The sequence below is a fragment of the Rhea americana genome, unplaced genomic scaffold (assembly GCF_003343005.1).
Source record: "Rhea americana isolate MKP2758 unplaced genomic scaffold, rheAme1 scaffold_47, whole genome shotgun sequence".
Taxonomy (NCBI): Eukaryota; Metazoa; Chordata; class Aves; order Rheiformes; family Rheidae; genus Rhea; species Rhea americana.
Window position 1 is genome coordinate 4,617,318 of NW_028186612.1, and position 72,089 is coordinate 4,689,406.

Below are 72,089 nucleotides of genomic sequence, written 5' to 3' on the forward strand. Positions count from 1 at the left end.
CAGTGTAAGGCAACAGGGAGTTCCTTTAATTTTTTATTTGAAGAAGRAAAAACCTAAGCCCACCAACAACTGGTTCCACATTTAACTTGGGATGTGGTAACTGTAATTTTTATTTCAGTATGTTGAGACCCAAGACAGACCAGCAGATACGATTTTTCTTTAAATGGCGTTGAAAGCTATATTCCAGTCTTTCTAAGAATCACAGCCCTGTATGCAGCATTTAATGCACTGATCATTATACCTCATGATTTTTGAGTTTTGGACCATGCACATCTAGGTTACTCTTGGTATCTAGACAGGAAACAAAAAGTTATGAGCCATCCAGTGTCCCAGTGGCTCCTTCCAATCTTAGCACAGTTCTTGGAGAACAGGAGGATAAGGTTGCTATTTATAGTTCATCCCTTGCACAACTGATTGTTGGCTTTTGCTGCGGCTCATSGATCTCAGCTATGAAGTCTTTTCTCAGGTCCCTCTCTCACCTTTGGTACTGAAAGTGGTCATATCTTGACTGCAGTGTAGGCAGGCCTGCTGAGAGGTCTGATCCCTTCTTGCTTGGTCCTGCCCCTCTGGTTTGTATCACTTGGAAAAATTTCCAGACTATGGGAGCACTGAACGTGTGATAGTTCAAGAACCTGTAAGCCACCCACTTAGAATATCTGAAGTATGTTCTGAAAATTTATTCAACACTTGTATTTAAAAACTTAATTTCAATTGTTTTTCTAAGGAGAATAAAAAGCTTAATCAGCTTGTAGAGGATAACACCTTATCTAGCCACCTCCAGAACATCTTTTGTTTTGAAGTTAAGTAAACACAGGTGCATACTAGAAGCTGGTTGCGGTAATGTATCATCTTCTACCAGAAACACTTATGCAAGAGCATTTCAACCATTAAGAGGGATCCTAAGTATACCATYCCCATGCATGTCTAATTTTGTGTACAACACATGCTGCGAACATTCAGTGTTTGCTAAAGTGAACAAGWAAGTGACACCTCAAAAAAAATCAAAAYATTTATAAGATCATCTCAAGTACTCTTAGGAAAAATCAGATGGGATGCAAAATCAAGCCCTCAAGCAACAAGCGATATTTATTGCATTCTTTCTGGAGAATTATTACAGATGTTCAGCTAGATGGAAGAAGTCTCTGCAGTGATTAGTGGAAAGAAATCATGTATTCCATTACTGAAGCTTGTTTGCTTTTATTTGAACCCCAGAGAGCACTTATAAATGCTTTAAATTGTTTATCTTAATTAATTTTGACTTACGTCAAGTTTTCCTTGGCTGCAACTGGRCATGCCCAGAAACTATGGGAGGAACATGAGATAAAAACTTATATGGCAGGTAAGCTGACCAGCATTTTGTATAACTCATAAATCCTGAGGCACACTTCTCCAGATTGTAATAATGACTTGAAAATATTAACTGAAAAAGGAATATTTTGTTCTGCCTTACACTTTTAAGCTTTTCCTTGCAAACAGTTTTCCAAAAAACTGTTGTAAACTCATATTGTCAGATGGGCTCCAGAGCAGAAGAGGTAGCAAGTTCAACAGCCTCATGGATATACGGATTTTTAAAACCAGAAGAGACTGTTCTAATCATGCAGCTTGAACRCTCGCCTAACACAGACTAGTATATTTAAGCCAGTAATTCCTGTGACGAGTTTAATAACATTTGATTGAGATAACCCCAGGGTATCTTAACTGGGGGTCAGAAGAAGCCTCTTCATCTCGGCCTTCCTGTCTTATCAGTATATATTTTTGCTTTATCAATAGAATGAAGGAAGGAATTTTTAGGGATATCTCAATAAGAGCAGCCCCTGGATGCACCTAACACTTAGAGAAATCAATCCCAGACCTGAGCAACATGAAGAGCCCTAACGCACGTTTATCAACGGGTGTCTCCACAGTCTAATGGAAGAGGAGGCAGAGAATGAGAAAGAGCTCTCTAGCCTTTCACGCTTGCTCAGGATGCTCATTTCTCATCCCTCGGACTGTTCCCTGGAAACCTAACACGTGGGGAGACCGTCGGCCTGGCTCGCGAGGCTGGAACAGTTCGTTCYGAGCTGCTCTGCATACTGCTCCCTCTGCTTCATGTTATCAGCACATTGGCTTCGGTTTCRATGTGCTTGAAATTAATCTCTTGTCAGGCAAACAGGCTGGCTGTAGAGGTCTGCAGCGTTTTCTTCAGAGACTGGGTTTAGTTTGGAGGCCAAGTACAGAGCTGCCAAGCAGCTGCCAAAGCTGATGGATAGGAGGCTTTTGCAGGCATGCCCAGAAATGTTCCCTTGTCCGTCAGCTCTTTAAACGAGTGGATGCGAGACGAACTCCAGGTTGCATCGGGTGTGGTCATTGGCTGAAAGGGGGCAGTTTGCAAACGTATGTGCTTTTCCTAAAGTAATTTCATTATTATTTCCTGTTCTTCTGCATTACTGATTGATGGAAATCTCAAGAATCTAATAACTTCACTTTCTTTTTGTTTAAGAAATTTCAAAACTGGAAATTAATTTGAATGAAATTCAGACCTAGAGTGCATAAATTACTTCATTCAGTAACAGCGATTGCTGAAAGTGCTGGTAATACCACCATCAAAGAAAACAGCTATCGCAAAACAGTAATTGCTCATGTAGTGGTTTCCTTTATATTTGAAGATAAACGAGCCAGCACATACAGATATACCATGTGAGCTCCTCATATGGATACCAGCACTTTCCAGTCACAGCTGGAGGCACAAGTTTCATGTCAGACTTGTTTCTGGAACAACTGCCCCTTCTGGTAAGGTGACTGAGCTAGATAAGAAGTGGAAGGGGGATTTGTAAACCTGGAGTTTCCCAGATATCCAAACTGCAAGAGAATGTGTTTCTCTCTCCATTGTGCACTGAAAATTAATTGTTAAATAAATATTCATTTACAGAACGAAGAAAAATAATGACGGGCAAGGATTGCTTTCTTTTAAAAAGTGCCTGATATCTAAATTTTATAAAAGATGTTGTCAGCTCAGGAATTAGGCTTCCATATCTATCTAGAAGCCAGCTAGCTGGCTGCGCTGTTGAAGCAGACGATGTTGCACATGTGGAAAATTAGCTTTTGTTTAAGTGCCTAAAAGTGGTGATCAGGGTACGTTTGGGCTCTAAATCACTGGCAAAACATTCCTTAATGCCACTGAAGCAGCATCTTTAGGCAGATTAATGAAATGTTACCCGTGTTGCCGGCAGATTAAGGGATGACTTGCCTACAGAGTATTTGTTAGTGATAGCTGGTACCATTTACTACGATTGCAGCTCTCTTGAAAATTCCCTAAATAGGACAGTCAGGTCCTATGTAAGGTGACTCATGCCCTGCTATCCGAAACGGTGTTTATAAACATTTTCATGTGGTTCTGGTGTTGCTGAAAGAGGAATGCAATGGCTCTACACTCCRTAGTATTTAATATCATTCTTCATTCTGATCCTTTAAAGGAATTTTTTTTTTTGTTTATTCTATGAAGAAAGATTTAAAAAATCAAAGAAAAAACAATGAATATGAAAAATGAGATTCTCTGAACATTTACCACATTAGAGATAAAAGTTGCTGCTTCTAACATTTTATGATTCTTGCACTGCTGAGTKTCCTGCTTTGTCTTGTTCTGAAGATGTTTGGCTCAGGTTAAGCTGGCACGGAAACATCACCCAAATAGGGAAGAAGCAAGTCTTACCATGGCAAATGCTTCTTGGAGTGATTTGATTTTCTGTCCTCACTTTGTAGAATAATGTGCATCACTCCGTAGTCTGCATAATACAGAGGAAGAGAATTTGTACTCCCTGTGGTCTGGGTTGGATTTTTTTTTTTTTTTATCTTCTATCAATATTAGAACACACTGCCAATGTCTCAAAAATCCCTTGGAGTTGTCGTATGGAACACCAGCACTTTCTTGATGGAAATAGTTTCCCACACCTACAGATAAGGACCTCGTATTTTCTGGATCAATATAGAAGATAATTGTAGCAGAGATGCTGTGGGGATTCATAGCACCAGAGTTTAAGAATCAAAGTTTGATGTGTAATTTAGTCTTCTTGTACTTCCCTCGTAGTCAGTGGAGAAGGAAGAGTGCTCAGCCAGCCTCTGAAGGACCCTCTCTCTCCACCAATAGTCTTCCAACCAAAGTGCCCTCTTCTGCAAATGACCAGATCCTGGGGACTGTGGTGTAGACATTTCCAGCCCAGCACAGCCAGACCCTGAGAACTGGAATTGGTCTTCGTATAGCTGAGCATATCTCAGGGAGGACAAATCATCTCTTTGTACTGGCRCTGGATTTGACCCAGTGTTGGTGAACGAAGCATTCGATAGATCGGGGAACTGTAGCTCAGAAATCCTTTTGAGCACTTTTCCTCCCCCATTGCAGGAATAGGCAATACAGCCCTACGGAGGATTTCTCACTTGAGTCAAGGATGTTACTTCTGATAGGGAGAGAATAGCAAAATGTCAAGGCTCTTCGTGTCTGGAGTAAATCCTTGTGGTTGACACATGAGGAACAGTTATTCAGGTTTGGTGCTGTGGCTAGCTTAAGTCCACTGTGAAACCAAGATATTGAGTCATACAGAATGAAAGAAGTTTTAGGAAACAAAAACTTTCCTTCCTTTGGACTATGCTTAATGCAGCTGGTTCTACACCCATACGGATGTCCTAAGAGCCTCAGTACTTTGTCACCTTTTCACTTCCTCTGTCAAAAATATTTTGTCTCCACAATAAGTCATCTGTCTTTAATTATCCAGCAAAAGTGGTTACCTCTGAGATTTATCCCCCTTCACGTCATCTTCAGTGACCATTGCAGTCCCATCTGGCCAGGAGACTTGTCTAACTTTCAGTGAAGCCAACAGGATCTATTTCATGGCCTTCAGTGTRAGCTTTGACTAGCCTCTGAAGAGCAAAAGACAAGCATGAATAAAAATACTAAGCTCCTGCCACATCAGCGATGCAGAGGAGTGAAGCATCAAGAAGGCATTTATTTCACTTCAGCCGCCTGTGAAGGCCGAATCATTAAATATGACAGGCCATTAACAGCTTGAAATGATTTGTAGGACCTTGTCAGGAGATTCCCACATCTGAAATATAAATTCTGTGGAAACAGTGCCTATTGAGTGGTAAGTTAATGCTTAGAAATACACYATCTGTGCAGTTTCCTCAAACTGGTAAGTATTGAAACAGAAAATACAGCTTATTCTACCAGGGCATCTTTCCTCTGATGTCCATCCCACTTTTGGAATGATTTTTAATAAATATGCACAGAAAAGAACTGGAAYAACATCAGAAGGTGATTCATAGGCGAAAACACATATAATGCCACCTGTACACAAGCTTGTTTGTCGAGCAAAGCTGCTGCCTTTGGCTAGCCAGATGCACACTGGAGCCTGGAGATAGCTTGGTCGGTGTAGATGCACAGGAAAGAAAGCATGGAAGAAATAAAAAAATGGTATTCTGCCTCACCAGTTTTTATGGTCGTCTTATGTGTTTTTCTGTTTTTCTCATTAAATGAGTACGGAATGAATGAAGAATGCCTTTTACTAGTGAAAGGACATAGCTTTTCATGGAAGACCAGTATGTGCAGGGTAGTTAAACGTTTTGCAGTATTAATCACTTCTGTTTTTGGATCTATCATGTATCAACGTGACAGGTTCCTTAGTTTGATCTAATGTGGGGGTTGTGTGGACTGCTGGAGTAACTTATCCCTTTTGACATATAACAAGCTAATGGAAAGAAATGTCACAGTCTTTGTGACTTGTTTAGCTCCTAGAGATCTTCACAAAATCACAAACCATGGAGATAGGAAAGGACTATTAAACAGTCCAGCTCTTCGCCAGTAGTGGATTTCTCTCCAGGGCACATTTGTTAGAGTTTTGAAAAAAACTCATGTTCAGTGTTTCAAGAAATGATGTTCTCACTACTTCCCCTGGGGCAACTATAACATAATCGGTCTTGTTGTTGTGAAGGTTTCCCCATCTCCCTGATAATTTATCCTGGATTATCTCTTCCTAAGGGGACACTTTGTTATATTTTCACTAGTTCTATTTGTTTAGGTTTATTTTTCACTGTAGGTCTATATTTCATTGGCAATATTAATGGAAAATACCCAAGATGGATGTCTGAATTACTGCTTTTCAGTTTCTAAAGTTGAATAGCAGAAAGCTGTCAGCAAATTGTAATTAAACTCTAAAATTATGGCAATAGCAGCAGAGGAGGTCTAAAACCTCCTGAATTCTAACAACATAATTTGTATCTCATGTATAACACAGTTAGTAATAGGCTTCATATTCCTCACAGATTTCTCTTAAATATAAATGCCAGGAACAGCATCATGGCAGAGAATCTTAGATGAATGTACTTTGCTGTGTGATGATTTGCATGAAATATCAAAGGACTAATGATGTAATCAGATCTGAATTTAAAACAAAAAAGTAGTAGTTCTACGAGCAATGGAACAAAGGAAGACTGGTTTCCATTAGGTGTATTTGTGTATGTTTTTCATCTTTCATGTATTCTCTCTGATAAGTAGATTTTATGATATCTAGTAAAGTTAAATAAAATTATCTAAGAAGGCTTTTCTACTCAGCTGACTATCTGAATAAGCATTTCAGAAATTTAGCATCTCTGAGTTCTCTACTCTTTTGATAGATTTGATTGAATATAGCCAATGACTATTTAGGACCAACAAAAGCACATGTTTAGAAATATACACACACACTCTCTTCTGGTACTGAAACCACCCAAAGAACAAACAGGAGCTAAGTGGGCTTTAGGGCTCTGCCTTGTACACTGTGCACAGAACTGCATGCAATCAAAGTGGGCAGGAGACCTGCACGGATGAGCAAGGAGCTCCTGGTAAAGCTCAAACAGAAGAAGAAGAAAGAATATAGAATGCAGAAAAAGGGACAGGCCACTTGGGAGGAATATAAGAACGTTGTCAGAGTATGCAACAAGAATCATCTGGAATTAAACCTGTGAAGGGAAGTCAAGGACCACAAGAAGGGCTTCTTCAAATGCATCAGTAGTGAGAGAAGACTAGGGAAAATGTGGGCCTGTTGCTGAAGGGGGTGAGTGCCCTGGTGATGAAGGATGCAGAGAAGACAGAGTTACGGAACGCCGCCTTTGCATGAGGCTTTGCTGCTAAGGCCAGCCCTAAGGAATCTCGGACCGTGGAGACCAGGGAGAAAATGGGCCCTGATGGGATACACCCATGAGTGTTGAGGGAGCGGGCAGATATTGTCGCTAAGCCACTCTCCATCATCTTTAAAAGGACACAGAGAACAGGAGAGGTGCCTGAGGACTGGAAGAAAGCCAGTGTCACTCCAGTCTTCAAAAAGGGCAAGAAGGAGGAGCCAGGCAACTGCAGGCCGGTCAGCCTCACCTCCATCACTAGTAAGGTGGTGGAACTGCTCATTCTGGATGTCATCTCCAGACATATAGAGGAAAAGAAAGTGATCAGGAGTGGCCAGCATGGATTCAGCAAGCGGAAATCCTGCTTAACCAACCTGATAGCCTTCTCTGATGGAATGACTGGCTGGGTAGATGAGGGGAGAGCAGTGGACATTGTCTACCTTAACTTCAGCAAGGCTTTTGACACTGTCTCCCATAACATCCTTATAGGTAAGCTCAGGAAGTGTGGGCTAGATGAGTGGACAGTGAGGCAGATTGAGAACTGGCTGAAAGGCAGAGCTCAGAGGGTCGTCATCAGCAGCACAGGATCCAGTTGGAGGCCTGTGGCTAGTGGTGTCCCCCAGGGCTCAGTGTTGGGTCCCATCCGGTTCAACTTTTTCATCAATGACCTGGATGAGGGGACAGAGTGCCTCCTCAGCAAGTTTGCTGATGATACCAAGCTGGGAGGAGTGGCTGACACACCTGAGGGTTGTGCTGTCATTTGGAGAGACCTGGACAGGCTGGAGAGCTGGGCAGAGAGGAACCTCATGAGGTTCAACAAGGGCAAGTGCAGAGTCCTGCACCTAGGGAGAAATAACCCTAGCCACCAGTACGAGCTAGGGGCTGACCTTCTGGAGAGCAGCTCTTCAGAGAAGGACTTGGGAGAGCTGATGGATGACAAGTTGACCATGAGCCAGCAATGTGCCCTTGTGGCCAAGAAGGCAAATGGTCTCCTGGGGTGCATTAGGAAGACTGTTGCCAGCAGGTTGAGGGAGGTGATCCTGCCCCTCTACTCAGCCCTGGGGAGGCCTCACCTCAAGTACTGTGTCCAGTTCTGGGCTCCCCAGGACAAGGGAGACATGGAGCTACTGAAGAGAGTCCAGCATAGGGCTACAAAGATGATCAGAGGGGAGGAACAGCTGCGAGAGCTGGGGCCTGTTTAGCCTGGGGAAGAGAAGACTGAGGGGGGGATCTTATCAATGTCTATAAGCACCTGAAGGGAGGTGTCAAGAGGATGAGGCCAGACCCTTAAGTGCCCAGCATCAGGGCAGGAGACAATGGGCAGAAGTTGAAGCACAGGAAGTTCCACCTGAATAGGAGGGAAAACTTCTTTACTGTGAGAGTGACAGAGCACTGGAACAGGTTGCCCAGAGAGGTTGTGGAGTCTCCTTCTCTGGAGATGTTCAAAACCTGCCTGGAGGCAATCCTGTGCAATGTGCTCTATGTGACCCTTCTTGGAGTTGGACTAGAAGATCTCCAGAGGTCTCTTCCAACCTCAGTCATTCTGTGATTCTGTGTTTCTGTGAACTGGAAAACTGAACTGAATTGAAAAGTGATTGCAGAGAATAATCCTATACAGCTTTTAACTGTCATAGTGATAGTGAAAGGCATGAGAAAAACAACTTGATAAGTGACTCACTGTGAAGATAAACGTTTAAGCTGATATGTCTTCTAACATCCTCGATCCACTCCACATGCTTCTGATGCCTTGTCTGTTCAGGGAAAGCCACGTGCATAAGGACTATGGCTGCTTATGTTGGCTTACTGAAGTGTCTTCCTTCGCAGGAACCCTTCATCTTTGCTCTGTTGAGCAGGCTACACCTATATCACTAAGAGAAAGAGGGCTGGGACAGTAACCTGCCCACAATTGTCCATACTGTGTAATTTGCTAACATGATCCCTAAAGTGGTTTTGGCTTGCATGAAAAAACACCTTCCCAGACATCCAGTGAGGATGAAGCTACCAGAGAGCAGAATGGGAAAGAAAGTTTTAGCTGGGGGACTGCAAGACTGGTCGTGTCTTGTCTAGATGACAGTCTCTGATCTGTGTTATTTACTAGCGTAGATGCAGCCAGTAAAGTCTTGCAAGATATTGTGAACCACAAAAATTCAAGGCCTTTTTTTTCAGCTTACTGTTGATATGTTACCACACCCCCATAGCTACAGCAGTAATGAGGTCTAAGACCTAAATTCAATGTCCTGCTCTGCCACATTATTTCCATCAGAACCCATCTATTCGTCTTCATCTCATGTCAGTGGAAATGTTTTGGATTTCTTTTTCCCTAGCAGTCTCAGCTCTATCAAGATTAAATCTTAGAGTGTCCATATCAGAGTAGATGCTCCCTGAATTCACTTTTTCATCCACAGAAGTGCCAGTAGTCTTCCCCAGATTAGTCTCCCTCATACTTGTAATTACATTTAAAGGATATTGTTTGTTTTTTTCTTCCTTGACTTTTCAGTCTTAAGTTTTTGATCAGCAGAAATTGGCAGCTGTGACCTGAATGTGTTCCTCTGGAGGAGTACAAAAGTTTCCTATCTTTATTTGTGACATTATTTTTGGATTTAGGAAATACTCTACTCCCTTTGCTGCTGTTCTAATTCATCCAATGATTTCAAAGGAAATAATAGTGGATGATTTTAATGGAATGATGACAACTTCTGCCTAGAGTGTTTGAGAAATTTTGCACAACTTTCCCCTTGTTTTTGATGAGAATTGTGAAGGCTTCTGTGTGGGAACAGATTGGCAGGCTGCTTTTGTTGTTAAGCTGAGATAGCAGTATGTGGGTGGAATAAGGTTTATTTGATTCTGCTCTTGGGGGGAGGGGAATTAATCTTAATTCCAATATGCTGCTGCTCTGATCATTGGAAGACACTTCTTTCAAGTGAACAGCTAAAAGTCATGGAGAGTGACAAACTGCTTGATGGTCTTGGTTAGCATCCAGAGGATGCCTAAAAATTACTTTCTATGTCTGAATACCACAGAAAAAAAGGCCTGAAAGCTATACCTGCAGAAGTAAGTTTTATGCTTCATAAAATCAGTAAGGTTGGAAGGGACCTTGGGAGATCATCTAGTCCAACCTCCCTCCTCAGAAGGGTCACCTAGAGCATGGTAGACAGGGTTGCATCCAGGCGGGCCTTGAAGATCTCCACAGAAGGAGACACCACAGCCTCTCTGGGCAACCTGTGCCAGAGCTCCGTCACTCTCATGGTGAAGAAATTCCCCCTCACGATCAGGCAGAACTTCCTGTGCTTCAATTTCTGCCCATTGCCTCTTGTCCTGTCACACGGGACAACTGAAAAGAGCTTGTCCCCGTCCCCTTGACACCCTCCCTTCAGGTACTTGTACACATTGATAAGATCCCCCCTTCAGTCTTCTCTTCCCCTTCTCCTTCTCCTTCTAATGAAGGCTTCCATCATCAAGTTACGTAAACCACATCTAAACATGGACATTTTAACCAGGAGAGAAGTAATGGGTCATCACCATCCCCTTTACCCTGCAYGATGTGACAGGCTGTGGAGATCTCAAATTCAGCAGCTGATTGGAACCTGCTCTGTTTAAGCAGTGGGTTACATCTGTGCTCCCACATCCTGTTCTTCTGTTCCTATCAGACACTCTAAAGTCAGTGGAATTATTCATCTCAATAAAGAATACAAGGTTAGACCTGATACGAGCCACCTGATTTGCACAGTTTAGGGGCAGAAAAGATTATGAGTGATAATTCAGTGCATTTGTCTAAAAAGCAAGAGAGAGGAAGATGCCTTTATCCTGGCAATGAAGAGGGACTTGGCTGGACACAGTGAACCCCTATTATAAAGATGAGTGGGGAGAACTGAATGGAAAAAGGAAGAATATGTATCCTGTTAAGCATGTTAACCAAGGAGAGAGAGAGGGAGAACTTTTCCAAAATATTTTTTTTTCCATGTAAAGTCTATTCTAAACTATGTGAGGACGCTGTCATATGAGGACACGATATCTAAGATACCCTGTACAGGAGCAATCCGGATTAGCCTGAGACAACAAGTTGAAATACTTGATATCCGTAGATCCTCTAGAAATTAGTGGTGAACTAGATTTGATGATATAAGTCATGCAGCTTTACTTCCAAGAAATGGATGCTGGTAAAAATCACATTTTCTCTTTGCACAGAGGCTAGCTACGATACTGTGAACACCATCCACTATCAAGTAAAGGAGCATATGTAATGAAAATGTATCTCTCTGGTTTTTAATATTTGTACTCCAGGGGTTGAAATTTGGGACAGGGTATGCAGGATTTTGCCATAGGTCGACTTTTGAAATCAGGCCTAAATTCTCAGCAAATGAAGGAGCTGGTTTACGTTTTGAAAAATGTTGTAGATATCTAAGTCTAATTTAGGATGGTGCATACCCCAGAGTGTTCCTGCACGGCCCAATTTACTGCATTCAGCAATACCAAAGCCTTTTTTCAATGAGTTCGTGAATYTGAAGTAATAGAATCAGAACTGGAAGCAAGTTATGATTTAATCCATAAAAGAATCATAGTCCTGAACTCTGTACTAGGCCTTTTGTTCTAGTCTTCTGGCCAATGCCTGAGACAGGCTGGTGGCTTCTAAGTGCAATTCAGCACAACTGTTCCTCTGACAGTCTTTGTTTGGTATGCCTGAGGGATTTCAAACTGCAGTTGACTTTATTGGCATTCAAGGCTAGAAGAGACTCTTAGATTATTTATTCCTATCTCCTGTACTTCATAAACTTTGGAGYTTTTCTGTCATTATGCGAATTTTTATACTACTTTGTTGTTTATTACTAGGCTGCACACTGTATTAATGCAGTATATGAGAAAAGTCAAAAGGAGGAATTTTGTCAGCATTTAACAGTGTGGTGAGACTCTGTTTTTTGCAGCTATGGAGTACTGAGTACAGTAGAAAAAAAAAWTAACTTGGAAATAATGTCTCGTAGCCATCTGTACTCCTTTCCCCACCTCCCTGTAATGCTCCACTACTGAATCACTTAGCCAAATACATCTAAGTGATGAATCAGCTAGGCTTCAAACCACTTGATCTTCTTACCTGATATTTTTGTTACATAAAAATAAATGAAAAAATGCAGAAGTGTTGTAGGCCAGGCCAACTAATGGAAATAGAAAAACATGACAACCTATTAGGAAAGACCAGAGACTATTTTGGCACTAGAGCATAACGTTTCCTTTGCAGTAGTCATGAGCAAGAATTTGGGAGCAAGAACTATATCATCTACTTTCAGCTGTAGAAGTAGCAAGAATCCCTGAAAAGAAATATATGCCTAGAAGATGTCCATCCACCATTTCTTCAGACACCAATGGCATCTTGGCCTTCTAGCTGCAGCAGAAATGCTAGAATAGGGAATAATTCGTATCATCCTAATGCCTGCCTGGWTACACCAAGAATGATCCTGCTGGAAGTTGACAGGAGTTCAAGCTACAGATCATGCCTCCTTATGTCCTGTAACACGCAAGTGGTGGATTCAGGTGACTGATAGTGCCCATGTTTGTACTAGCAAACTGAACAAGAACAGAGCCTGGGGTCCRTCTCCAGCAGAGAGCCACTCACCTTGTCAAGTTGCTAGCACAATCTCCTTCACAGTGTTGTTGGCTCTCCCCCAGTTTCTGCTGGAAGAAGTAGGGTCCTTTCCTAGGCATCCTCAACAAATCTACAGAGATACCAGCATGAAGTTTCATCCCTCTTAGCTGAAATACTAAAGCTGGGCACCTTATTATTCTTGGTCTTGTCCATGTCAGCTTTGAGCCTGGGACACTGTAGTACTCTGGTTTCTCTCCAYTGTTGAGGGAAGACATGCAACTAACTTTCTAAAGATATCTGGTTATTGCTTTCCCCTCTGAGTGTGTAGAGAAGCTCAGTCACCATGGTTATGGATCATGTATTGTTCTCTTGAACAGCGCATGCTGTTTCAAGTATAGGCATCAAAGCACTTGCATTTAGTGTGGCCCTATAGTCCCCAAAAATACTTTTCAACATGGAGGAGAATCCAGAACAGTGTGGAGCAGAAAGTCAAAACCACACCTTCTGTTATCACCTGGGGTCATGTTCTGCTAAACACTAACCATCACTGGTGTACAGTAGAACCCACACAGTGAAAGTTTCCCAGTATCACTGAGTGAAAATAATAAAGGATAGCAGTAGACTATGTACTATTCTTTTTGTCTCTGGTTGACAATTAGTGTATTAAAGCCAGTCTGAAAGATTATTAACATATGCCATCACTCCATTTGTCRCTTGGTACTCATAACAGAAAAACAAGGTCAACATCTGCATCATTTACCTTCATTTCCTTTTTTAAAAAAAWTACTTTAAGTGGTTTTCTTTTTAAGAGCTGTTTATGATTATAATACCTTATATTGAATAAATGTACCTAGAAAGCCTAGATAAGAGCTTGTCTTGCACTTTTGTTGCTTAGCATATAGAATCAGTAAGGTTGGAAGGGACCTCTGGAGATCATCTAGTCCAACCTCCCCGCCCAGCAGGGTCACCTAGAGCATGGTAGACAGGGTTGCATCCAGGCGGGCCTTGAAGATCTCCASAGAAGGAGACTCCACAACCTCTCTGGGCAACCTGTGCCAGTGCTCTGTCACTCTCACAGGGAAGAGATTAYCCCTCATGGTCAGGCAGAACTTCTCGTGGTTCAATTTCTGCCCATTGCCTCTTGTCCTGTCGCACGGGACAACTGAAAGAGTTTGTCCCTATTCCCCTGACACCCTCCCTTCAGGTACTTATTCACATTGGTAAGATCCCCCCTCAGTCTTCTCCTCCCCAGGCTGAAGAGGCCCAGCTCTCGCAGCCGTTCCTCACAGGGCAGGTGCTCCAGCCCTCGGATCATCCTTGTAGCCCTACACTGGACTCTCTCCTGTAGCTCCAGGTCTCTCTTGCAGTGGGGAGCCCAGAACTGGACACAGGACTCGAGATGARGCCTCCCCAGGGCTGAGTAGACAAAAAAGTAAGCAGACGTTTTGATTGTTTTTAGAGAAAAGCAGAWGTTTGTAGCAGCAAACATTGAGGCCCTGGCTGTTGGATCACCGAGGAACTGCTCAAAATGCTCTGTGGCACCCACATACCTTACATCTCAGACTTTTTTCTTACATAAACCAAGACACAAGACAAAGACTGGAGCACTCTAGCATCCCATCCATTTGAGAGTCAGGAATGTASTCCCCCACTCCAGCCCCTTCTTTTTTTCTTGGCTACAAAAATTCCTAGTGGTTTCTCAAGCCATTTTTTATGTTCTTTCAGAGCACAGGGCTCAATCAGACTGTGACTACTGGAAGTCTTCCAAATACCAGTTAAACCCCAGTCTGAAGTGTACTATTTCTTTTCCCCTCATTGAAACCTTCAAAACCCAGTGCAAGAAATCTGCTTTCACTCTGTATCCTCAATGAGGACATGTATCATTGATCCGTTTCTGTTTCCCATTTTCTAGGACTTTTTTTGTCTCTTTTCTGTGATTCTATTTTCATTCATTGTCATCAGAAATGTTGCTTTTGCGACTATTTTGCTTTAACTTAACTTTTTTATGTGTACTCAATAAGAAGTGCAAGAAAAATGAAAGAATGAAAGATTTTGATTATCTGCCTTTCAACTTGTGTCAGATGTTATATTAATAGTTAAAAAAAAATTGTTGTGTCTCCTGTAAATCAAAGGGTTGGTTCCCAAACCGTGGTTCTTATGACTATAAACAAGAGGGGATCCTACTACGTTATGAGAGTTAAGGCAGAGGGTGGGCTTGCCACATGGCATGGAAGGATTTAGTATATTATTAGTGCGGTGTTGTGTTGYCCTAAAGCAAGCTTGTATTTAGCGTCTTTGAATATAGGCTTTGCTGTAGACCACGGTCTGCTGTGGTCAGTGACAGAAACACTAACCATGAATCTGCAGTTTGTAGCATATGGGTGAATCGCACTAAGTAGGACCATCTTGAAAGAATACTGCTAGGCATGAATCAAGGGCCTGGGACCAACATGGTCATACTGCAACATGGGTGAAGCTGACAATCGCTTGGAGAAGAACCAGGGTTTGGAATATGTCATTGTATAAACCCATTAACACGCTTTTTCATCAACTAGAGCATTGACTACAGCTTCACAAATGCACTTCAAGAAGGGTAGCCTTATAACTCCAGCTGCCTTCTCCAAAACCCTTAACAACAATGGCTTTTGTCTKTTTGTTATTCTTTTTTGGTACACCACCATAGATAGCTTCATTGTTTTYTTCTCTTGGATCATTTCCATTTATTGTACTGGAAAAAATCTATATTGGCCAATAATATTACCTAGGGGTCCCAACTTACTATTCATATATTATATACGTTCCCGGTTTCAGCAGAGTTATTGCTTATTTACCTCTGGGTAAACAGGTTCAAAATAYGACCCATAATAGTTAGCTTCACATTTTCAGGTGGTAAAGGAAAAATGCAGCTGGGAACTGTAAGTTCACCAAGTTTATATCTAGCCGATTATTTTGTTCTAATTTTAGCCTGTGGTAAGAAAAAAAAATAGACTGGATATTTTGAGTTCACTGTGTTTTTGTTCTTATGAATAACTGGTATATTACTTTGCCAAATGGCACTGTAAATCCATGATGGAAAACGTTATGCAGAACCTCTCATTTCTCTTCAGAATAGATACACTTCTTATAGAACAGAACACTTGATTTAAAACTGATGTAACTCAGCACTAACGCACTTACTTACACTTATTACATTTATCAAATAATAAAATATTCCAAGTGTGCAGAAATGGTAACATAATAATCCTAAAATACCGACAGAAGATCCACAGAGAGAGWTTTTTTTCTTGATATTTATATATGACATATTGTGGCTGAAACAACTGTTTCGAACTACATTATTCTACATGTGAAATATTTAGATGGAGACAGACTGGAAAGGATTCAGAGRAACAGCAAAGGCTATGAAAAGGGCTAAAATTTATAATAAAAATGAAGTTTTATAAATAAGCTAATTCAATAATGGGTGAAGGGCATACAAGCAATCTTAAAGTAATGATAAGAGTAAGTACTACAGGGGAAAAGAGATTCTGCATGATTAACACAATAGAGTATAACCAGGAAGATGGAACAAGATGAAAGAAAAAGATAATTTAAATGGAATATGATTAACCATTTACAATAGTGAGACCTGTCTGTCCTAAAACATATTTCCATATGTAGTAAAGAACTTTTCACTTTTAAGAGCTCTAAATCCAGGTTGGACAAGACTATAAAATACTGCAGGAAGCAAGCATAGAATATCTAAACATTACAATTAAAATAGACCCATAACATTCTGGAGTGAATGCACTTAGTTTTTCAATATTTAGGTCCAGGTATTATTTCTGAGAAGTTTCTTGGAACAAGAAATAAACTGACTCTTTCAATATGACTTTTTCATTTTCATAYATAATTGGAATCATCTGTAATGTTTAGCTGTTGAAGAAAATGTAATACATATTTATTATAATTTACTTGGAAGTTTTCCAAATCTTTTTCTTTCAAAAACAAACAAAAAAATGCTATGAAAGAGTACATGGCAAATATTTGGTATTTTTCTTATACTTGTTTATTCCAGCCATTATTTTCAGCTGTATCTTATCAGGAAATAGAGTAGGATTCAGACAACATAATGCAAAGTGAATTGTCCAGGTTTATGGACTGGATTTCACCTCAGTGATTAAGACGCTTATATTTAGATGCTTACATCTAGATATCTGCATATGAACTGTGTGTCCCATTTCACATTAAAATCTGTGGCTATCTGGTCATTGTAGTCAGTGGAGTCTAGAGAATGATTCAGCTGACCAAATATATATATTTGCTGTAGAGTAAGCTGAAATACTACTTAGGCTCCATTGGCTTTACTAATTGATTCAGTTTCCTAAATATAAGATCTAKTGCTATTTGAGATTCCCCAGAATGTTGGAGATATCTACATGGAAATGGTGGCCATGACAGAAGACGCCAAGTCTCCAAGTCTCCATGACTCCAAGTTTATGGATTGGCAACTGATGATCAGGTGGGAGGGAGAATCTCAACTGCCCTTGACGCAGAAATATGCCAGCTTGATGCCTATATTAAGGCAACTGAATTGTAACCCTGATCTCCATTCAGTGTACGAGGATCTTAGGTACCTCGATTACACATAGACATGTAACACGAGAACAGAACCGCACCTGGAATAGCCCCTTATTACTCAGTTGGTCAGAGTGTGGTGCTAATAATGCCAAGGTCATGGGTTTGATCACTCGTTTGAGGGTTGGACTAGATGATCTCCAGAGGTCGCTTCCAACTTTACTGATTTTTTGAGTATCTATGCGTATTATTAAAAAAAAATATTCCAAACAACTCCACAAATTTTGCAGAGATAACACATTTTTCAACATATGCATGTATGTTTGGCAAACAGAGGTTTCACAGTGTTCATGTGAACATCTCATGTTTTCTTAACTGGTCATTGGAAAAGCTATTACAGCGCCAGCAATAACAGGACAATATATTCCTACAGAATACAGAGTATCCATTAAGACATATTTCAATCACAATCCTGCACTATCTTTCCTCAAAATTCTAGGTGAACACGTCACATGAACTGAGACTGTATGAGGTCATATTCCTTAGGTTTCTGGCAGTTACTGGCCCTTTGAAACATGTAGCCAAATAAAAAAGCTGTTTATAAAAGTTGTTGATGTTACTGTCACAGAGATCTGAGACACCCATAATGGAGCAAGGCATCTCTGTGATAATGGCAAGAGAGACACTCCTTCTTCATAGTTAATGGTCTAAGATGGGGGAAAAAAATGGATATGTGGATATGAACAGCTTCACAAAGAAATAGGGGAAAAAAAACCCAACAAATCCTAAGAATAGGACTTATCTATCCTTACTTATGCACTAGAAAATGAAACATCCAAGTCCGAACTTACATCTGATGGTAAAAAATGAAGCATCTCAAGTGAGAGGATCCATTTCCTTATAGGCAAGGAGTTTGAGTCAGATGGATTGATATCAGCATATCTCCACTGATTACAATGTGACCCTAGGGGAACTAGCTTGTAAATACTTGCCTTGTTTGTAGAAATCTACATTTAAGTAAGTTTAGTCTTGCCCTATGAAATATGGATGGCTATCTCACAACTCAGCAGAAGCTATTTGTAGTCATGTGTTTTGTAGGCATCACAATGAAAGTTAGTTTCCAAGAGGTGTGTAAGGAGCAAAAAAATGTTTTGAATGTAGTTATGTAATATTCTTTGTRTATGTAAAGAATAATTTGGGAAAAAAACTAGGAGCAGATTACTCAAAAATGAAGTGACTATGTAGAGAAGTCTAGCCTCACTACCTGCTTAAATCTTTGTATCAGCTTGTTAGTACTGAACTAAAAGAACAAAAGTATCTTCAATTAAGGGCTCTGAAACTGAAAATAAGTAGTTTTAATTTCATGTGATAGAAAAGGAATGAGSTAATGGATCCAACACAAAAGATGACATATACATAGCATCCAGATAAAGAAGGGTGGAGGAAATTTTGAGAAGTGTAGTGAGGTAAGGTTGCATGTGTCAAGTTCTGAGACAAAAAGAGGATGATGAGAACCCAAATGAGACCTGCAGTTCTGTGATGGACAGAAAATGTCATTTCCAGTGACAGATCTACTAGGATGGCTAATGCCGTGTTGGTTTCTCCCAATAACCTGGAAAATTATGTATTACTCAGAGAACCCTGCAGCTTTTATCTAGTTCCTCCAAGAGAGCTGAAAAGAAGAAACCACACTGAGCAGGCTGAGATTTCACAGTGGTCACCTGCACAGTGGCCACCTGCWCAGGGATGGCAGCTGCCACTGTTAATGAGGCCAAACAGAGTTAAGATGTAGAGGGGGAAACATTAGGTAAGTGGTGATATGAGTCATCRTTATACACCTTAAATTATGTTTCCRATCTGGRAAGAGATTGTGACAGTCCTGTATGTATGTGGCAGTCCTGTGGAGGCCAGGTAGGATGAYATAGTTCRTCTAAAATGCCTCCATTCAGTGAACTGAACTGCATTTTAGATAACCCTRTATTAAATATCTAAAGTGGGATTTTGGGTACTGTGATTTTTTCTACCTGACCTTCAGCTACCACTCCAAAAGGGTGCATAAATTCTTTTTTGTATCTTCCAGCCCCATGTAGACCTCTTGAATAGCCTACAGTGTTTCATCTGTACCCTGTATCCTGAAGCTGTATGCATAGGCACCAAATATTCTAACATGTATACAATACAACACGAAGCATGATGCAGACAAGAAGGGTATCAGACAGGAATCAAAGATAGTTTTAGAAGCCTTTATTTTCCTCCTTTTTGAATCTGTAAACTGGATATACAAATGCTCTTTGGTAAAACTTCCCCGTCTGCTATTGATGGGAAACATATGTGCAGAAAAATACAGTGGAGAAACAATTCGAGAACATGYTATCCTAGAAGAAACATTATTTATGTTCTTCCTGCCAAAGATATTGAGACCTTAGGTAATTGGCTGTGTATGTGCTCTCTGGGCAATTCAGACCAAACTGTACCCACCACTGTGTTGGCAAAAGCTCTTGTGGCCATAAAAGAGATTTATCATTTAGGACCCAGCGTTATATGTAATTTCCCCCTTCTTTCATAGATTATGAGGTTAGAGCAAGACACTGTAAGCTTTTATTCTGGGAAATGCCAATGCAAATGAGTAATTAGAGCATCATCAGATTCAGCTGGGCTGTAACTACATTGTCAGAGCCCATGTTCCTACATCCCAAGTTCTTAACTTGCCCTGATTCCTCTCACCATAAATGAAACCTGTAATACTGGTGTTGCTGGAGGATTTTGCAGAGTTGCTGAGTGTACAGAAGAGCAGGAGTGTGAGCTTTGAACCACAGCTGTTTCTCACCCAGTCTTCCAACTGTGCAAACAAAGTGAGGTGAGCCGGAGAAGTCACGGCGCAGGCTGCATGTTCTGCAAGTTTAACTTAGCACAAGTTCCTGCATRATTCTAACTAGAGCTTTAGTCCTAAAGATGCCTTCAGTTAACAGCCTGTAGAAATCCCAGTCCTTGTCACAGGGTTTTAGTCAGGAAGGAGAGAACTGATATTTTCAAATATTTCAATTCATTATTCATAAGAGAAAAAATGATGATAATAATTCAGTGACATTTACATAGATACATACATACATACACACACAYGTAGAGACATACATAGATACAGACTGATTGAGAACCAAGACATGATTGGTCTTTATATCTATACAGCACTAAGAGGACTCTAGTTTGGAAGACAGGCTTGGTATTTCGGAGGGCCATAGCTCAAGCACTGGGCTCATATGTTAAGCAATGCAGGAACTTTTCCATGCAGACGCAAAAGGTATTGAGACTCTCGATTTTGAGAGCAGCTGTGTAGCTAGACTTGCTGAAGTTCAGCTAGTGTTTATGTCTCAGGCTGTGCAACAACACTGCCTGCCAAAATTCTGCCTTCATCTGTAAGAAACAAAGTCCAACTGTTCGTTTTTCATTTGTTTCCCTTCAAGTCCTCTTGCACAGACAACCTGCCATTTTTCCTTTCTCCACTTTCTATCCTAGTATAATTACAACATGCACCTCACACTGCATGTGGCTGAATAAGTAAGCCAAGCTTTGCAATGGTCTTTTGCTTGATTGTTAGCTTCCTCTCTGTAGCTCTTCACTAGCCTAGATCTGTGGTGATGGATAACCAAAGACAGCCAAAGACAACCCTGATCTAGGTTGGTGAATGCTTTGCCAATAGATATACCATTGCTCTGAAGCAGCAGCAACTGTCCCTGAGCTTTGGAGAAGTCCAGCTGTGTGTAGGATGGGAGGCATCTGACTCCAGATCAGAGAATACAAGAAGCCCTCATAGATGCTGTCTTTATTCACACAGTTGACCCACCTGTTCAAGATATGTGGTTAACTAAACCAGCCAAATTCAATTATTTGTGTCTCACTCTCTGTCTTCCTTCCACTGATGATTCAGCCATTRTGAAAAAGTGCATTAATTACTGGGTCAGATTAGTCCCTAGTCATTACATGCATTTCCACCTCTGATGGCTCCTTCTTTCCAAGCTTGAAGAAGATAGCAGTGGAGAGGGACTAAATATTTGCTCCAGAAATGCCTTGGGACATTCCCCGAGTAGTTCTGCTGGATGCCACCAGACTAGAAGGCTCCCTGCTTTTCTCAGGCCCGCAGAAGGGAGTTGGTAGGAGATTCCCACAGCTCCTGCTACTTAGCCATGGAAAAAGGATGTGCAACCCCTACCTGCTAAGAAAGCAAGTGTCCATTCTATTGCTTGTGGGTCTGATTCAACTTTCCTGCAAGTCAATGAACCATTCCTCTACTACATCCGTGGGACATGACTGTGGACACAGTCATCTTCCTTCCCTATATGTGCCATGGCCAATGGATATCCTTTCCCATATTATGGCAGTAATCTTGTGGGTGTGAGACTTGCTGTGTAAGGGAAAAGACTGCTGTTTGAATCTTATATTCGTTTTAGAGAAGACAGGTACTAAGTCCTGTACTATTATCCCTGTGTTTTTTCCTCGTTTAGAAAATCTTACCGGCTGAATATGGCCCTCCTCTCCATTTTGGTGCCCTGACTGAAGACACACAAAGTTTCTTATCACATAACCCACATCTCAAAGTGAGAATCAAAGAWGTCAGAGTGTACAAGGTTGAATCTCGGGGCAGATATTGACATTTTAAATTAATATACATAGTTCTGACTTTATTTTACTCAAATTTTTGCCATACAAGCCTTGTTTCTGTGAATCTCTTTTTTTTTTCCCCCTTTAAAGAAACTCCATAGCATGTGCCAGTGTTTTTGTTATTCTTTTTAGTTTACTTTCTGGGAATTCAGYAGATCAATGCAATACTTATATATGATTATATACTACAATTGTCTAAACAGTAATGAAYGCATTAAAAATGTAGTGTTTGCACTGCTCACAGGTATTCTGGTAGTCCCATTGGAAGCAGAAAGCTTGGAAAACTGCATTATGTAAAACCACACGCACACTTTCATAGTAGAATATAAATAAATACTTAGTCTGGAAATACTGAGAACTCTGCACACTCTAGTGGGGGCTATAATTATCTCTGCCTTCGTTGAATGGAGGGAATGAATGTGACAATACACAAATTAAGGGTGCAGCCCAGCTCTCTTTATGCCACGTTTGCTGGAGTAGGTTCCTCTCCAGCCATCTTTTACCGTCTGTTAAAGGCAAGTTTCTACCCAGATAGCTGAGATGTGACAAAACATGCTGTGCATATTCATAATCTATTTCTGTCAAAACCCGCTGGTTTATTTTAAGTCACTCCAATGTGAGCACGTTTGACTCTCCACTGAACGTGGACCCTAACCACAGCTTACCTGTGAGGCAAGGAGTAGGCTGTGCAGAGATGGCACTGGACAMAGGAATAGGTATCTCTTAAACCATTATAGCAAGCTGTATAAAAGCTCATTTTCTTCCAGAATCTSTGTTGTATGCCCTGATGCAATGTGAACATCTTCAGTGTCAAACAATGAGGTTCTAATGTGCCCTTATGGAGGACAAATTYGTGTGCAATAAACACTTAAATTCTATTTCCTTACACAGAGAGGTGGAAAAAATAGCGTGCAGTATGATAGGGACCATTTTTTACTGGTGAGATGAGAGCAGAATTACACAACTGCAAAACAGATACATGACTTACTTTGGGAAAGGTCAAAACTTTAAATTCTTCCTAGAGCTCAGCTTTGCTTCTCCAAAGGAGAGCTGGGACCTAATATAGTTTATAGACTTCAGTTGTGCATCTCAGACTATTTCTGCAGCAGTTAAGCTTGTCTTCTTCTTTTGGCAGACTTAGATAGATAGATCYCATAGTTCTGCACACTRGTGCTTTTCTGTAAGGAAGGAAAATTGTGGTCCCTATAAATATTCATATCATGGCTGTGAATTTATATAGAATTACCACTATACAATAATGAATAATGAATAATGAATAATGAATTTCTTTCTCCAAATCTGTTTTTATTTTATTTTATTTTACATTATCATATAGTGAGGGAGTTGAAGATGGAGAAGGTTTTTCACATTGTTTATTTCACTTTTAATTAATTGACTCCCATGCTGATGGCTTCTCCGGTGTTATCATGTTCTCATTTAGAGCTATAACAAGCCATACTAAAGGCTAACTCTCACTCTTGGCATCTGATGCTGGCTTCTAATGAACAGAATTTTGAAACTTGGAAAGAAAGACAGAATCTGTTTGAGATAAATGAGGAATAAAAAAGAGAAGGACTAAAGGTGACAGGGAAAGGGAGATGTGGTCGACCAATGAAACGGCCACATTGCAACTCAAATTGCAAGGTGCTGGGTGATCCCAAGGAAGATAACGTCATAAGGAGTGCTCAGCAGAAGGCTGGATTGTGTTTGCAGTGACTTATGGTATCCACAGAGGCACAGGGATGATACTATAAACAGTGCCTTCAAAGGCACACAGATGCCTGTGATTATGCTTCTCGCCTACTCAGAAATAGGCAGACAGCCAGTGCCTCTAATAAAAAGAGAGATAAGACAGTGGATAGAAGGAGAACTGGATCACCAAAGGAGCTTTAAGAAACTGTGTTGGTGAGCACAGAGGATGAGTAGCACGTGCTGTGCTGTTTGTTGGCTGTGCCAAAGACAACCCCTTCTCTGCTCACTTGAGAAGAAGTGATCAAGTCCAAAGACTTCATCTTACGACTTGGGACATCGCAAGGCTTGGATTCAATTTCTCATTTGCTCTGTAATACTCACTAAGACATAGAAAGTGGGATTCTTTTCACTTAACTTAAGTCATCTATAAGTTAAACATCAAATTTAAGCCAGTCACCCAGGATCCCTTTATAGTCAGTGGAGGAAGACAGGCACTTTCTGAAAGTGATTCATCCACTCTAATATATGATAGAGGGAAGGTGGGTCTTCCTCACAGKGGAGGTCATTGCATTTCCTTTAAAGCCACCCTCCCAAAAAGTAGCATTGAGAGTCTGCAGTCCTTTCACAYGCAGATCACAAGGAATTTGCAAGGTGCCAGATGTGTAACGAATGGCTGTGCCCTCTTCTGCCATGGCTGTGCAAGCCAAAATGGCACAGTAGGAATCAGTTTGAGACTCAGCATGGAAAGAGTCAAATCCTAGCTCCAGGGCTTGCAGGTATTTTGCCTGCGTGTACCTGTATACTTGGGCCTCACAGGTCTTCCATTTCTAAACTAACTGCAGAACAATGTTCCCCAGGTTATGAAGATTTATTGGTATGTGTGCTGCTGATCATACACTAAATATAGTGTTTCCCAGTGAAATAAAAACCACCAGGAAACTGATTCAGTTTGTGATGGTTCCTGTCTGCAGGAATTCGTAATCTGCTCCCATGTGCAATTTATACTTTTGTTACACCCTGAGTAGACAATGTTGGCTGGTCTTCCTACTACTTCCCTAGTGCCACCACACTGTGCTTTTTTCCAGGGAAAACGTGATTGGTCCTGCTAATAAGTTGAGTCACAAAAGTACTTAGCATCTTTGCCAGGYTCCCTTTACACTCAGTGAAGATCTGATCAACATAGTCAATGATGTCTCCGGTGTCATGGATCCAAAGTAGATGTACGAAATAGGGTCAGTGAGTCATGTGCCTGTTTCTCTCTTTGGCTGTAAGGGAAACAAGGGTGACTAGCAAAGATAGCTCTCTGAAGTCAGATGAAATGAATCCTACTATTGCTGAAGATTTTCTTCTGTTTTAAGGCACCTGGGCTTGTGCATAGAGCCCTAGCAATAGATGTGATATCTCCTGTCTTTATTCAGACTAAAAGTAATATTTTGCATGCTGTTTCCGTAAGTAAACTAAGGCAATACCACCTAGAATTATAAAACTACAGTAATTTAAGTGTAAAGATGCTGGAAAACTGCACTTGAGGAATAGTTAGCAATGGTTCACTATAAAATTGAGGATGCTATCRAGGCAGTGGCTCTGCCAGGTTCTATTCTGGTGTGTTATTTTTCAAWTTTTTAAGTCTTCAGTGACGGAGTAGTAAACAGTTCTTAAATTTGCAAATATTATCAAGTTAGAAGGGGTGGCAGTACTCTGGTAACACACAATTAGAATTTAAAATGAACCTTGTGAATTGTAAAACTGTTCTGAAGCAGAAAGGGTGTTATTCTATAGAGAAAATGCACAGTGTTTTAATCATGTAAACACCAGACAGGGAAGAAGTGTGCATACCAAAGTCAAGCAAAAACAAAATCAATGAGGAAAAWTTGTAAGAAATTGAGCTGTTTAGTCTTGAAAGAAGAAGTCAATAATCTTAAAAAAATCTCAAACTTTTTTTGAGAGGAGTAAATTATTTTCCATCCTGAATGTGGATGGGGTTATATTGTCGCAGAGGTGATTTAGGAAGTCTGGATATTAGGAAACCTTTCTATCAGTGAGCACCGGACTGGATCTTCCGAAGGGGTGCAGGAATCACCACAGTTGGTGGTGATTAAGACAGCCTAGACAAACCGCTGCCAAGAGGAGTGGAAGTCTAATTGGCAATAGAGGAAAGACTCATTAACATCCCAAGATCCCTCATTTACTGCGATATTCTTACATAACAGTCTATCACGTATACGAGTGCTTTGCCTATAAATACTTTGTTTTATTGCTTCATTTCTGCAGCCTGTGCTAATCTGGTGAATTACTTTGCTGCTGCAACATGATCTCATAGATTTAGCATATCCAGCTGACAAATCAGACTGTTGTCGCGTGATAACCCTGCCCGGGTTCGCGACAAGGCTTTTTCCTGCTTTGGAATTAGGTCACAGTTTTCACCTCAAGGTCTCCCTTTTATTTTTGTATCAGCTTGACATTCAGCGCCCTATAACACTTGGCAGTTATAAGAGATTCGCTGTTATAAAGAAGTCTCTGATGTTAAATCAGCACCTCGGACTGTGCCAAAGACTAACTGTAAGCCTGAACGATAGAGCCACGGCGAAACAGAGCACAGAGCAATAATGAAATCTGGGTTGCAAAACTTACAAAAATCCACATACAAAATCCTTCCCCAAAACAAACAACCAAGAGACAAAATAACCAGCATTTCTCCAGCGGAGCCCTGTGAGTTGTGGGAATAGAAGATTGACCCTGATTTCTTTTCTGCACGTTAAAAAGTAAGATGTAATCCATACGGAAAACTTTCCTWTAGCAAATAACAATGATTTATTCATGTCCCGTGTTTGTAACGATCTACCAAGGCTTTCATTAGCACAGTCACTGATGTGTCGTGCCCAGTATTCCTGGCAGACTTGTCATTTTATGTAACACAATGTGCAAGGGAAAAAAAAAAAAAAAGAAAAGAAAAAAAATTGGTCCACCTCCCAGTGATGCACTGGGCACAGGAAACCCTAAAGGACAATTGTTGCTAAATATGTCTGCTTAGGGAAAAAAAAAAAAAAAAAAAAGGAGGAATTTAACCCTCCGTGTGGTGGCATTTTCTGGGATTGCCTGAAAAACTAACCTTTGCACAAGATGACTTGTGGGCACTTTGTGACTCCTAACGCCGCCTCCTTGGAAGGGATAACGYCGTGATCTTGGAGATACAGGACAGTCAGCCCCTTACCAGTTTAAAAGGCAGATCTTGTCCCTGGTGCAGGCTGATTTAGAAGTTGCCTGGGAAATAGCCTTTTGCACGCCAGTTGGAAGGCAATCATCTTTACTATTTCATGCCACAGAAGTGTTAAATAAACTGTGGCAGTACTTACATTGACATGATTGGTACTGCTCTCATGGCCATAGAATTAGAATTCCTAGAGAAAAGTAGGTGTTTATTCTGGAGCTAGGCAGCCAGGGCACCTTAAATAGCTGTGGGAATGGTGTCAATGGATTGTAGATGTCTAAAATGAAGCTGTGCAATTACAGCAGTCTTGAAAATGTCTATGCTATGCATTCACTAAAAGGGGAGCCAAAGGACACCAGCTTAGTTGGAGACATTTTCATGATAGATTCATACAATTAGGTGAGATAAATGCCATCTCTGTGGCTTTGTTACACTTGCCACAAAAAAGCCTTCTCTACTAACACATTTACCATTCTATTATATATTTTGTCAGGATGTACAATAGAGTCTTTTACTCTCAGAGGAGACAACAACTGGAAATGAAATTTGAAGCAAACTCTCCAAGGACATTCCTGAATGATTTTCTCTGCAGACACCTTAGATACCTTCTTCAAGAGGAAACAATTTTCTAATCATCATCTTATTTATCTGGACCAAGTTGGTCATTGATATAAATAGGTTTACCTCTGCTGATATTGAATTTCATTCATTTATTTATACAGTCACAGATCTTGTTGCTTCATATTTTTCCATGCTAAACTTCTCTCTTCTCCTCCCTCTCCTTTTTTTTTTTTTTTAAATGATCTTATGGTCTGCGAGAAAAGAAAAGAAAAAAGGTTGAATGGGAACAGCTATTGTATTAAGGTGCTATATTAAGAAGGCTTACAAATCCATATTTAGTGACAATAAAAAAAAAGAAAATTCATCAAAATAAAATTAGAATAATCAGGTTACAATAGTGGAATTACAGGGCTTTGCCCAAGAGCAGGCAAAAGCTCTGTGGGTCTGTAGGACCTGCTTTGATATTACTAAATCACAAAATACACAAATGAAAATTAATCATGTGGATTTTATGCCTTTGAATCTTGGTCACACACCATCTCCTGTCCCAGTACACTAAGTGATTCACAGAGTTGATAAATAACTTTTGATCCTCTCAGCTGAGGTTTTGAGAGTTAAGTCCAGCCTCACAAAAGGATTTACGTGTCCAGCTCTCAGAGGATATTAAAGCCTGTGAGTTTAGCACATGGGGAAAAAGTCAGCTGAGCAGCTAAGAAAGAGATTGCCAGCAGTCAGCATATTGAGCAAGGGGATACTTAGACCGGCTGATAGGAAATACTAGAGAGAGGAATGTATGTGAGACCTTCCTTCTTTCCTGTATTTAGGAGCATAAATCAAGGATTCAGTGTATAACCACCTCCAGTTCTTGGACATCTAAGTAATGTACCAGTTGTGCTCAGGCGTCTTTCTTACAGAGAGATCCCCAAGGGTCTCTGYGCTGATTCTGTTGCTGCCTTGTAGTTTTTTACGATAACAATCAGGAGAAGGTCTCCTCCTAATTAGAAAGTGAACTGAGTCAGATCAAGAAGTAGCTCCTGACTGAAGTAATATTGTTGTAAATCTGTTTAAGTCAGTGACGTTATTCTAGACAAACACTGAGTTAATTTAAAACAGAATCTGGATCTAAGTGTCTTCTTGAAGCATCATTTCAATGATTGTAGGAAACACATAATTATGTTTCTATTAGACCTAGTGGAGACCATGGAAATCTTGCCATCAAAGGGAAGTTTGCCATTAAGATTAAGATAATGGTTTCTTACRGAAAGCCCAGCTTCCAAATTGCAATTTTCTGTATGGATGAAAATATCTTCATTTAAGCTAACAGTGCCAGACTTCTTTCCCCTTTCTTTTCCTGAACTGTTGGGTTGTGAAGACATGGACCTACGATTCCTCATGGTGGTGAGAAAGCCAGTGATGCTTCAGAGGGGTGAACATCGATAGGAGAAAGTAGGAATTGTTGGTGTCTCCAGAATTGTGAATAATATATTCCTAACAATTGCCACTTGTCTGCTAAAGCACTTGGCTGGCAGAGTTGCAGGATGACTGCAATTCTTGATAAAAAGAACGATTTTAGTTTGCTAGTTTCCCTGGTTCCTCTGGTCTTTTGGGTTCTGGACAGATGTGCATTCCCTCTGCCCGTTGACTTCGTTCTTTCATCTAAGTGGAAAATTCCCAGAGAAGTCATGTTAGCCAAGACCAAACTTGCAGTCACATTTGTTTCTTGTTCAAATAATAGAGAAACTTGGAGCAACTTGACATGTGGGAGCATAGAACAAAGTCTGCCACTTAACCAGTGTGTACATTTGTTTTCTGACTGAATTGYTAAGTGAGGATTGTGCTACCAGCCTTCAGAATCTGATTTGTTTTAGGCAAAAAATGAATCTACCTGGGATCTTGGCAATTAAATATCCAGTTCTGTGAGCCTGATTGTTCACTCAGCTGTCTCTAGTACAAATAAATACTGTTAAGTGTATACTGATTTAAATCATCTGTGAAGAATAACCCCTCAGCTCAAAAGCTACTTTCTCCTTCTAGTTCCCATCAGATACGTGCCTGCCTGTCACTGTCTGTCCTAAACACTTATGTAAGGCTGGCAGTCATCTCTCTGTTTCTAGCTACACAACTCCAAAAAATCTCGAACTCCGTCTTCGAGKGTGATTTGGCAATAAGCTATGAACCATGTGTAGAAAACCCATCTGCATAAACTCAGTTCATCTGTTGCACAAGATGCTGGATTTTGCCCTTTTTTGGTGCACAGCAGTTTATGGGGACTGGGTACATGGGTAGAGAACTTGCCCAAGTGCTGGGGTATTTGTCATTAGTCTGAGTAAGAACGGGGTGGAGGTCATTTTGGCGAAAAGGACCATGCTGAACTGGGTATGAATTATACCTGCATTGTGGAGATTTCTGAATGGATGTTTCCCCGGGACTAGCCATGGTGCCATAGGGCTGGAAGCATCACAAGGGGGTTAAATCTCCTGCAGAGGGTGTTGCTGCTCTACTCCTGCCTTATCTTTCTCCTTTGAGGGACTCCTCCTCGCGTTATCAGTACCGGTACAGAGGTTGTTGGATAGTCCAAAACCTAACTGTAGGAAGAGGTGAGTAAAGGAGGAATTTCCTGCAGACAGAGCAGAATGGCAAGACAGCTCCATCCCACACATGCCAGTCTGGGACACCTGGAAAATACTTGTTCTTGTAAACTATTCATAGAGCTCTTCTTTCCCCCACAATTCTCTGAGTTTTGAAATATATGCTTTGTGTCTAGGGCATCCAGCTAGTGGAACAAGAGAAGCTGGTCATTTCTGCTCTTCAAGCTTCAGAGAAARGGTTTGCAGTAAATAAAAAAAAATCCACTGAATAAAATACTTAATTTTAATACTTAGTTAATTAACTATGATTGCACCTTACATTAAAATTGCACACGCTGTCTTGGACAGAATTAGATTTCTAATTTGTCTGCCATGTGGTTCCTCATTACAACACCATTGCAATTAGAAGGGTAAAAAGCAATTAACATATAACTATTTCTTTGATTTTTCCTAGCACACTAGCTCAGTTCTGTTGTATAAGTGTATTACAAAACACAAGCAAATAAAAYTGGTTACTTTGGAAAATCAAGAACACCTGAGGACTAGAAAGCATAAGAACCTGGGCATGACAGGCTGCAGACATCTGGATTTTTATTTAAGCAGTCTTCAGCTTTGCATCTGAATCAATTTTTGAAAGCTCAATATATTTTAAAAAAACCCTTCTTGACTGTCTAATGCTATCCAGGTGTGCATTTGACTTCAACTTTGTAGCGACATACTTCCCCAGTGAAAAAGCCTTGAATCAATTTAACTACAATTTAGAAGCTRACACAGGCGCACTGAAGCAAGAGTAAGAAGAAAAAAAGAGGAGGCAGACAAGTAAGCTGATTTTAAATACTCATCTTTCAAGACTTGGGCTGGCGAGCTTGTTTCTGACTCTAGATCAGCTCTGGTGTATTCTGAAGTCAGAGCAAGCCCTCTGACTTAGAGATTAAGGTACCGCCAGCTGCAGGAGTGTGCAGAGATCTGATAACACGGGGGTTAATCTAAGGCATGTATACAAGCCCTGCTACGATAAAATCAGAAGCGGCTAGACCTTTTGCTCTTCAAGACATTCTGGCACTGCCGGGAGATTCATTTTGTCTGCAAAATCAAGCGTGTAATTTCCCTTCTCCCTCACTCTCCCTCTCTGCCCGTCCCCGGCCAGCCCCGCGCAGCGGCGGCGGCGGCAGCCGGGCTCCCTGGTGACAGCCAGCACAGCCGACCTTCGGGAGAGGAGCGCTGCGGGACGTACTCTCGCTGCGGGACGTGGCTTAGCACGCGGGAGAGCAAGCCCAGGGAAACCCTGGGGCAGCTCCACTAGGAAAAAAAAAAAAAAAAAAAAAAAAAAAAAAAGTGAAGAAATGAAATAAAACACCCAAATGTCTCAAGGGCAGAGTAAAAAGGGTGCGGAGAGCCCGCGCTTTAACCAAGTGCCAGTGCAAACGCGGGGATGTTCGCAGAGAGCAGGCGGGCACGGAGACGGGGGCGAAGTCAGACTTGCGCTGCTGCRAACCCAAATGCCTCCCCTGGCTGCGGAGGGCAGCTCCTTCGGCTCCGAACTGCGTGCGTACGGAGCTCCCAGCTGACGTGCAGGAGAGTTATTTCAGATTTACACAGTGGTCTCAGAGATTAGAATTAGTTGCAACCGTTAGTTAAGACCAGTTTGTGTGAGCCTGTGCGATTATATGTTTGTGCATCTGTCAGTTCGGCATCAGAAATGAATCCGGGTCTGTGTAGAGCCAGCAGAGAAGACATTTCTACCTGCTTTCAAATGAAATTGAGAGATTTAAGTCCCTAGAGTGCAGGTTTAGTTGTTGGGGGTTTTTTTACTGCTTTCAGATGTCACTGGCTGTTGGTGAAGCCGAGCATGAATAACTTACTAGCCTGCACAGATAACTTTTCTTTTTATTTAGTCCAATGTGAGAGAGAAATCTTGTAAAAGCTTTCAGTTTGGTCTACATGTTGAATGGCTATATAGAAGTTAAACAAGCGAAGATAAAATTCCTGAAGTACTCCTAAAAACTTTTCCAAAGATTTTAAAAAGCCTCTTAAAAACGGCAGCAGAGATCGAAGGCTATTAAGGGAAGGAAAAAAAAAAAGGAGAAAAAAAGTTTGGCAGGCATGCAGTGTCTTACATCAATCTAGCAGTCAGCATCTATGTAGATGTTCTTTCCTCCTTTTGTGCAACACCCCTTCCCTCCTACAGACCACCCAAAGCCCTATAAATAATCCAAGAACCGTATTTTTTCTCCAGATTCCTCTTCAGACCTCAAAGGGAAAATATCAAGCAGGGGAAGGGAGAGAGGGAGAAGAAGGGAAAGTGAGAGAGAGGAAGAGAGAGGGGAAAGATGGCTAGTGAATTCAAAAAGAAAATGTTCTGGAGGGCAGTGGTGGCTGAGTTCTTTGCCATGAGCCTCTTTATTTTTATCAGCATTGGCTCGGCTCTGGGTTTTAGTTTCCCAGTTGTGGGCAACAAAACATCCACAAAGTCTCAAGACAACGTGAAGGTCTCGCTGGCTTTTGGGTTATCCATTGCTACCATGGCACAAAGCGTGGGCCACATCAGCGGCGCCCACTTGAACCCCGCGGTGACCTTGGGCCTTCTGCTGAGCTGCCAGATCAGCATCTTCAAGGCACTCATGTACATCATCGCTCAGTGCCTGGGGGCAGTGGTGGCCACAGCGATCCTCTCGGGAGTCACCTCATCTCTCCCAAACAACCTCCTGGGGCTCAACGCGGTAAGCAGAGGAACTTTTGATTCCTCCTTCATTTTTACTGTAGAAATGTGAGGGTAATGCCTGCGAGCTCCTAAGGATATGTGTGTGTGTGTAGATGTGTGTGTCAGGGGTGATGGTGGCTTCACACAGCCAATTGCTTAATTTAGGGGGGGGGATCCAGTCCTGACTGATGTCAGGGTGAATCTAGGATATATGCGCTCTCTGCTGTCACCTTAATACTTTATTAATTCTTCTCTTTTGCAAGCAATGTTGTAGAGAAGGTCCTTTCTCCCCAACCCCTTTCTAAAGCTGGAGGACACTGTGGTCGTGATTTTTGTTCGTGTTTAAGTTTTTACCTCTAAGTTGATAAAAGTTGCCTTTTGACACCAATTTAAAGCTGAAATCACTGCTAGTTGCGCCACTGAGTCCCTGTCACGGTGGTTAAGGTGTCAGATAGCACGCCTGTGGCTTGTGATGCTGATTAATGTGCATACACCGATGTTGTTTTCACTTGTGTGAATGTGGCTCTTTTTCCAGTACCTAATTAACAATTTCTGTAACCTGCTGCTGACTGCAATGTAAGAATCTATGGAAAAAGAGCGAGGGATGTGTAGCAAGAGAAACCTTGTCACCCAAGCTGCGAGCTTTACCTGTTGCGTTAGGCTCAGTTCCTGCCTGGCACAGAATCGCAGCTGCGCTTTCCTCATGTTTCCTCCTGCTTTTGCTATTCAAAAGATGGGGAAAACACTGAATTCAGAGATGTAAGCTGGAGGAAGAGCTTTACGTTTAACAGGGGTGCAGGTTACAGCCCTCTTCCAGCCTGCTGCTCGCAGCTATTAACAGTCACATTGCGTAAAAAGTGCCTGGAATATTTCAGTGCTTGGCAGCAACTGTTCCTCCTCAACATACTGTCATTTTATTGTCCCCATTTAATTGTAGCAGCCGTGAAAAGGATAGAAAAGATAAATATACTTCAAACATTAAATCATCCCATTGTCAGATTTTTTAGAATACAATAAAACTGATATTAAAAAGGCCATTCCCGAGTCTCCAAAGTGTGTCACTCATCTCTGTGTTACTCTAAGGGCTAGGTGCTTACCTCCCTCTTYGGAGTCTGGTGCCTGCAGACATCCCCTTGTGCCATCACTTTTGAAATTTTGGTGGGGTTAATCCAAAACATGCTGGGGAAGAAGAGAGAATCTTTTTATTGACTCCAGAAGGCTCTGGCTGTGTGTGTGATGTGTGATCTCTCCCTCTGAAACCACTGGCAGAGGGAACTGCTCAACCACATGGGACAGGGTATCCACCCAAGCGGTTTCCTAGAGAGGTCTGACTGCCAGCTGCCACTAAACATGGGAGGTCTGGTTTCCGTAGCACTGTCATTCGGTCTTCCACTTTTGCCTGCCACAAAGTTCAGATGATTAGTTTCTTCCTCTATCTGAAAGCCCTGAAACTGGCTATTTGCAAAGTCRGTGTATGTGATCACCCCATATTTTTCTTATCTCTCAGTCAATAACTCCCCAAGTTACAACGATGTTGTTTAGAGCTCTGCACGAGGATGTCTCAGAAGAGAGGAGCCTACAGAGATAGATGGAAAGATAAGGAAAAGAGTGGAGATATATCCTGTAGCAGATAAAAGAACAAAACCAGACTGACTGTAGGAAGGATGGCCCTAAAGGGTCTGCTCTCAAGGGAAACTGTGGCATGTGCATCTCTCCCTTTGGAGAACACAGAACACACCACAGAGCTAGAGGGCTTAATATTTATTTACTGCTCTGCTGAAGCCAGACCTGCCCTTTGACCAGGCAACTCCTGAACACTACTTAGTTCTGTGGAGAAGACCTAGGTGTAGGGAATGCTCCACTTGAATTCTCTGGATGATTTTAGTGAGCTTAGGAGGCCTTGCAAACGAATCTTATGAATTTCATTTTAGGATGGAAGCCTTGTTCTCTCCCCCGGGAACTCTGTGGAATACAGTGAAATTCATCTTTTTTAAGGCCATAGAATCCATGGTGGGAGAAAAGTGATATTTTAAGTCTCCATCATGACTGTATTGCAAAGCTAGTAACTCTTTCTCTTGGTGAATTAATAGGACTATATAAAGTGGTTCCTAAACATTGTGACAAGCTCTGGTTTCTGTGCTTGTCATTGTCAGATATTCAGAAGAAATTATATATATATATATATATATATATATATATTTCTTTTTCCCATCCAGTTCTAAATGTTCTGGCAAGAATAGCAGTGGGGGGATCTCCCAGGAGATGGGGAGGGCAACAGCTGTTATTTTCCCTTGCAAGAGAGAACTAGAGAGGAAAACAAATCTATTCATTTCCCACTGACAGGCTGGGATTGGCTGGGGAGGGGGAGCTGAAGGTTGATGGGGGTTGAGTCCAGCCCCGGGGGGAGCAGCAGAACAGCTATCCTAGTGCAGAACCGATCATAATGGGGAATATCCTGAAATCTCAGCTTGGCACTAGGAACATGCTGCCTCCTTCAGCAAACAGAAAATAAGGAGAAACCACAGAGATTTACTTTAATGTCATGCTCTTCAACATGAGGACAAGGAGGGGAGGGACAGAGCTGGCATTCCTACCAGCTGCTCTGGCTACTTGTCCTTCGGTGAAAGCAAGAGGTACTTTCACTGTTGAGAAAGAGAATAGAAAGAAAGGGAGCACTGGCTTTTGATAAAGCTGAGAAGAGGATGTGGACATGCAAGATTGTGTTCTCTGTTCTGAGTCTGCCATAGTCTTGAACTTGGGGTTTTTTACAGGAAAAATGTGATGGGAGAAATTTCTTGKTTTCACTGACTAGCCAGTATGCCCATGGGATGCCATGGCAAATTGCATGCCTATACTTAGATTTATCCTGCCCAGCTGTAGGCCCTGCACTGAGGTTCCAAGGTGAGGAACCCCATTTCCATAGGTTCCTCTTTAGCAGAGAAGGATAGAAAAAGAGAAGTAATTCAGCTCTTAGATCCGTTGAGTTGTTCTCCAGAGACACGTTGCTCTCTGCCTTGACTAGAGAGGGAACTCGGGATGTTGAGGCCCCAGGCTTAGGAGCCTCTATTATGTACCCAAAGTAAAGTGAGGTGAATCTGTACCTTTCTTAGTGTCCAAAGGCAAAAAGCAAACTCAAGAAAATGAAACCAAMCATCCAACTAACTAATAAAAACAGCCATGGAAGATGCAAGGCTGAAGAGAAGGAAGGGAGAAGGTGAAAGCAGAGTTGTCCTTTAACATGTTCAGTATTGGGGTCTATATTATTGTAAGAGAAAAGCAAAATGATCACATATCAAGGGTTTAATCCAGATTTCACTGAAGTCAATGGAAATATTTTTAGTTACTTTGGCTGGCTTTGAATAAGACTTTCTGGACAATATTCACAAAGTTATTTAGATTCCTGAATCCTATTAAGACACCTAAATTCCCATAAATGTCAAAGTAAAAAAATTTGAAATCGGAAAAACTGAAAGAGGGATGAATGTGCAGTACTTTTGTTGTTCTAAAAATGTGACCATTTTTCCCTACCTCATCTTGCATCTTTTTTTGGCGTTCAGATTACTACATTTTCCAAATTTCCGCTGGGTAAAACTGTAAGAATAGAGAAAACCTAATCCGAAATGCACGCATCTGCCAGCATAGCTGGCTATTGTCTAGTGAGGACAGATCTGTAATTAGGATAATGGAAGAAAGTATTCATCACAGGCAATTAATGACCAGCAAAGTACTGCAGCAGGAAAGGCGGGTGAGAGGAGTGCAGTGAGGTAATATAATATTTGCTGTTCAGCTACAATTATCTTGAGAACTTTTGTCAAGCTATTAAAAACATGTTGCACACATTTATTTAGCTCAATTTTTGTCAATTTTGTGAGAAAAATAATGGAAGTTTTTGAAAAATGTAGACATTGCTTTATGGTTTGTAATTTTAAGTACTTGCTGTAGCTTTGCATACTGATTAGAGTGCCAGGAAATGTGCCTCCTAAATCTGGCAAACTTTTCTGAGTCTAGAAAGAAAGAAACAAGCAAAGAAAAAGTAATAACTCTAACACCTTCTTGAAAYTGGAAAACTCTTAGAAAACTCTGCCTTCAAGTTGATAAAAAAGTTTTCTTGTTTTTTTTTAAGTTAGAAATGGATCAAAATTGTAGCAAGAAAAACAGACCTGAAAGTAGTGTTGCTCCAAGTAGATAAAGCGGAAAGAAAAACAACCAAGAATAATAAATACAAGGACTGTGTTTTAAAACACAGCTCAGTAGACTGAGTAGACTCAGTTGACTGTAGAACTGAACAACTTTCCAGCAAAGCCAGAAGGGATAGGTGGTCAGTGGCTTTGGAGGAGAGCATGTTCTTAAAAGACAGGTGAACACTGATACTCTGGAGTGTGGAAAGTTGCCTGTTCCTGGAATACACTTTGCATTTTCAAGGAGGTTGATCGTCTCTCTGTCACCTCCGCTTGAAGTGTAGCTGTGGCAGAACGATCAGTGCACACCATAGTGCATATGTCCCCTAACCCACCTATTCTGCTACTTGGGAAAGCTGAGGACTGGCCAGGTCTYTTGTCTCCAAGGGATGAGGCACAGGGAGTTTGGTTCCTTTGCCTCTGCAGATGCAAATCCGTATCATCTGTGAAAGGTCAATGCTGGTAGTTGTTTTCCTACTGAGTCTCCAAGGGACAGAGTACTGTCACTGCAAACAAAATTCTCCCCACCCTGGCAGTTCCCACTTTTAAAGCCAAGAGTTGTCACTTAGCTTTTTCCAGTGTGTGTGTGTGGGGGGGGGTTCAGCACTGATTTTTTTTTTTTTTTTTTTTTTTTTTTTTTTTTTTTATCCTGATAGTCCTGACTAACTCTTTCTAGTCCTTTAACAGACAGGATCATAGATGGCAGAAATCATCCTCTCCCCCCACATCTGTCCTTAAGCAAAGCTGCAGTGATGGCTCCCTGACCATAGGGAGTAGGACTTAGATGCTTGGCCTTGATGACTCAGTGTTTCCCTTTGTGATTTCCCTCCCTGTGCCCACACCCTCTGAGTCTGATCTCCTCCAGTCTCAAACTAAACAAAGTCAGGTTGAGTAGGTAGAACTTCCAAAATAAACTGAAAGCTTGACGAAAAGAGTGGACTGAGTAAGTGATGCTGCTTTTCCTCTGAGTCAGTCTGGTTCTACAGAGAATTGTGGTTCCAGGGGTGTCACTRGATGGATGAGACATAAAGCTGAGTTCTTGACCTCACATGCTCATTAAAAACCCCAATGTCCTTTTTTTCAAAGGAGATCGGTCCRGTGCCTTTCTCAAGTTTCAACATAGTCAGCTTCATGCTACATTTCACCATCCTCTGCCCTCCCTGTTTTCAATTAGATGTAGGATTCTCCTGCCAGCCTTGTCTGTGTTGTGACATCTGTGTGGTTAAGCCCTCTGGAGCTGCTAGATGGGACCAGAAATGGCAGCAATTTCAACATGAGCAAAATGGTTCCTGCACCTGAGATGCAGTCCAGGATTTTTATTTCTTAACAAAGAGCACCACAACAATAGCTCATTACTCAATTTCAATCTTGCAGCAGCGGTCTTTCATGGCATGCCAGCATTGTAAGGAATAGCACTAGTTCAGGGACGAAGAACACAGGAAAGGCACCTGCTAAAAACTGGCAGTAGGCTTGGCTGCTATATAATTTGGTCACGTAGTGACAGCAGAAACATCTGGGCTGAGTTGTAAATCTAATGGTTATCACCCATCCTCCAGACCATTGGGGGATAACAAGGCTTTTATCACTAATCCTTATCTCAGGTCTCAGAAGCTATTTCTTATTTCCATTTCTGTGAAGATTTTTGTAGTGCTTTTGCTCCATTCTAATACAGTTGTGCCCTGAGCTATACAACCCTGGCGTATACATTTAGGAAAAGAGGTTGGACAAAGAACGTTAAAGGCTCTGACATTTGAGAAAATTCTCTCCACTGGCCACCGTGCTGGTGGCACAGAGCTGTGCTGCTAGATGGCCCTCCCCACCCAGAGCGCTGCCACGTCCCTGGGCACGGAGGCAGCGATGTGGCCGTTTCTGGCCTGCGGTGRGGCCCTTAGAGGTCATCCACCTGCAGTCCAGCCCTTTGGTGCTAAAATGCGATGGTCCAAGTAGGATTTTTGCCAACGAGTCCATATCTAAAGAACCCAAGGATGACAGAAGCATTGTTCGAAAAATGCTCTGCTAGGCACAGAAACACAGAAATGGTCACACTGATGAAAGGGCTGCACAGAGGGCTATAAAAATTTATTGCAAAAGACCAAAAAGTACTATTAATTTAGTGGCTTTGTTAATGCTRTAATTCAGACGTATTCAGGTCTATTTTTATTCTTCTTGTGTTTAAAAAAAAAGTTATCTCTTCTAAATTACAGTTTTGGAGAGTGATTTTTTTTCTATGTTTCACCAGCTATCAGATTCAGTAGTATTAACCATGAAAAGTAAGGAAATTCATTTTGCCGCCACCCTTCCTGGCTGGTGAATAAACAGTTAAAATTGTTTTCTTTTCTTTGGCACTGTGTGCATTATGCCKTATATATATTTGGCTAATTTTTGTGTATGGGTGTACACCACCCTGCATATGCTAACATTTACACCCACACACCAGAGACAGATAGATAGATAGACAGATAGATTTTTACAGATGAAGAAAACTCAGATTTCGTTTCTCAACTTTAATTCACTAGAAATTAAAAAAAAAGGGGGTTTGATTCTAAATCAAGATTTAGCATGGGAGGAACCACAGTCTAAAGAGCAATGGAAATTTCCATGGCAAAATTGAGAATGAAGATTATAGATCTCTTCTGCTTAAAATGATGCAGTGATAAAAATGATACATAAGTCATTGAAGTAGGGCTCRGGTACTTCAGCAGATAATTTGGATATTTGGATATTTGGGTTGAGAATAGCATTTATTTAATCAATGAATTCTAAGAAATGTCACTAYTTGAGTTAAGACAAACTCTTTTCAAAGCAAGGATACCAAACCAGATCATGAGCACTAAAAGAAGAAAAAATAGCCGTAGAAAAATATCCTTTTGTCTCAAGAGGAAATTATCTGTTTTTTTAGAGTAGTAGCAAATTTTTGCTAACTTGTCCACTTTCTACCTTAATTRGTAGAGTAACCGATCAATAACAGCCAGGTCTTTACCTAACATTTTAATTGAAAATGTTAATATTCTCTGTTAGAAAATCTCCATCCCAGAGAGAAAGAATATGCTGTATGTCTACGTATCTCTGTTTTTCTATTTCCCCTGCCTTTAAGCTGTTGTCTCTTGATTACAAATATCTAGGGGCCGAGGCACTCTTTTTGTTCTGATATGAAGCAAGTTGATGCCATAYCTGCCACACTGAGATGTTATGGTCTGTGGCTGTGCTTCTCAGTACCTTCAGGATAATATTGGTAGCAATGTCATGAAGCACGTGGATGAGTCCTGGAGGTTTGCTAGCCTGGCGGGAAGCAGTATGAGGTCCTGTTAATGTACAAAKGTACCTTAACAAATGTAATGTAATTTGTTAATGATGGAAAAGAACTGTTCTTTGTGGCATCCAGTGCCCAACCTATTGCTGTTAAACTGCTGCAACTCCCTGAAGTCAATGAGATGTGAGGGTAAGGCACAGCATCAAACCTTTTAAATCAAATATACAGGACCTGTCAGGCATCGTAAAGGAAACTCTATAAATGGCAGGAAGGCAGAAATGTRTGCTGAAAACTCTGCAAGGGATATCCCTTCTTAAAGAGGCAGAAGTTTCTCTTTTGGCATTTCAGGATAGGGAAGAAGAAGAAGTCCTCTCTGTACTGTCCTGATAGAGCCCCGTGGATCTCCTCTCCAGGAATCACGGAGAGGTACCAAAGAAAACCAAACTTTTCCAGGCACTTGACATCCATTCTSTGCCAAGTGAAGTCAACGAACGCTTTCAGAGGAGAACTGCAGCAAATATTTTCTTACACACTTTCATACAACTTCCCTTGAAGTTAGTGATGACTGTATTTGGCCTGAGGAATGAATAAGGCCAGGTTTGGCCCCTATTYCTTCGTTTGATATGATTTCTTGTTTGATGAACAAGGTGGAGAAAGGAAGGAGCTGGAATTGTTCCCCTAATTTCTGCAGCCCATTCASAGCCGTATTTTAACTTGATGGAAATATCAACCTCTGAATGCTGAATGCCTCTTCTGAATGAACAAGAATGTCTGACTGTATAAATTACCTCAGACTTGGAAAATYTGAAAATTTCACAAGTTTCCTGGAGTGTTTGTCTAGAAATATAAAATAAATATCACTTTGGTGCGGTTGCCAACAACTATATTGTGAGGTTTGTGCAAATCCAGTTAGTTAATCCAGTGACAGCATTGAAAGGAATATGGTATTAGACTCAAAATTCATATAGGCCCTCAGTTCCCCATTGGAAGATCATCTTCTTCTGGTCTGACAATAAAGGAGATCATAAATAACTCTCTGCTATAAATGAGTACTTCAAGTATGTTCCTGAAAATAAAACATTTACTTAGGTTTTGTTGGATAAAGAAAAAAAATGATCRTTCTTCATCATCTTATGAATAGACTTCATTTATTTCCCACCAGCAAAACAAACAAAATTCTTTTTTCCCAAAGAAACTTTCCCAGATGCACATCAAAAAGCAAAAGTGTAAATGAGACTGTTCTACAAATGGTTCGTCTCCAACTAGCCATGTTTAATGAAAGACCTATAGAATTTTTGACTTTTACTGTCTGTCACAGGCTTTGTACTTTAACTTTATAMACTCTGGTTTAGTACAACTGAAACCATGACTCTTCTCTTCATGACATAGCAGGATGCTGCATCACAAAGCCATGGCTAGTTTCTCRTTAGACTGACGGTATGGTGGGAGGAGAGAGGGTAGTCCTGTTCCTGGAGAGTGTTTGCTGTTCAAAGAAAGGAAAATATTTGTGCTTTGCGAATTGAATGTATCCCCTTTAGAGCTCTTAAGGCTGCATTCATAGGAAGGACGATCTAGCAGAGGACAATATGTTTTTTCCTAGATTCTGCTGAAAGCGTCTATTACTGATCTAGGATATCATCCAAAGCTAATCCTTTGCTACATAAGTGACTTCTTTTGAGCGCTCCTGTTGTATAATTTTGAGTGAAACTCTTTACACCTTTGCCTGACTCTGCTTACTGAAAAAATGAAAATTTTGTATGCTCTGAATCCCTAACACTCTAATAATGGGTATAAAAAGTCCTTTTGAGAATTATACTATTAAATACTTACGAGAGATGAGAATCACTGTAGATGAATAGACAGAGGTAAAGTAAGAAGTTTTTAAGTAAAGAATAAGTTTTGACTGCAAGCTAAAGGAAGGCTTATAACTTATAATTGAGTTTTGGAAGAGCCTTCCAACAGGAGAAAGAGAGGTTATTGAGAGAGGCTATCATGATATTTTCATGAATTGAAAAAATGCAAAAGATTTCGACATAAAGACAGTCCCAATCAGTGAAAGATGATTCTGAGGGCAGTAGGAAGATTGATTTCTGAGATTACATTTAAAGAATGTTAGATTTAAGAACTATGCCCTGTTAAACATTTAAATGTTATTTAGTTGGTATAAAGTAGCATAATTGATATTTTTAATGTAGAGAGGAAGAAGATGGCATGAAACATTTAAATAAATGTGAAGATTTATTATTAAGAAAAGTAAGGAACATCAAAGAAGGGAGAGTTTAAGCTCCAAGAAGAAAATACATTAAAATAGTTAGATATCCTTTTCTGAAGTCACTCAGGCAGTAGAAATGTTTAAGTAGACTCAGATTTGGTTGAAGAAAATGCCCAAATTTCTGCATTAAGGAAAAAGTCTTCCATAGTAGTGTTAAACTAATAATGGAGTGCTAAAAACATCAGGCCTGGTGCAAATTGTCTGCGGTTTATTTTCATTCAATTTTCTCATCCACAGAAGATATTATCTCCTGCAATACTGTTCTTTAAAATGCTAGACTTGGTGTGAACAGAAGAACATAGCTCTTCTTCTGGCATGAGTATTAAAAACAAAAAGATAAAAAGATAAAAAGGATAATACCTTTATAGCTGGCCCATGCCATGCTTCTTATTTTGTGCCAGCCATGCTCTTTCTGGGGCTTTGCAAAAGATTACTTACCCAAGGGTTGGGATATACAAAGGAGGGAAGAGCCGGTCATCAGCAGTGCCATATTTTACGGTAAGGTGCTAGGGCATTTCTCTCTCTCTCTCTCTCAAAAAAAAAAAATATATATATATATATATATATAATAATAATAATAAATCATCCAGCACAACTTTCAGTGAAGTGTTTCATAAGATTGGAGAAAATTGACATTCCCCTACTGAATTTCCAGAGGCTGATCATTTTTCAGGAATAATGAGAAATTAATCCTTGCTTTATGAAAGTGAGCTGGACCCTAGAAGAGACAATCTATGGTTAAAAGTTTGCTGGATGACGTGGGGCATAGTATCATGTGATGAAACAATCTTGCATAACAAAGTGCCTTATCCATATAACGGGAAACAGGTTGGAACTTCATATGCTTTTATTCCTAATGGGAAAAAAATGAAGCCACTGGAGAAGTACGCAGTCGGGTTTACCTTGGGCCAGTTTAATTTCCTGTCCCCCTGTTTCTCTTTTGAAGGCAGACAGCTAATAAATATCTTGCTCTGAAAAAACAAGAGGAAAGAAAACATGCCATTATTTTGCCCACATTATTGCTTTAAGCTGTGGAAGTCAGTCAGCTAAGCATGGCAGTTAAGGACACTTCGGAGAAAGAAGCTTTTGTAGTTTTATTCTCAGCTAAATCAAAACTGTCTGATCTTGTAGAAAGATGGAAGCTATATGACCGCTATTCACTTCCTAAGATGACAAAGTAGGTGCCCATCTCAGCTAGGTATTCTTGTGGTCATGACTGAGTAATGAATTTAAATTGAATTTTGCACTCAGAGCTAATGAGCTCCACCGTATGGGTCATATGGGGCATATGTCACCCATCTATGTAGAGCCTTCACAGGTAGTGATCCACCAACTGTGGATCCTCAATCTGAGAAAGCCAGTAGCTATTTCTGGACATCACTCAGCCAAGTCAGCAGTAGGGCTGAGGCAATTCTGTCTCAATCCTGCCCGCAAGGACCAAAGAACCAAAACCTCTCATGTGATCATTCAGGTTGTAAGGGACCTCAGGAGTTCAGGCATATAGTTCATATAGTTCAGGCAAGAGAGTGATTCAACCAATCAAATATGTGTCTACATATAACTCTCAGATCTTGCCATTATTGAAGTGATGTAACTTATTTCTTGGGTACATTTCTGGTGTTGAGGGAGGCAAGCATGTCTTGCCAAAACCCTTGTCAACACAAAGGTGGGGAAGACTGAATTGTTTCTTATGGTAGGGGAAACTATGTTGGAGATGATTATAAGCCTGCATCTTTCATCTTAGTTCCTTAATGCAGATCTGGTTCTTTAAAGCATTGAATTTACTCTTGGGCCTCAGAAGTCTGAAGCATGAAAAGATCAGGGAGTGACTGTGCCATTCTCTGCCCTCTGAGACTTTTCTTGTTAACAAGCATCTTCAAAATGTAGCGTGTACGAGAGCTTTCGTACTGCGATGCAAAGAGGCCAGAGATTTCTGAATAGATAGATCAAGGAAAAAGGCAGTGCCAACCCTTGCCCCTGCCCACACACCYTACCATGACTGCTGTGAGCAGCCTGCTAATGCAGGGGAGATGGGCATCGCAATGTAGATACGGGTCAGTAGAGAAGGATTCGCTCACTCCAGCGCTACAGTAGACATGATTGTGTCTTAYGTTTCAAGACATTATTCTATCTATTTAAGGACCAGTGATATGGTCACTGACATTCTGAATATTCTCAACATAGGATGCTAGATTTGAAGACCATATTTATCTTTGTGCATATTCTGATAGCCTTGTGAAGTCTCTGCAGTGTCTAGTACTTTCTGCTACTGGATTCAGATTAAACTTTAGAGAACCTGAGTTATATCTAAGGCTCAAGATTCTGGAGTCAGSTATTATACAAAAATTCAAACTTTCCCTTAAAAAAGTAAATAAAACATGAAAATACCAGCTCCTGTTGGTTATGMCTACCTGGTTCTCTAAAGGGCTTAAAACAATAGTTTTGAAAGGTGCTAAGTGTTTTATGCAATATTAAAGGTTAGCTGGGTAGTCCTTGCAACTCCATAGAGACCAAGGATTATACACAACTAAATATACACATTTTAACTTGATACCTCACTTGGTTATTGCAAATCCTGTGATATGCACCTTTCTGCTACCCATGTTCTGCTTTGGTTGGGACATGGTTAGTGTGGTGAAAAGTCATACTTTTCTGTGATCTTGAATGGGCCAGGCTGCTACCTACAGCTGTGACAAATAGGTAAATAACCAGAGTCTGTGATAATATACTTACACATTGCAGATCAGCAGACCACAGTAAACCAGGTCATCCAATGTTTGCCTTGGTTTGCAGTGTTTTGGAACATGGCCCAGAGTTCTTGCTCTCTCAGTGGAATCTGATGTCCCTGGCAGGCTGTGTAGAATTACACGTTAGAGGAAAGCAAAAGGTTTCCTATGATATTTCCAGGCTTTCTTTGATTCTGCAGAGGCCGTCAATAACAGTGTTGATTATCAGGGAGTATGACCTCAAGTCACGTCAAACATACGATGTCTTTTCCTGGAGGGAAAGGAAGACTACGATTTCCCTCTTTCAAAGATAAGGATTATCACAGTTTTTGAAAGCGTCATTTTGTTCTTATTATCTTTTTTTTTTCTTTTGTAGAAATCCCTCAAAGTGAAGGGAAAGACTAAAGGTAGCTCTGTGTTTAACGATTTCATGTGTCAAGGCCTTTTCAAATAACTAACACGAAAACGTCAGACTTTGGAGCTAGTTTCTCTGGGGATTATCAATCACATTATGATAGAAGAAAAATTGTTTCTGTACTCATGTTCAGATATCTATATATTGCTCATATATTTAGAAATACATCTGCCTTTTAAGTTTGATCATTTGGCCTTCCAAACATGAGACAAAACTTTCTAGAGCATCAATAGCCCACACTCCTAAAGTGTGATAATATTGCTTTTAATATCAGTGGGATGCATTTGATGCATATGTTATTAAGCCATGAATCCTTCTGTCTCTGCAGGAAATAAAATGATTGCTTTTAAAAGGGAGTGGAAAAAGTAATAAAATCCTAATTTAATGGTATCTCAAGTGTTCAATATGGATTTTCAGAACATGTCATTTCCACTGACAGCTCTGACAGTGTATACTTATGTCAAGCTGGTAGTCCTCACATGTAATTCTTACTAAGACTGGAGGTTTCAGTGGCTATCTTCAGTGCCTACTACCTGGATGCTGAAGGAACCAAAATGCTCATCATTTCAACTGGAATTACCTTCTATGGATAACTTGCTTTCAGCTCAAGGGTTGTCAATCCTGCGTTTTAAAGAGCAAGATATAAAAATGTTATTAATGCTTCAGATTGGTAGATCTTTGAAATCAATATATTTTCACTGTTTTTAATGAAGCTGAACAGATTTTTTCCAGCAGAAGACTCAGTCCACTTATTTCAGTGTTTCTCTGGACAGAAGCTTAGTAATTTAATAGTATGATGCTTTGTAACAGAGGTGAAACAAGAAAAGTGAGTTGCAAAGGTGGAAAGTGAAAAAAATTAGCTAAACATYCTTAAGTTAAGTTATTCAAAGATTAATTTTAGAGGAAATAGGCTTCAAAACTGTCAGAACAGATTTCAAGCTTTATTTCCTGTAGTTTCCTTGTTCCGGATAGGTTGCAGTAACATCTAACTATTTTTTTGTCATGTATGACCTTGCAATTTTTAGTGCAGCAGCTATGACAGATGAGATAACTCACTAATAACACCATTCCTGAATGTAAGTTTTGTAAAATTTGCTTTCTTCTCACTTACTCTGAGTCAGCCTCAATTCTCAGTAATTTTGGCTTGTGTTCAATCTCATGTTTTATCCAACACTGCATATAATGAAGTTACTTCTCCTTGCACTGAGTTTTCCACTCAGATATAGATCTGCTCTTTTTCACTCAGACACCAGTGAAYATAGCACTTAGAAGCAGAATTCAAGTCCTGTTATAACACTGAAATGGTCGAGTTACTTGGTAAGCACAAGTTAGTAACAGTGTTCCTGAGACACAGCAGAATTTCTGTTGTATAACGTTCATATAGTAGAATAAATGTCATTTCAATATGTTCTATAGTACTTACGTATATAAGAAACTCCACTTTTTAGTCATTAATAACAAAACCGGAATATCTACATCTGCCRGTACAAGTCCTGCAGAACCTGCTTTATTTCATTAAGAAATTGAAATACTTCCCTCATCAATGCTTTAGGATTCCTGTCTTGTGGATGTTTTTTTCTTGTTCAGTTCAGTTCATTTCCCAAAGAAATTGGGTCATATCCAGCTCAAATCTGAGACGCCTAAAATTTGTGGTCTAGATATGAACTAAATGCCCTTCTTATGGCCACATGAGGTCTAGTCAATCTCCATTGAAAGGCAAAGAGCTAATCAGTTCACTCTCAAATGATCGCCTACATTTGATTACCTGAATGGCTCTCTTAGCTCCAGTTACTGTATTGTTTAGATCTCCAAATTTAGAGAAATACTCCCTAAACATTGGCATCTAGAGTTATTTTAGACATGGTCTCTGGTCTTCTCTAGGTCTTGTGTCACATGTAGCAGCCTCATATGAGTGCCTCAATACATCATGACATCTCAAATGGTGCTAGATGCATGATTTCAGGTAATTGAATCATATTGTAGGTGTCTTAATATTTAAGACAAAATCTACTCATGGGGCCTGCATGTTGCAGGACATTTCCCAAATGTATCCTTACTTTGAAGAACCTGTGTTTAATTAAAGGAAAAAAAAAAAGAAAAAAAGATGATGGTGGGAGAAGAGAAGATTAATGTGATTTGCACATAGCAGAGGCACATTCAAGCTGCCCAGTGCTATGCTCCTTTCCTGCTCTCTATTTATCCCTTCCTTCGTCTGCCCCTAGTTTGCCTGGCAGTTGTTAAAGTAATGTTGAGCAACGTTTAATCTGACCACAGCAGTCTTATTCTAAGAAGCAGTGAATAGACATCTTAAGGACAATTTACTTCCAGAAGGAARCTCTGCTGGAGGCAAATCTCTGGTTCTTTTGTCACTCACATGTACACTGGTTACACTCTCTTTGTRCCTCATGGTTCAACATTCATGTTGGCTGGACACAGCTACCATGTTACATCAGCAAAATCTGGATCCATCAGCACTTGTGTACAACAAAGAGTGTTTCAGCTGATTTCTCATCCCTTTCTCTTTTTATTAAGTAAAAGCAACCTGAGGACACAAAATGCCTGATTGTGCATGTCAGGTGCATGTCCTATTGAGACACCAGACCCCATGAGGCGTAATCATGCTTGACTAAAGGCAGGTAGGAATATCAGGTAACATTTTTCTTCTTGTCTCCATTCAGCTTTCAGATGGAATCAATGCAGGCCAAGGATTAGGTATTGAAATCATTGCAACCCTCCAGCTGGTGTTGTGCGTCCTTGCCACCACAGATCGGAGAAGGAGTGATGTCTCAGGATCAGCACCTCTGGCCATTGGACTCTCCGTTGCCTTGGGACACCTTCTTGCTGTAAGTTTTCCCTCTCACAGTTGATATCTGCAATGTTGCACCTTGGGATGGGTCAGTGAAGGCAGCTAGATGATGGGCAGATCATAGTTTCTTTCTTCTCCCTCTCCTTTGGACACTGACCTTGTTTCTGTGACTTGCATAGCCCAGCTCCCTCGGRCCATGCAACCAGGCTATAACTGATGAGGCTGCACAGATGGGACAGGCTGTTGCTGCAGTTAAACCTCTTTATTTATTAGGAAAGGACTGGCACCTTGCAAAAAGTCTTTTATCCTTTTTCTGAGGAGAACCAGGTGGGATGAGCAAAGGTGTTCTGTCCAYCCGAACTGTGCTGTAGGCTGCCACGAGCGCTATGCTGTCCTGTGTAACACACATGCCACATCTGCATCGATATCTTACTACTGGTTCTCTCTCCACCTCCTAGATTGATTACACCGGGTGTGGAATTAACCCAGCAAGATCTTTTGGCTCAGCACTGATTGCCAACAATTTTGAAAATCACTGGGTAAGTTGAAGAAGCTGGTTTAGATTATTAGACGACCTGCATATATGCAATCACAAGATCAGAACTATTTAAATGCACATGCTTTATTGCAGCAATGTTTTAACSAGTTGCCGTTTGTATTATATTTAACAAAAATAATTGTCTTTCCAAAAATAAGTCTCCTTCTAGTCCTGATTAAACTCAGGAGGTCACAAAGTCTTCAGGATGATAGTGTATGTTCCAAATAGTGCAGCTGGTTTTATTTGGTTATTTCWCTTTACATTTAATTATTTTAATTATTTGAAACTTTAAAGCCTCATTGCACAGAATCCTGTTCTGGGTATTTATAATTTAAATTGAGTTTGTAAATTGCTACTGCTTAGTCTGGTAAATTATATTTTAGGAAGGCTCTTAAGCAAGTTTRCAAAATGAAATGGATCATGAAATATTTGGAAGCTAATAAAATATTCATCTGCTTAAAGATAAGCATCTGCTTATGTGCTTTCATGGATAATGCACTGGACATCATACAGATTTTAAAATTATTCTCTATGGTCAAAATGAGGAATTTCATGAAAWTGTTACTTATTTCACTAAAACTCAGAAAACTAGGCTAAAGCTCATATGAAAGTCTTAAACGAGCGCATGTTCTTCAGTATTTAAAATGTAGCTTGTTCTAACTCTCCTACTCATGATTTTTCAGCCATTTGCATAAATGTTCATGGAAATTCAGTGATAGTATAATTGGACTGTGCAAATTTTGGATACACATTTCAATCTAAAGGGTAAAATATAAAAAGAGATGTCATTTATCTCCCACTTAAAARCTCCTATTGAGTTACTGAGATAATATAGCTAAGTTAGTATTTTCAGAAGTGTGTAGAAAAATTGGTTGGCTTTTGGGGGACAGAGAAAGAAATCAGGAGAGACAGTAATTCATATTAAAACAATAACACTGCCAGAAAAAAAAAGAAAGTAAAAATATTTCAGACTCAGGGTCTCTTTAACCATACAGGTCCCTCAAAATCATGTTCTCTTTAATAATATCAGTCTATACATTTATTACCTCTCCCTCCAAACTTTGCTTGCCTTATGCAGTTAGGCTGGCACAGTAGCTAATAGTTAATTATGCCCCTAGTTAGTCCTCACAAAGCATTACTTTCCAACTCCCCCAAGTATCCCTGCAAGTCAGTGGGAGAAAGAAATTTAATACACTCAGTTGTTCTGAGTATGCCTAAAATTTAGCCTGAGTAACAGAGATGTTTTACCAGGAGATGCCTAATTTTAACTATCCAAACTTGACAAAGTAGTCACAACTATTCAACTCTGAGTGTGTTACCAACATTTAGTGAGAAATTCTGTCTTCTTGCCTATGCAATTAAATAAATATTCAATTAATGGCCTTAATGGTTTAAAAGCTTTCACTGTACATTTTATGCAGAAAACCTTCAGAGGTTYTCAGAACAGCTTCAAATCCACTAATACCTGAAGTACTAACTGGGCTTGGCAATGTGTTTCAGATCTTCTGGGTTGGCCCAATTATTGGAGGAGCAAGTGCTGCCCTCATTTACGACTTCATCCTGGCTCCCAGAAGCAGTGACCTAACCGACCGCGTGAAGGTGTGGACCAGCGGCCAAGTAGAGGAGTATGATCTGGAAGGAGATGATATGAACTCCAGGGTTGAAATGAAGCCAAAATAAAGAAGGACAAAGAGGGGAAAAAGCACATTGATTTCTGAAGATTTTATCAGTGTTATAGACTCTCTGTAAACCATCAAGCAGTACTTTATTTTTTAATTCARTATGGTTTTCCATTTTTTTGCCCCCAATCTTTATAGCATTTTTATATCTGGGGWTTTTCCATTACAAAGTCTTCAGGCCAAGAAGTCGTCAGACACTTGTGCCTAAGCTAAATAAATGGGATTAAAATGTAACACTTCCCTCACCATCACTAAGTTTTCTGGTGTGTGTAGTGTGGGTTGTTCTTCAGCACATCACTCAGTAACGACTCAGTTCAGATGACTGGTCTGTTTGCTGAAGGAATAGATACCTAGGACAAAGAGCTACCTGTACCAATAATGGAGGTTTTATAACAGATACTGGAAGAAGAATTTTTACAAAAAGTACAAGGTGATATCAAAAGTTAGCAGCTTATGCGAAAAATTATCTCAAACTATTGCCCCAAAATATTTTTGCGAAAGAAATGCCACTAAAAAAAAAAAAAAAAGTTATGTTGAATCAATCCTAGTTTTCAGTATTATTGATAATCTCCAAGAAAGAGACCAGAAATTTGTTAAGCAGGACAAAAATCTCCAAGATCCCAGAATCCCTTCCAATCTTTCATTGTCCTTGAACCTGCATGCAGCCCATTACGAGGATAGGGAATAAGCAACAACAGCAAAAAGATACGTGAATTCCTGGGAAGTAATAACTAGAAGTCAATTTGGAGAACAGTGATAACAACGGCAACAAGAACAACATGCTGCCAACATGTAAACAGGATCTGATTGTTCCTGTGCCTCCTCTGCCTTTGTTCGTCTTACATAATTTAACTCAGTCTTTTAAAACACGCCAGGAAGAAAAAGGCCCCTTTCTTCCTGACCCTATTTTAATAACTAGTACTATGAAATTCAGGGACAACAACTAGATATACATGAGCATGCTTTCTAATGAGAGACAAATAAATACTTGTGTGTAAGTCCATTTGGGGGTTGTTTTTTTTTTTTTAATATATATATATATATATATAATTGTTTATATGTATGTTTTCTACAGAAAGCCTAGTATACTGTTTTATAAGAAAATGAGAGCAGAAGAWAAGTGGGAAGAATTACAGAAGTGCTTAGCAAAATAAATGACACTGGAAATGTAAAGAAAACTAACAATTCTAAACAACGTGGACAGCTATTTTCTGTTGTCGTTTTTGTGTGTTTGCTACTTTCGATTTCCTGAGTAACCCATAGGAGTAGCTGGTCTTTTATACTAACTATAGAATATAGCTAAAGCAGATAGGTGCTGATACACTTATTCTGCTGTAAACAGTTTTACATAAGAAATAAGTCCTGGAGAAACCTATGTGAAAAGCTATATATACAYTTACCATTCAGACAAGGGATGATTTGACGGATATCTCCTGTTATGGAAACGGTGCGGACGTGGGAACCCAGAGAGGTTCAGATGGGTTAGATCATTTCATGAAGTTGAGTGGTGTATGACGAAAACAAAGAAATTCGAAACACCAGCAAATCAAAATAGAATACRTTATTTTTTCTTACCTACATTTGGTATATTATCCCATGTATTGTTTATGTAAATATGGCATGATTGGATTTTGGAGCGATTAAAAAATAAACAAAATCAGTTGTGCTAACACATGAAATGCTCACAATGCTTGATTTTTAACCTATCTTGCAGCGTAATGCAATTTCATTTTCTGTAGCATCCTCRTAGTGCCCACTCATAAAATAGGATTGAGAATATTTCTGCTTTTCATAGAATCATAGAATAGAATTTTCYACTCTTAACTGCTTCTTTCATTTGATGCTATTTTTTGGGGAAAGTAAAGGTTCTTTAATAGTTACAGTAGACCAAACAGGGCCCTCACTTGAAGGCAAGGTCTATCTAAAATGAACTTAGAGATAGAGCAGCATACCAGGACCTGGTTCTGGCTTTACAGAATCTTCTTTCTGCTTTATTTGCTGGTATCCCARTGCACTAAATGACTCAAAATTATCCCTTTTCCTAACCCTTTTTCACCACAGAATTTATCATCCAGAACAGCTGGACAAATCACTGAAAGTAAAAAGTTTGCTCCAGTAAGATGGAGCTAAATTAACGCTTACAGTGATGGAGAAGCTGTGAGATTCACAGGCCTACTTCCAATGCAGAGCAATATCTTCAGCTATTTTCTACCCCTCAAAGTCCAAAACTTTCTGAGACAAGCAATATAGCCTTTCTGTTTGGTGTGTGATGGGTCTGTCTCATGTTAGCTTATCTAGTTACTGCTTATGATCATCCCAGTAATAAATGAAATAAAAGGAAAGATGTGCAACAATTGTTTCATTAGTGAAGAAAAAAAAAAACAGGTCAAAATAAATAATGTGCGATTTGTTGGTGTATTTATTCACAGTGATAACATTTAAACTTGCTGAAAGCTTCTGGTAATGGTCCTTAGAAATTAAACAAAAAACATCACAGCAAACTTCCRGGCTTAAATCCCTCTGCTCCTCTTTCTTTTATGAGAAGGAAAAACTTAATGATGTGTTTAAAGTACTTAGTAGTACTTTAGTAGTGCACTTTAGTGTAGTACTTAGATCCTGAACTGAGAAAAGCAGTTCCTAAATAACATAAGGCCATAGCTACTAATAGTTTCCCCKTGCTTGGCATAAATAGTTTTGCTTTGTGCAAAAACACTTAAAAGTTATCGGCGTTCCATTAAAATACTTGGAGGGTACCCAGCAAAGGAATCAAAAGCATGAAGCAGCAGGCATCAAGTCCCACTAACAAATGTCAAGTGGACAAATGAGGTTACTACGAATCTCTGCAAACTCTCCCTGAATCGAAGAGGAAGCCTTAAACGGACTTGTTTGAAACAGCTCCCCTGATGTATGTACTAATAGTTCCTGACCTTTGGACAAATAGACCATATCTGTGCCCTGGTGTTTCCTGGGGATGAACCTGCAAATTTCTCACATGTTCTAACCGGAAAACATAATAAAGGGTTGATGCTTCCACAGACTAGCTGGGGACCACCTGCCGTGGTCCCTGGATCCACCCTGTCGGGAGGGCTGCGGCATATGAGATGGTCACGCAGAGTGGCTGCACGGATGCTGGTGGATGAAAGAGTGTGAGAGACCATTCCCCACCACGGGAACGTGGTTGTCTATTCCCTTCCCTTGGTGGAGCGCTCCCTGGAAAGCTTCTGGGCCATCCCAGTTAGCTTTCTCCCAAACATTTCCTGGGCAAAGCTGAGCAATGTGAAGGTGATTCACTCGGCACCGCTTGCTCTGAGGGCCAGCTGGGACAGAGGACATCAGCAGCACAGATATACCCATGCGGTCCTTTAGGGAACTGACAAAACACTGTCTGCTTATTCCATGCAGCAGCACAAGATAATTTAGAAGAAGTCTAAGCAAGATCCTTTGAATTATTTCCTGGAGAAACCCCTGCCTCTCCATTGAATTGATAGACAATTGAGGAAGCTAAGGGTCCCAACTTTATCTTTACTTCTATCTTTAGAAGTAAATACTTGCCCCACCTCCTTCCCCTTTTCCCCATTGTAACAGAGGCAGTTTAATTTTAGATTTTACATTGCTCAACTTCACGTGGAATTTTAACACATGCAGGGAAAGAAAAGCGATTCAAACATAACATAATGACAGCCGATAAACCAGGAAGCGTCCATTGTCCTTCTATATCCACCAGCTGCACCAGCCACAATTCACAGCTTAATGTTTTTAAAAATTAAAATAACACAATAATACTAATAAAGTGTTTCTCATAGTATTTCAGCATTTTCCTTTCTTGCACCCAGATGAAGTTGGGACGTGCCAAGAGTCACACAATAAAATCATACTAAAAGYATGGTTGTTATGGTTCAGTTGAAGTCTGGGTTCTAGTAAAAACATCTCTCAAGAACTGGTATGAGTTTCATTTTACTCAAGCCTGATATCCTTGTAAGGATATTTTTTTCTCATATATAATTTTTCTGAAATAATAGAAAAAAATTTGCCCAGAATTCCTTTTAGGCACAAATATATTATTTAATAGATTTTTCAATGTTGAACTGTAAAATCAAACCCCTGCTTTAACAAGTTCATCAATGCATAAACATTAATTGTCTTTATGATCACATCACCTCACATTCCTGAACTCATCTACCAYGTTTGGCATATAGGATTTGTGAGAGGGTTTACTACAACCAATCGATAACTCCCACTGTCTTTGAAGTTTGGACTGTGGCACTACTGSGGCTCCCATTCCTTCTCTAGGAACAAAATTTCTGTTCGTCTCAGGAAATCATACCCGGAAGAGTGTAAGATGAGCATAAACAAGTGTAAATAAGTGTAAGATGTGCGTAAACAGATCCCGTACCGTTTCATGAAAATGAGGCAAAGTAATGAGTTTTTTCAGTGTTCTAGTACTTAGTAGTTAATCATCTAGTCAAAACTATATTTYTGTGTATCTTTGTTTTCACTGGTTCTGCTATCATATTATTTCCCAGAAATTGTTTATCATCCTCTCACATAGACATAAAGCAAATATTATTTTCAAAACACTTATACAATATAAGAAAATTAATAAATGTCCCTATATTTTGAAACCCCCCATGGTGATTACTGTGAAACATGGACAAATTTATGGTTAGTTTCATCTGAGACAAATTAGAATATGCTTGGAAGTGGTCTGAATAGTCCTTGGGTACGTAAACTTCCAGGTAATAATGGGAATGGACACCTCAACCAGAATATACKCTGTGGGGGGTTGTGTTCCTAGCTGGTTTGTCTTGGTACATGCCTGTGCCTGATCAGTTCTCCGTTTCTGTGTCTTTGCCTTTAAAAAAAATATTATTAGAGACCTAAGCTCCTGACAATTCGACGTAGCCTTGGATGTCTGCCCTGTTCTCCCATCCCCTGTATAAACTATCATTTGCAGGAAGAGATGGGCAGGTAATAGAGGAATTTGTTCACTTTTCACTTTAGTTAAACTATACCCTACAGGCCTTGAGTCATGCCTCTTTGAATGAATCCTCACCTCTTCAACCATTTCAGTCTGTGTGTTATGAGGTTTAGAGATTTCAATAAAAAAAGATCTCCAGAAACTTAACGTGCTCCACTTTTTAGATCTCCTGAACTTCCTGATTTGTCATGCTCTAAAATTTGCCATGAATTGCCCTCATTGTGCCATTTCCTCTTTTCTGTTTCTATTCTCGTCTCAGGGCAGGAATTAAGAAGCTTGCGAAAAATTATCAAGGTAATGATATTGCTTGCCCATTTCTGGTAACGTTCATAGGGGCCTTGTTTCCACTTTCTCTTTTCCTTAACACTTTCTTTCCAAAGTCCTGAGAAAGACCACTATCATTTAAAGGTGGTCCCGCCATTTAACTTCTCCTCCCTTTAGGTTGTGATAAGTTTCTAAAGGGTGTGTCCTTACTTCTGGAGAAAAACCTGGAGGGATTGGGCATTAATCCATTTTTTTGCCATTGAAAACAAGCAAAACAATGTTCTCTGGTGCTTGGGAGCCAAACAGCAATTCTTGGCAAAGAAGTGCAATTGCTGGAAACAGTAATAATTTTTTTCCTGAAAAGTAAATGAAGCACTTKCAGGTAGCACTCTGGCCAAAAGGCGGATGTGGCTATAAAAAGGACAAGCTGCAGTACATGCTTGCCTTCCCTTGGGATCTCCAGGTTTTCCTTGTTGCACTATTTCACATTATTGCTTAATCGGGAGGAATCTGGTATGAATTAAAAGATAGAAGGGGGAAGTGACAGATCTGCCTGATTTTATATCCTATCAGTGTTATAGGGGGAAAGAGGTCACTTGTACTGTGACTGTATTTTCTGACCTGCAGTCAGAGCTGATTTTCTCCAAAAAACCCTCAGCATTGTTCTAGGAATGAAAGAAGAGCTAATTTACGTTCCTAGCTGGCCTTAGGATGTTCTGCACTGTCACAGTAGCATAAAACATCTTTTGTGATATTGGGGAACAGACACTCATGCTATCATGTCTGCTATGAAGGATCTACTCTCAACTTTGGCTGATTGTTAGCCAGTTTTGGGATCTAATCTTAGGCACTTATTTTAATCTGGGGGACTCTGAAAGAACTATGATGTATTTGACATTTTATGTCTGYTCCAGAGCAGCACTAACATGACTGCTGAGGGTGGAGAAGGCTGGAAAGTCCTGCCAGTGTGATTGCCCAGTGGGCCTTTAATTCCTTATTTCTTGATAACCCATGTCAGCCCATTTTTGCTGACCTTCCAAATGCCTTTCTTTGCATAGGTTATTGATGAAGGAGGCATGAACTRACAGAAATTTATTTGCCACAGATGGGTTTTTGGCCTCTAGGGTAAATTTTGTTTTCATTCTTGCCATTGCTAAGGCTGGCAGATYTATACCTTTCTGCATTATCTTTTGTCTATTTAATATAGAGGGAATGTTTTATGAATCTGGGTTCACGTCTCCATTTACATGGTTTGTAGGTAAAAGACATGAAGGAATGTGAAAGCTGCAATTAATTCACCATTGTGAATCACTCCTTCAGGCTCTTCTAGCATACCGTGTGCTCCAATGCAATTTTAGTGGCCATCAGCAGAACTGAACATCCGTTTGCCAATATCTTTCTTGCACTGGGGAGAAAAGCTGGGGACACTATGCCAGATGTGACCTCATGAAAGTTAGTAGAGGAGAATCATTATATCACTGCGTTTGTGTCTTCTTGAAAAGCAGGTATCTTAAAATTGACCAGACAAGTCACAGCCTTAGTTCTCTTCACTAATAAAAGAAGCTGAGGGTGGCCAGCTCCACTACAGAGATTGTCACCACAGATTTCTAAAATGAGATGAAATAAACCCCGTTCTTAACTCTAYGCTTCATACTGAGTGGCATCCAGTGCACAGYATTAGGTGCTTCTACTCTTCACTGGCAGAGCAGGATACACTAGTCTGAAAAAAGCCTTTCTAGGCCCAGACCGTCCTTGACACAATACCGTYGCCAGTGTATTGTTTCCCACCTCAGGACTGCCCCAAATCCTCTTTTACTGAGAGAAGTCTGCATCTGTTCYTTTAGGCAGCAATTAGCTATGGGTAAACAGCAATTAGCTTTTGGGCAACTGAAATCAARTGAGGTGAACATCAGCCTTGGCGAGAGGATTGGTCCTGCTGGTGTGGGTCAAGTATGATCTGGGAATGTTGTTTTTTCAGAGGACTTAGAGAAATAACTAGTTTCTGGCTGCTGACTGAGCTTCAGCTGGAGTAAATCTGTAGATTTGTTCAGAACTTGAACTTTAGGCTTTGAGGGACCTTAAAGACAAATTAGATTCTCTGTAGATATTTAAGTGATTTAGGCACTTCAGACATGCACACTGAGTTATGTTTATATTCCCTTTCAAGTACTTTGGCTTGTCACATGAGGACTTTTCACATGACTTCTCAAGTACTTTGGATTTTTGTTGCATCTGACCTTCTATCAAAACATTCAGCGTGGTTAATTATTATATTAGGGTTTTCACGGTGTGAACAATAACCTCTTTCTTCCCTTAAAGGATTGTTTGTCCAGTTAGTCAGTTTTGTCCAATATTGTTAAGGAGCCTTGACTTTGGCTTCTCGATAAATAATAGCTGTTTCCTGAGYCCATTCAAACGTTGAAATCATTGTTAAATTTTAATAATGGCCTTAGAAAACTGTGGGGTTTCACCAATACACATTTATTCCAAATATAAATCAGGGCACTCGGGTTTAAATGGTGCCTGGTCCCATGGGTCTGGCTTTGTAAATCTGCTTGAATTTTTTTACATGCATAAAGAAAATGGAATAGAGATAGAAGAGTTGCAAGGTCTGCAAGATGTAATTAATTGACACCCTCTGGAATGAGTGATAGCTGAAGTATGGAAAACACAGTATGATCACACCCTGATGTTTACAAAGTGCACTTTGTGCCACACTRTGCCAAGCCAGATTATCAGAGTGGCGTACAACTTTCATATGACTCAGTAAAAAGCATGTATGTGTAGGTGTGTAAACTTTTGTGCATGTGGTTATACACATGGAAAAGTATGTATGTGTGCTAGAGTTATATAAAACTACTAATGAATCTGTGGGGAACACTATTTTACAACTCCTGTTCCRCTAGAGAAAAGCTAACAGTCCTTAGGTGAGTTTTGACAAAGTCTCAGAATGCAGTTGATACTATATTCATAGGGATAATTTGGACAGATCTGTTTTAGTGCCTCTTTTATTTTCATGGTAGAAGGAAACATCATCATTCATATTGTATTCTGCAAATGTTTCTKATCAGTTTGTTATTTGTTTAGTTTAATATTTGAGATGTAGCATTGTTCAGTCATTCCAGAGAATGTGTTTTGACTCCCAAACTAAGCCATCTAAATTAAGTGTAYGCATGGTAGGAATCCAAACGTAGGTAATTTTTAAGCTCCCATTAAAGCCAATGGGAGCCAATTTCACTACTTAATACAGCTAGTGAAACCTGAAGATGACAACATTAGTATTAGCTGTATAATTGTGGAATTCACTGGCAATACTGAGTAGGCCTTGATTGACTAATAGGAGCTTAGACACCTGTCTCTCATGTAAGTATTCATCCCARGACAGTTTATAGCCTGCCAGGCTATAGGAGAAACCTTGAACGTGGGTACCTAAAGTGACATTTCTAACAAGAAGATGAGGGAAATTTGGAGGTACACAATTTTCTCGTCCTTTTCTATGGTCTTCAACACCTACCTAAAACCAAGAAATCCTTTCTTTGAAGCAGTGCAGAAATTTCAGCTTCTAAGAATCAACATTTTTCTGCATCTCCCTTTCCCAGGTTTGGCTAGTACTTTCTTTAGTTGACCTAATTGCTGCCTATTGGMCACGTATTGCAGAGTGAAGGCTCCCAGCCTCTCTGGAGTTGACAGTTCATGGGAATGGATCTTCCTAAACATCTACATTTGTACAAGATCAGTCCTGCCTACTGTTCTGCTGAAGGTTTGTTCCTTAGGAGCCCAGTGATGTTAACAGGAGGCCTTGCTGCTTTGTGCAATTCTGTTTAAGGCAATCCCTAGAGGAGTAGTAGTTAAAGAAAACTGTCTGCAACCTGGGGTTTTTAAAATAGAAGCAGATGGCTGGAACTCTGCAGCCAGCTGGGCTGCAGTTAGTAAAAGCTCAAGAAAGATTTTGAGGTCAGCCGTGCACTGTGGGAACAGACAGGCTATGGTGTGTTTGAACTGGAGATTGAAAAATGAGCCACAGCGGGAGCCGCTCTTTGATTCCTTCAGACAGTTTTAGAAAGGTCACTCTGCTTTATTCCCTCCAGCTGAATGGCTCAGACCTGGGAATGAGTTCGCTGAGCTACAAAGAGCATCCCTGGTCAAAATGCTGTCTCCCTTTCACGTCTCTCCTTGTCTCCACACTCCAGAACATTTCCATCTTCTTTGATTTCAGACCTTCTTCATTAGTATTCATCCCAAGATGATTTCTCTCTCTTAATTATACTAGAATATGTCACTGGRCCAGTCTCAATTTTGTTAAGTAAGCCCTGATGAGGGTGGATTTCACATCTTTGTCATTACCTTACTAGGAATCTATTCTCTCTGCTGACATTTGCTCTGCAGCATTTTTTTTCCCCATTTCCCACTGTAGCATGTGTTCTGCATCCATCACCACACGACACAACCAGGAATTGGGCTGTTCCTTACAGTGCCTCTGGCATCTCCTGTATCTCAGGACACAGTTCTCTCTCTGACACTTTCGTAACTTTTTGGACTTACTCCATCCTTCAAACACTTTCTTGGTACCAAATTCTCTTATCCTTCTTGCTCCCCTTTTTTAATTCCGCTTTCTCTCAGATCATTGTTAAACACAGTAATACCTATTTGGCAAATGACACAAGTATATAGTTGATCTTAAGCCTTGATTACTGAAAAGAGACATTCGGGAGCTAGGAAAATTTAGAAGTCAAGTCTTAGGGTAAAAATGAAGGGAAGGATAAGGATGATTAGCACATCAAGAGACTTGGGCTGAAATACAACTAGTCTCCATGGAACAGTCTGGTTAAGATAAGGCTATTGGTCAGCAACCTGACTTTGACATACATACAGATTTTCTTTCTCCTTTTCCCCAAGTTCTTATTTTCAGTGTTTGTTGATTTGCCAGATGCAAGGCAGTTCCAKGTTCCTGACTTCAAGCTCCCACTAATCACCCCCACGAGTTACAGGAAGCAATATCAGGGCTTTAAGAGTCCTTAGGGAATGAAAAGTTGGACTTAACAGGGGAGACTGGCAGCAGATAGAAAGGGAGGAGTCTAAATTTGGATTCTGTGGAGGTGTGAAAGAGTAACATCTGGGATGAACTGGGGTGGAAGGCAGTGCAAATAGTTGTCTTGAGTCCAGTTTGGCCCTGTTAGGCTGATTTGTTCTTTGACACAAATAACATATGCCCTTCTTTAAGTCCTCTGAGGAATATCAGCTATTATGACATAAAWGGAAGATGCTTTGACCTTATATTTTTCCCTTGATGATATCTCGAGACTATGGTATAACTATGTGGTATAATATGAATATTTCATTGAGAAAATGTCCTCATACTCCATGAAAAAAAGGAATTATTTTGGCCTCTGAAGGGCTGTCTAGTCATTAAAGGTACAAGATATGAGAAAGAGAGTGAGAAGAAATAGCTGAAGGAGGAGGACGGGGAACAGACAGTCCTCTTTGGAGGTAGGAAATAAATTTATGAAGTTCATCTGTTGACTCTTAGTATGTTCCAGAAAACATACATGATACATATGAATATGTGTATCTGCTCASTGGGTTTTGATTTGCTGTAAACAGTTTTGAATGGTGCTGTATCACCATTTATCTTTTTTTTTTATACCAGATACATTTATCTTGTATCAGGTCCTCCTCTCAATTCCCTTGCTAAAGTTCCTATAGCATTCAGAGAAGGGTATCTTCGACCAGGACCATATGTGAAAAAGCCTTTAGTTTGTTTCTATTATGCTATATTACTTGATTTTCTTTATGTTTTCTTTTGTCACATAAGAAAACAGTTTTCTTTAAATATATCAGTTTTGAGAAAGGAGCTCTATAGCACTTTCTGTACCTAGTTTTATTTCTCAGTTTTTATTTCGAGAGTTTATATAGCAGACTTTGCCTTGGATGGAGACTTGGCGCTTCCTCACAACTGGTTAAAAATATCTGGATGTTCTGTTTCATTCCTTGTGCTCACCCATGCCTCTCATTAGAAAGTGAAATGCCTTTGAAAATCAGGCTGGTAAAAAAATGGGGACACAGCACAAGCTTAACTAAGTGARGACAGAGCTCACACCTTGCCCAGCAACTAGCAAACATTGGTGAAGTTGTAAGGACGAAGCCCACGTGAGTGATACTTTTGCCGATATATTTCTGCAGCATGTTTTTGTTGAATGAGGGCACTGAGAAAACGAAGGCCTCGGTGTGCCAGGGCTGGACCTGAAGCCTGCTGGCACTTTGCAGACTTGCTGATGCAATCTGTGAGCAGCAAAAAAGTGTAACATATGGGAGCTACATTATTCAGTATGTTGGTTGCTGGTGTTACAACATTGGGCAACTCACTGCCTCGTCTGAGCTAAAAGGGGTGCAAGAAATCTAAAACCAGTATTTACTCCAGCAAAAGCAACCTGTAACCTTTTTCTCCTTGAATTTGGTCATTTCAGGGCCTAGTAAGCCTGGTACTTAAAAACGTACAGTCTTTGATTGAACTAGGGCCAAAAGAAATGATGATGACTAGACTGCACTGCAGTTGTGTCTGAAAGGTTGACAATGGTTGAGGTGGGAGAGGGAGGCTGGAAGAATGAGACCAACAGGGAGGTATTGCTGCCTACACAGATAAGTCATTTGATTTGAACCTTTGCCAGGCAAAGGCTTACTATAGTGGAAAGTGCATTGTATTCCGACTTCACAGCTGCTGTTTGTTGGAGTCGTATGAGACAATTGTTCTCCCTCAATGTCTGTTTTTATTACATTTGATTCATTTGGAAGTTTCTTGCAAAGCATTTTTTTTTTTAGGAAGGGAGAGAAGAACCAAACATACTCTGACTCAACAGAAGAGAAATACCCTTTTAAGATAACCAAAAAGCAGCCTGATGAGATTTATTTCATTTGGGAAAAGATGAGTAGGCTTTGCTAAGGTGAAGGTAAATTGCCACGTTTTAGTCCCAAGTGCATCCAACACTGTAAGGTTTCTCCCAGAAACTGTCCCATCCCTCCCCGACTTTTATTGAGGGTGAAGGATAATTCTTCATCTCCTAGTGTGACAGAGAGACTCTTGGGTTGCAGGTCTCCCTCCAGCCTCCTCCCTCTCCTAAAGCTGGCTCCAATGAGGTGCAGAGGTCCTTTGACTACTTGACAAGATGTTTTCAGTGCCATCCAAGTGCAATTCTCGGTTCAGCCCTTCTCTCTCGGAGAGGGAACGGCAGCCAACCTACCTCTTTACAAAAGTCTCTCTTTGTTGTCCCTTTGGCATCCGGAGACACATAGTGTTGCTAATCAGTCTGAAGGCCTGTGTTCTCCAAAAATTAGGTCCTGCAAACAAGCAGAATGAGGAGACAGCGAGACTCAAGCGGCTTGCCAGATTATTCAAATAGAGGCAATGTACAGTGTGCTTTATCCAGCCATACCCACAAAAAATTGGAGAACAAACTGTCTACCCTCARTAAATACACCCAGAAGAGAAGGGGGTGGAAAGGAGTTTTTCTGATATCACCAGGGCTGTGGACAAATAAAAGGGGAAAAAAACCAAATTTTAAAATTTTATTTAAAAATTTGGAGCAACTTTTTTATGTGGACTCATTTAATGCCAGTCTCTGAAAGGCTGTCATTGCCTCACAACCACCAAGAGTAGAGACTAATGTTTCAAACTGGACAGAGGTGTTGCCTGCCTCTCCCCAAAATTCACGGCTTCTGCACATTTTCTGGAAATTTCCTCTCTGTCATACCTTGGCGTTTGAAATGGTGTGCGGATACGTGTGTGTGTGTGAGTGTGTGTGCATGTGTACATAGGAGAGTTTGCATGTGTACATGTCTATAAATATCATTTCCTATCCAGAGACTGGAGTGCAGAGTGCCAGCTTGGTGTCAAGCCAATATTGTTGTGTTCTGGGAAAACGCGCAACGAGAAGCCGTATTTTGGTTTTGATAAGAGTTCAGTTTAATCACGACAGAAGCCAAGTCATCCCAAATTAAAGCTTAATGCAGGCTATGATACCAGTGAAGTTGCAGCACATAGTTTTCAAAGAACATGAGCTAATGTCTAGAAAACATAATGGAGGAAAGGCCCCGTGTTTTGCCTCTGGCCTCGTTCACCATCTCCATTTCTGGTCTCAGGCAAGTGGCACGAGGCAATATTTGCTATCTTGGAGAATAAAGAAGTAAAATCCAAATAAGAGCTGCTAAACAAAAACTAAGAATGTTTGCAAAGTTTCAGAGCACTCTAATGTCAAACTGTAATGTGTGCCTAAATATGGACTAACACCCAAGTTTCTTTTTCAAAGTCACCAGACTGAATTAGGAACTCAAATATCATATTATTTTTCTGGGACATCTCCTAATTCACTCAGATACTTTTGAAAACCTTRCCTGTGATATGTCACTGCTTCAGTTTCCCTCCCTTAGTTTCCCTGGCTTCACAAAGGCTCCGTGAGGTTTAAGTACCTGTGGACTTGCAAATACTCTGAGATATAGTTGTCAGTTCTCAGTCCACTGTTTTCATTTTTAGTTTAGCAAGMGAGTTTTTATTATTATGGAGAAGTACAGCAAGGGCCAGGATGAAATCTTAGCAAGATCTATATCATATAACATAACATGCACCTCACTAAAAGGATATTCTAGTGTCAAACTTAATCTGAATTTTCTTCTTTTTCTTCTGTTTTGTGAAGAACTCTTTCTTTTTTCTTTTCTTCTCTTTTTTTTTTTTTTGTACTCCAGATATCTTGTCCAGATATCTTATAAATTTTTTTCTTGTTACTCAGAAAAGTGTTCTCTGTAGTGGCTGCAACTGAAACACACCACGAGGTTGTTTGTATCAGCTCTTCTCTTGCTAGCTAGCATCTAAGAATTAAAAGAGAAGAAACAATAAAATGTCGCTTTAAAGAAATATGAAGTTCAGATACTCTATTTTCCTTGTCCAAAACTGAAAGGAAGGCAAAGAAATAAAGGTCAATAAACATATTTTATTTTAGTATTTACAATATCTGACTTTCTCTGATAAGACTATGATCAGGTACTTACCTCCTCTTTGTATCTTCTGATTTTTTTTTTTGTAGCTCTCTAACTTTCATAATAATAATAGTGTTCCATAGCAGATGAAGATATTGCTTGCATTGTTTTGTTTTTTTCAGAGATAGTTTTCAACTCACTTGTGTCCTTTTACACCTAAGCTGGCAGTTCTGTGAACCCACTGAAAGTTTAAAATAAATGGCTTTGCATAAACAACTCTCTCCCATCCTTTACAGCTGTTTCTCTACACCCTTTTGGAAATTATTGCTCAATCCCTTGTCTTTGGTTGCAAGTCTTTCTATTTGCCTGAGTCAAGTGGAATGAACTTCTGACCGTTTCAAACGCCTAAGAGACAGATCTGGTAAGGGATTTAGGCACAAAGGTACATGTTCTTGTGAAACTGGCAGGGCTGCAGATTTACCACTTGACAACTAGCAATTGCCCATGCATGTACCTAGTGTGAAGAAGATGAACACATCAAGAAGTCAGTTACTCTGYRTTTATAGATGGYAGGAAAACACCTACAAGGTTGTATYTTGCACAAAAGTTCATCATAGATGACAAGCAGATCTCAACTGGCCTCTGAAGTCTCCTTTACTCAATAGACCAGTGCTTAGTATGACAAACTCAAGTTTCAGTGTCATCTCTGCTTGAAAGCCATTGGACTATAGTTCATTAGTGAAAATTCACTAATTGCTAAGATGGTGGTATTCTGAGAACAGAAAGAGGGGAGAAATCTCTCTCTCAGTGTAGCCTGGTGGAGCAAATCTACTTTRCCAAACTAGTTAATATACATTGAATACGTGACTTGAACTAAGGAGGAGAGCTTATGAAGGCACGCCAGGGCAGCGGGGTTTCATACTGCTTCCAGTCCAAACTGTCATCACCCGCTCAAAGAGCAGGAAATGCACTATAACAGAACAGAGGGTCAGTGATGTGGTCTAAGAGTCATTTCTATCCTTTTCTTACTGATGAGGCAATGTGAAAGCACTGGAGAATGAGGAGAAACCAGGCTCCAGTAATTTGTGTAGTTTGTCAGGGCAGCAGCTGATTGCTCAGTCCTTGCTTTCTTTTTCAGTATATTAGATTCCAAAAGAGTAAAACAAATCTATTTATAGTAAGTGAAAAACAGACTTGAAGAAAAAAATCACAATATATTTTTCAAATGTTCTCTGGAAGAAGGTCCATAAACAAACAAACAAAAAATAATCCCCCAAACAAGTTCTCTTCTTCATCTAGAAATATTTCAAAGCACTTTCAAAATTTATTTTGTGCATTGTATCGTTCAGACATGACGTCCTTCTCTGCTGATACTCAGAGTTTCCATAAAACAYGTGTGATCAGTGGCAAACAGAGATCCCACAACCGTGGTGAGATGCCTACTGTTAACACTGAAGTCTACACATCTGGAAGGGCTCATAGCAGTTCAGACATTCAAGTCTGTCATACAGGCCAAGCCAATCCTGACACTTCACCCTTTTTTACCCCATCCAAACTTCAAATTATTTAGTCACTATAGCGGTGAAAATTAAAGAATATTACACACAATTCTTGTGTAGGGACAAGGTATCRATGACATTTTCATCATTTGGAACTTCACAGGAAATGAGATACATATAGTGCTATTAACAAAAAYGGATAATCAGTCAGGAAGGAAGATTTCTATTTCTTCCTTGCTATTTGCTTAAAGGGGAAATGTGTGTTTCTTTGCACACATCGTTACGAAGGAACACATCTCACTGCAGCTGGATRTTACTCCAAGTGATGTGTACWGCCACTATACAACGAATGCTGAACCTAAATTACAACTTATTAATGATCGTTGCACCTCATTACAATGTTGTCCAAGGTGCAGATAAATACCAGAGTTTTTGAGCATCCTCTCTCCTCCTTGAAGAATGTGTCRGAGGAGAATCATTACTGCCATCCCTATACCTCACAGCATCAACTTCCCAGCAACGGACTAGATTTATAATTGATTTCCTGCCTTTGACAGGAGTTCTTCAATAAGGTTACAGTTCTGCTTTGTTTGCAGTTTATTTCTTCCTGTACAAGTTTCTGCCTCCACCCTAGAATGGACTTGGTGTTTTGCTCGTACAAGGGTATCCTGACATAGCGAGGTGGGAATTGGAGAGGGAAATTACTACACTTCCCCCTTTCTGATCAGAGAACAAATGAGAATTTTTATGTCTTTTTCTATTTCAGAGGTCAGCTGGTCATATTGTCCATTCCYAGTGCCTATCTCCTCCCTCCCCTTTTGTTATTATGAGGAACATAGCAGGGAAAACCACAAAACAAGATAACGACCTCAGTCTAATTCGCTGTAGGTTGTTTATCAGATAGAAGAAAAAACAGTGGTACAATCCCTTTTTTTTGGATAAAGATTGGAATCCTTCTAGACACCTCATTGATCTCGAAATCCCAAAGTTCTGCAAAAACTGGACATTCCAGTGAGCASAAGTGGTCAGGAAGCTGCAGAGAAGCTAAGCAGGCAGGCTAGAGTCASTTGAAAGCAAGGATGCTACAGGTATGACCAGCTTGTCTGCAAATCTATTGAGCACAAACCCCGGATGTGTTAGGAAATGCAGAGAGAGAAACACTTGTAGATGGAGGACWGAAGTGTTCGCTTTTCTCCTTCCCAGTCTCTTCATCCAGGCTTTGYCTGGAGGAGCTAAGTTACATTCCAAGTCCGTGCTGGCGTTGTTACTGCAGAGTACAAGACATTAAAAGAAATTTTAAAAAATTGAAGCTCTATGTCACTTTATTTCCTCTTTTTGGAGGATATATTCTCATTGTATTTTTTGAGATACCTCAGCAACAGCAGATTCAAATTCAGTGAGTTTCTATGAATGAAGGCACCGATGTGCAGTACAGCCTGAATTCTTGTATGAACTCCTGCATTTTCCTTGGGTAGAGWTGTAGCTGCAGTTTATACTGTGGAAAAAAAAAAAAGTGTTAAATGTGCTCTGTTGTGACTGACTGTCTTTAGCCAGCCTTTGAATGAAGCTTTGTGGCCATTTTGGTCATATTTATTCTTAATGGAAGAGCTGCCTTTGACATGACATTGTTTTTGACCAAAAGTTGCTTTGCAGAGCTTTTTTCTGTCTCAGATGTAGTAAAATGAAGGAAACATTTGTTACAATGTGATTGYAAACATTGCACGTTTGCCATTAAATAAGAGAAAGGAACCAGAGGGAGCTCAGACAAAGCTACTAGAATAGCAAAGCTGGACAAATAAGACCTCTGAGAGAAGGCTTAAAGAACTGAGCATGTGATTCTGGAGAGATGATAATTATGTGGGAACGGCTAAAAGAGATTACAAAAAGAGACGAGCATCACTTATTCCCTGCCGTCATTACGGGCAGAAGAAATGCATTTACAAGACAGCAGGGAGGGATTAGATCAAATATTAGGAAAAACTTCCTAAYTATGAGAAAAAGTAGGCTGTGGAATTAGCTGCCAGGGGAGGATGTGAATCACTATCAGTTTAAATCTTTGTAGCTAAGCACTCGTCTATCACAGAGGAATGAAACCAGCACTGCCGTATTGTTAGGAGAGGGATTAAGTTGCCTGATTACATTAGTTACTGCTGTGGCTGGAATGAGACTTGCAGAACTGGTGGCKGTTGTGGGCAATCCAAATGAATCCTATTTTTTTATGCCCTGTGTCTACAAGGGGCTGTCTAATGCAACAGCCCCTACTTGGTTCTCATCCTGTTTAACCGTCATGGAGAGACATCAAAATGTATAATGGAGCAGGCAGAGAATATGAATTGTGGTAAGTTCAGTAAAACTCCAAAACCTATTTTTACTGTAGTCAGCTAGGAAAGATTTATGCTCTTGTAATGAAGAGAGCTGCAAATGCACATAGTGAATCTAAGTAACAGTGGAGGGAATTGCAGTGATGAGGTGCCACTTCCCCATTTATCAGTGGTTACCACCCAATATTGTCTGAATGGGCACAGTTTGGCACGATCTCAAGAGAGGAGACGTGTAAGATGGTGAAACATCAGGATCACCTTGGCTGATGAAGCGATGTGCTGGGATATGTGGATTCAGTTGTGGGACAACTTCTTTCTGAGGAGATGTGACAATACAGTTTTATGGGAAAGACACAGGACTCAGATTTTGTCCACATGTGAACATCTTGGGCTAGTTTCACCATTATGACAAATCTGATCAATAACTCTTCCTTTCTTCTCTGTTGGAAGCATGGATGGTGTTTCCTTACTCAGAGCTTTTGTCCAGGAATGTATATACTTCTGGGAGGTACCAGAAGCTCTGTGGAATAAGCAAAAAGAACTATATTGATAAATTTGGATTTTTGAAAGGTAGTGCTAAGGAGTGGGAGAATTGGAGAGAATTTATAGAAAAAAAGGGATTTCTAACATATAAAAATCCCTGAATCTGTGTAAAGTTCAAGATAAGTGAGGGAGCTATTCAGGGCTCAACCTCACTTAGATCATAGTTTTTTTTGCACTCTCTGATCTGATGGTCCTGCATTCATGAAAAAGAAAAAAASCTAGAGTGATTAAAACAGATTTTTTGTTTACTGGGCTAATTTCATCTGTGATCTGTCTACTGAGCAATGAAGATGATTTCAGGAATCTAAACATGAATAGTCTGAGCAAAGTCAGTGACCAGGTAAAAATAGGCTGTACAGAGGCTCCGAAGAAATAATCATTTTATAAAAGAAGAAAAAGAATAATTATATTTTTAAACGTAGATTTAATTGCCAAAAATCGTGCTGGAGAAGAGGAACAACAGTCTTTAGTAGTGATTACAGGATGATAATGAAATAACTGTCCACCTGCTTAAATAAAAACAAATGTTTCTTAGTCAGTGCTTTTTGCTTACTGCTTGGCACCAGTTTATGAGTGTGGCAAGCAAAACTATAGCTCACTACTGGCCTATTCTGTACATATATGAATGCAACTAATAAYTGTTTCTGTGGGGCTTTTTCATTTATTCTTAACATCCTACTGCAATAAATTATTCTCCACGTTGTTTGTGACTGTGCTAATTATTATCCTATTCTCTTTTAGCCTCTGGCATTCAGCAGCTAATAGATCATATGCTACACACTCTTCTGTCATTTTTTGGTATTAACATTAATTCGGGTAGCCTAATGCTGTTAACACGTTTCCTAAAAGTATCTTGAGTCTGTAGAAAATGTTCTTATGTCATTATTTTCCACATTTTTGATGAACAATTTATATAAAGAATCAATATACCATTTACAATAACATAGGAATTTCTTTGTGCTGATGTGACACTGATATCATTRCTACATTTTTCATGATCACTGTTATTCCCACAGTAAAATTGGAAACAGAGGCACAGAGAATGGTGACAGTCGCTCGAGTTCGCAGTGTGAGTCATTGCCACTGCTCAGATCAGGCTGGGGAGCAAGTTAGCTGGCATATAGACCTGAGCTTTCACAAGATGCTTCAGAATGCAGAAAAGTCACACTACCATGGCCAAAACGCAGAACTTCCCTAAAGACAGCATCATCTTCCATCTCCATCAGCACTACRGTCCCACCAAGCTTGCAAACCAAGGTTCTTTACATGCCTTCACTCCACCAAAGAAATCAGACGRATCCATATGGGATGAGAACTACTCATGAGAGGGAGCAGCTGAGAGAAGGATACCAACCTTCAGACTGTAGTGTGCGAAATTCACAGGGGTTTGCTCCTTAACTAAGAATATGACTGACATTCTTGCTCCCCTGACTAATACTTTTTCCAGGAACTGCTCCATTAATTTAAAACGGTAGCTTCAGTTTTGTATCTCATTTTTGTTCCTCCCTTCAATGAAGACACTTTCTTCATTTGTTTTATCCTGCCTTTACTGATTTCACTGTGGGAAAGAKTTTTTTCCTGACATCCCATCCAAAACTTTCCTCTGGCAGCTTTAGCCATTCTCCTAGTGACAAAATGATTCCTGTCCAAGYCCTTTTTACAATATAGGACTTGTCATGTGTCCCTTTCATATTCTCTTCTTTTGACAAAATGGTTCCTTTCTTTCCGACCTTTCTCTTTACACCACAATTTCCTGGCCTCTTATCAAACCCTCTGCTTTCTCCTAGGTTCAATCCAGTAGATCTCCATCTTTCACGAGAGACAATTTAAAAAAGCTGATCATAGCCTTCGAGCTCTGCCCGTGTGACTGTCCAGCAGTGTCAAGCATTGCTTCAGGTAGGTAATAAGTGATACTCTTATTTGTACACCCCCAAAATTTACCTGTCCCCAAAACTGTGACTTGTATCCACTTSTTACCTTGACCCTCAGACGCTTTCCTGGAGAGCAGGAGGCAGATTTCTTTCTTCCTCTGATGTAAGGCACTAACTGAATACAATGCAGGGACCATCTTTAGATCTTGCAAGATCTTTATAAACAACTGATTAGACAAAAGGTGAAAGAGTCATTTTAGGCCACATAGTAATCATGTTTCTGTACAGATGGAAAAAAATAATTGATATATTTTTTGTTAGAAATTACTTTGCTTTTTTTCTGGGCCAATGTTTCACTTGAAAATGAAATAAAATTTCTTCAGTTGAAAAGTTTCAAAGCCTTTRTTATTGATTCAAGATGACAACTAGTTTTGGAAATGAATGTTTAATTCCACTCATCTATTGAGGTCAAGCCCAAACCACAGAAATCAAGGGAGACCAGTAAACAATTGAAGATTGAAGATATCTGATGGACTATATTTGGTATATTCTGATGGACTAAACTTGAAAATGATCTTTATAGAACTGATAAGAAATAAAGAGATGTTTTAAAGAACATTTTAATTAACATTTTTTCATAAAAAAAAWTAGGTTAAATTTTAAATTTGGCTATTGGCAATTTCTGTGGTACAAAGGGCAACAAATGCTAGACATTAGACAGTAGTTAATCAGTGGAAAAGTTAACCAAATAATATTTCAAAAATGTTTCAAAAGAGGACTTTTGTAAACTACCTGCCAGAATAATAAAAACCTTCTTGTTACTTAACTATATGAAAATTAGCAGTTGTGTCATTGAATTGCAGCCTGAACTTTTCAAAACAAGCAGATGAAAGGGAAACATTTTTACATATAAATAAAGAAATCAAGTAAAATTTAATTAGGTTAACTTTTGGCATACCAAAGACAAAAGCAATAAATCATAGAATCATAGAATCAGTGAAGTTGGAAGGGACCTCTGGAGATCATCTAGTCCAACCCCCCCTCCCCGTGCTCAGCAGGGTCACCTACAGCATGGTAGACAGGGTTGCATCCAGGCCGGCCTTGAAGATCTCCAGAGAAGGA

The 72,089-nt window shown here is 40.1% G+C and overlaps 1 protein-coding gene across 1 annotated transcript; it reads left to right on the forward strand.

The window, feature by feature from the left end:
- The first annotated feature begins 32,209 nt into the window (after positions 1 to 32,209).
- On the forward strand, positions 32,210 to 52,206 carry AQP1 (aquaporin 1 (Colton blood group)). Its single transcript, XM_085316496.1, has 4 exons — positions 32,210 to 32,682; positions 48,183 to 48,347; positions 48,769 to 48,849; positions 50,349 to 52,206. The coding sequence occupies exons 1-4, from the start codon at positions 32,293 to 32,295 to the stop codon at positions 50,526 to 50,528; spliced, it is 816 nt and encodes a 271-aa protein (XP_085172622.1). The 5' UTR covers positions 32,210 to 32,292; the 3' UTR covers positions 50,529 to 52,206.
- The last annotated feature ends 19,883 nt before the right edge of the window (positions 52,207 to 72,089 follow it).

Excerpts from the sequence above, each read along its gene's own strand:
- AQP1 (XM_085316496.1), top strand. The coding sequence starts at position 32,293 with ATGGCTAGTGAATTCAAAAAGAAAATGTTCTGGAGGGCAGTGGTGGCT. Across the intron at positions 48,348-48,768 it reads CCTTGGGACACCTTCTTGCT|ATTGATTACACCGGGTGTGG; the intron begins GTAAGTTTTCCC and ends TCCACCTCCTAG. Across the intron at positions 48,850-50,348 it reads ACAATTTTGAAAATCACTGG|ATCTTCTGGGTTGGCCCAAT; the intron begins GTAAGTTGAAGA and ends AATGTGTTTCAG.